The 72,089-nt window shown below is 44.2% G+C and overlaps 3 protein-coding genes across 4 annotated transcripts; 1 reads left to right on the forward strand and 2 right to left on the reverse strand.

The window, feature by feature from the left end:
- Nucleotides 1-17,028: 17,028 nt before the first annotated feature.
- LOC123410561 (exocyst complex component EXO70A1-like) lies at nucleotides 17,029-19,141 on the forward strand. The gene has a single exon (XM_045103503.1). It carries the CDS (start codon nucleotides 17,552-17,554, stop codon nucleotides 18,986-18,988), a length of 1,437 nt encoding a protein of 478 aa, XP_044959438.1. The 5' UTR covers nucleotides 17,029-17,551; the 3' UTR covers nucleotides 18,989-19,141.
- An 88-nt stretch (nucleotides 19,142-19,229) lies between these two features.
- Nucleotides 19,230-23,010, reverse strand: LOC123410562. The gene is made up of 8 exons (XM_045103504.1): nucleotides 22,590-23,010; nucleotides 21,392-21,472; nucleotides 21,192-21,226; nucleotides 20,994-21,102; nucleotides 20,571-20,659; nucleotides 19,880-19,988; nucleotides 19,643-19,780; nucleotides 19,230-19,541 (listed from the first exon to the last, which is right to left on the reverse strand). Exons 1-8 carry the CDS (start codon nucleotides 22,821-22,823, stop codon nucleotides 19,464-19,466), a joined length of 873 nt encoding a protein of 290 aa, XP_044959439.1. The 5' UTR covers nucleotides 22,824-23,010; the 3' UTR covers nucleotides 19,230-19,463.
- Nucleotides 23,011-23,943: 933 nt separating this feature from the next.
- On the reverse strand, nucleotides 23,944-44,418 carry LOC123410678 (CHD3-type chromatin-remodeling factor PICKLE). 2 transcript variants are annotated; one of them, XM_045103617.1, is made up of 32 exons: nucleotides 43,823-44,418; nucleotides 43,680-43,745; nucleotides 39,747-39,881; nucleotides 39,509-39,660; nucleotides 39,263-39,424; nucleotides 38,726-38,943; nucleotides 38,521-38,616; nucleotides 38,300-38,436; nucleotides 37,995-38,210; nucleotides 37,801-37,908; nucleotides 37,293-37,343; nucleotides 36,919-37,018; nucleotides 36,119-36,261; nucleotides 35,933-36,036; nucleotides 34,960-35,098; nucleotides 34,696-34,865; nucleotides 34,549-34,615; nucleotides 34,325-34,450; nucleotides 33,376-33,485; nucleotides 32,615-32,693; nucleotides 30,366-30,551; nucleotides 28,619-28,772; nucleotides 28,422-28,524; nucleotides 27,806-27,880; nucleotides 26,960-27,021; nucleotides 26,813-26,886; nucleotides 26,156-26,286; nucleotides 25,371-25,500; nucleotides 25,146-25,286; nucleotides 24,936-25,056; nucleotides 24,476-24,540; nucleotides 23,944-24,371 (listed from the first exon to the last, which is right to left on the reverse strand). In XM_045103617.1, the coding sequence occupies exons 1-32, from the start codon at nucleotides 44,192-44,194 to the stop codon at nucleotides 24,084-24,086; spliced, it is 4,281 nt and encodes a 1,426-aa protein (XP_044959552.1). In that variant the 5' UTR covers nucleotides 44,195-44,418; the 3' UTR covers nucleotides 23,944-24,083. The 2 variants fall into 2 exon arrangements, with proteins under 2 accessions (XP_044959552.1, XP_044959553.1); XM_045103618.1 differs by lacking the exons at nucleotides 43,680-43,745; nucleotides 43,823-44,418 and adding an exon at nucleotides 42,713-43,164.
- Nucleotides 44,419-72,089: the final 27,671 nt, after the last annotated feature.

A 72,089-nucleotide genomic window follows, 5' to 3' on the forward strand; every position in this document is an offset into this window, starting at 1 on the left:
TTCCACCTCCCGTGTTTATCCCTGGCCACAACAGTGCGCCAGCAGCGGTGGCGGCGCCTGTCTCGCTGAAGGCGGTGGGCTAAGGAGGCACTCAACGACGGTGTATCAGGACGAAGATGCATGGCGGCACGCGCGTGCGGTTGGTGGATCTCGAGGAGATGGCGCGATGGTAGCGACGCTAGGGGAGCACGGGTCGGGTGCGGCGACTGATACGTCCATTTTGCATCACTCTTTTGTGTTAATATTTGTCGCTTTATGGGCTGTTATTACACTTCACAGTACAATACGTATGCCTTTTCTCTCTTATTTTGCAAGGTTTACATGAAGAGGGAGAATGCCGGCAGCTGGAATTCTGGCCTGAAAAAGGAGCAAGTTTGAGATACCTATTCTGCGCAACTCCAAAAGCCGTGAAAATCAACAAGGAATTATTTTGGAATTTATAAAAAATACTGGATGGAAGAAGTACCACAGGGGAGCCACCAGGAGGCCACAAGCCTGCTAGGCGCGGCCTACCCCCCTGGCCGCGCCTAGGGGGCTTGTGGGCTCCCTGTTGGCCCTCTGGCTCCCATCTTTTGCTATAAGGAGGGTTTCGTTCCATAAAAAATCAAGAAGAGGCTTTCGGGAGGAATCGCCGCTGCCACGAGGCGGAACTTGAGCAGAACCAATCTAGAGCTCCGGCAGGGCCGTCGTGCCGGGGAAACTTCCCTCCCGGAGGGGGAAATCGTCACCATCGTCATCACCAACACTCCTCTCATCAGAGGGGACTCATCACCATCAACATATTCATCAGCACCATCTCATCTCCAAACCCTAGTTCATCTCTTGTAACCAATCTCCGTCTCGCGACTCCGATTGGTACTTGTAAGGTTGCTAGTAGTGTTAATTACTCTTTGTAGTTGATGCTAGTTGGATTACTCGGTGGAAGATTATATGTTCAGATCCTTGATGCTATTCAATACCTCTCTGGTCATGAATATAATTATGCTTTGTGAGTAGTCACTTTCGTTCCTGAGGACATGGGATAAGTCTTGCTATAAGTAGTCATGTGAATTTGGTATTCGTTCGATATTTTGATGCGTTGTATGTTGTTTTCCTCTAGTGTTGTTATGTGAACGTCGACTACATAACACTTCACCATTATTTGGGACAAGAGGAAGGCATAGGGAAGTAATAAGTAGATGATGGGTTGCTAGAATGACAAAAGCTTAAACCCTAGTTTATGCGTTGCTTCGTAAGGGGCTGATTTGGATCCACTAGTTTAATGCTATGGTTAGACTTTGTCTTAATTTTTCTTTCGTAGTTGCGGATGCTTGTGAGAGGGGTTAATCATAAGTGGGATGTTTGTCCAAGCAAGGGAAGCACCCAAGCACCGGTCCACCCACATATCAAATTATCAAAGTAGCGAACGCGAATCATATGAACATGATGAAAACTAGCTTGACAGAAATTCACATGTGTCCTCGGGAGTGCTTTACCTCCTATAAGAGTTTGTCCAGGCTTGTCCCTTGCTACAAAAGGGATTGGGCCACTTTGATGCACCGTTGTTACTATTGTTACTTGCTACTTGCTGCGAATCATCTTATTACACAACTATATGTTACCGATAATTTCAGTGCTTGCAGAGAATACCTTGCTGAAAACCACTTGTCAGATCCTTCTGCTCCTCGTTGGGTTCGACACTCTTACTTATCGAAAGGACTACGATAGAGCCCCTACACTTGTGAGTCATAAGCGACGTCCACGGCGGCTCCATCTGAGCCGTTGTCATGGCGAGTGGCGACGGCAACAGGCCCGATCCGGTCTGGTAGGTGGCGGAAGCTTCGTCGATTGGCCAGACTAGTTGATGTCCCCTGGTGGTGGCGGCGTGGTCCTGTTCTACGTCGGATCCATCGGGGTTGGTGGAGGCCTCGTTTGCATTCTCCTTCGCAGCGGGTTGGTGGCGTGGGGGCTGCTGGCGCAGATTGCATTAAGGTAGATGGCCTTGCTGTTTTTCAACTGCCAAATCAACGATCTGCTTCACGTCGTCCTCCATGATTTGGCTGCCGACGAGTTCCGATCTTCCTCTTGAAGATCTGTGTTGTTTGGCGCATGGGGCCACTGGATATCTAGATCGGAATTGATCCGGTCGTGCGCGCATTTATCTGTGTCTAGAGAGGTTTCGTGAATGTGAGGCGCGAAGCTTCGTTGTCTTGCTGGTGGCATGGGACATGTCTATATAGATTTCCATGACAACGACAATGGTGAAGAAAGTTATGGTGGCTGCGACCGGAGGCTTGTGATGGCGGAGAGGAGTTTTGGTTGCGTTGAAGACTTGCGGCATAGATTTTTCTGTGTGTCGAGTGTGGAGTACTTGCAAGATTGGCCTTGATAGGAGGGGGCGGCAACACAGGTGGACAGCATTCTAGTGGTGCATCTTGAGTACCGAGACGTGATTTTCAGGGTGAAAGCCCAAGGTCTGCCTTCACTGGTTGTACATAGCAATTGCCTTGCTGAAGGCATTGTTTTGGGATTCAGGTCTTTCTCCAGGGTGAAAACTCAATATTCTTGATCGGATGATGACAACGCTTGTGCATTGTTTCCTTCTTGGAGACGTCGCTTTTGGAGAACCTCTTTTGCGGTCCATGTGTTATCTTTGATGGTGGTTAGAGTGTTGTTGTTGCAAGTGTTTCATCACTACAACAAGGTCTTTTTTTTACTTTTCTCTTTTTTTATTATTTTTTTAGCTATGTGCATCCTTGTTGATGCAGAGGCTCGGTGTAATTGATATCTTCGCGATATTAATATATTTCCTTTATCAAAAAACACTTAATACTCATCCCCATCCCACACATGTGGCACGAAGCAAATCTGCTCACACATTCTGCGCAACTATATTAGTTATCCGCAGGATGACATTTTAGTTACCCCGGAATGTCAACTTTAGTTACCCGAAATGGCAAATGTAGTTGTAAAAGCATGGTAACTTATTTGTTTTAGTAAACTATAGTTGTCATGTCTAATTAACGGTAGTTTTCATGTGTAATCAAACCATAGTTGTCATGTGAGATTACTACTGGTCCAATGTGGTGAGACAATAGTTGTCATGTGTGATTAACTAGTTGCCACGTGTGGTTCAACCATAGTTGCCATGTATGATTAATCATAGTTGTCATGTATGTTTACCTAGTTGCCACTTTCGCGCAACTGCAGTTGCCACCTAGCAACGAATCATAGTTGTCATGTGTGTTTAGCTAATTGTCACGTATGCGCAACTGCAGTTGCCATCTAGCAACGTATGAGTGTCATGTGGCCGAAGAGCGGTTCACCCACATGCGCGCGGACTAGGTATTGATTGTGTGGGCGGAAACTGATTCGCACATATGATGCAGTTGGCAACCGCACGTTGTGGGTCATGTGGAAGAACTCTCCAACGCCCACACACACGATGATACCTACATGGCATACAAAAGTCATCAAACATTGTCAAGATTCATGCAAAAGAGTATTAACGCGGATCAACGCATGTGGACGAAGTGCAAATATGTTACACGTGTGAGGGTTATTATTTGGGTAGCTTTATTACTTAACGGTGTCCGGCAAACCCGCGTGGCTGCAAAATAAACAACATAGTAGAAAATGTTGAGTATATTATTGTATGTGTATTTCTTGTTCAATAATCCCTTCTTTTTTCATGTATAATTGATGATGTGGATATCCTTTGTATTATGCATATAAGTGCATATGTATCCGATAAATACATTGAGAGTTGCATCTTATTCCTCTACATGATATCAGCCTTCCTTCAGTCCTCTCAACCTTAGTCGCGTCGCCGGTGCTTCTCCCAGCTGTCGCCGCTACCCAGTCACGACATTCCTCCTCTCCTCACACTCGCGCCGATGCACCTTCCGTGTTGTCGTGCCACCCGACCGCTTTCGTCCCGCACCTACCTTCCCATATGTCGCCCCACACATCTCCTCGTCGCGCTGCTCCTTCGACCAACCTTAAACCCTAACCCTCGCCATTACTCCCTACAACAATAGCAATCCCTTTGCCTCATTGCTCGATTTCGCATCCTCTGCCCCCAACGTGGCCTACATCCATGACGTCCTGATCTTCGATCATGTTCCCATCAAACTCTCCCACACCGTGTCCAACTTTTGTCTTGGAAGACATATTTCAATCTCCTCTTCCACGAGTATCACCTCCATGATCATGTGGATGGCACCGTCGAGTTCCTCACCATGTGTTGTGACTCCGTTTGTATGGCCATCGGTGCCACCCTCATCCAGTAGTTTTTCCTCAGCATCTCGTCGGACATCTTCCACACTTTCGTTCATAACGGGGATGATGCCTACATAGTGTGGACCAAGATCAATGGTCTCTTCACCGACAAAAAGCTTCAACGGATCGTCTTCTTGCAGTAAGAGCTTTTTGGTTGTCACCAAAACGACTCCACCATTCACGCATATTACATGCGCCTCAAGACCCTCTCCACCGAGCTTAACGACATCGGATTCAAGGTTGGGGATGAGCTTCTTCTATCCACCTCATCGACGGCCTCAATGAGGATTTTGGCAACGCCGCCTCGAGCCTCGCCCTCATGGCTAACCTCACCTACGAGCGGGCGGTGGCCTATCTCTGTCTCAAGGAACGACAGATGAAAAACGTGCACACTTGTGCTGACCACGCCGCCCTTGCCACTGGACTCTCCTGCGACGCCCTTGTCCCACTGCCTCCCGCGCCCTCCGGCACTCGTGGCTCCCCATCCACCCTAACAGCAGTAGCAACAGGCGCACAACAATGGCGATGGCAATCGACATTGTGGCCACAACGGACAGTAGTGCCACAACAATGGCAACCAGCCGCCGACCGGCAATCATCACCCGATGCCTCCTTGGAGCGGCGACCATAACCCCTAGACGGGGGTGGTGCACGCATATACCATGCCGGTACCACGGGTGACTCCCCCTGGTCTCCTCGGCCCGCATATGTAGGCCCACCAGACCCTCTGTGTCGCCCCACAACCGGGCGTTGGAGTCGCCATACAACTAGGCCCTGGAGGTGCGCCCGCTTCCTCGCCATGGCACCACCTGGCTATAGTAGTGTGATGCCTGATGCGGCATATGGTCCCCCCCTGGTGGCCTGCCCGGCTACCCCGGGTATCCTCCATCGGATCCTGCGCTCCTCGCCGCCCTTCAGTAGGCGCCTCCTCCTAGTTCATACACTAGTAGTGGTGACTCGTTCATGGATACCGTAGCCTCCACTCACATGGCCGCTCACCCGGGTACCCTCTCTCTCGCCTATATTACCTCCACCTTGATACGTCTCAAACGTATCTATAATTTTTGATGGTTTCACGCTGTTATCTTGTCAACTTTGGATGTTTTGTTTACCTTTTATATCTTTTTTGGGACTAACTTATTAACTCAGTGCCAAGTACCAGTTCCTGTTTTTTCTGTGTTTTTGACTCTTTTCAGATCTGATTTTGGAACGGAGTCCAAACGGAATAAAATCCCCAAAATGATTTTTTCCAGAACGGAAAAAGATCAGGAGGCTTGAGGGCCAAGCAAGTGGGCACACAGGGAGCCCACAAGCCCTGTTGCCGCGGCCAAGGGGAGGCCGCGGCAACCAAGCTTGTGGCCCCCCTGGCGCTCCCGTGCCCTAGGTCTTTGGCCTATAAATTCCCTAAAAATCCAGAAAAAATCAGGGCGTCCACGAAAACACTTTTCCGCCGCCGCAAGCTTCCGTTTCCGCGAGATCTCATCTGGAGACCCTTCCCGGTGCCCTGCCGGAGGGGACTTTGGAGTTGGAGGGCTTCTTCATCAACATCATCGCCCCTCCAATGACTCGTGAGTAGTTCACTTCAGACCTACGGGTCCGTAGTTAGTAGCTAGATGGCTTCTTCTCTCTCTTGGATCTTCAATACAAAGTTCTCCATGATCTTTATGGAGATCTATCCGATGTAATCTTCTTTGGCGGTGTGTTTGTCGAGATCTTATGAATTGTGGATTTGTGATCAGATTATCTATGATATATATTTGAGTCTTTGTTGATTTCTTATATGCATGATTTGATATCCTTGTAAGTCTCTCCGAGTCTTGGGTTTTGTTTGGCCAACTAGATCTATGATTCTTGCAATGGGAGAAGTGCTTGGTTTTGGGTTCTTACCGTGTGGTGACCTTTCCCAGTGATAGTAGGGGCAGCAAGGCACACATCGTGTAGTTGCCATCAAGGGTAACAAGGTGGGCTTTGTCGTAGATATGAGATTGTCCATCTACATCATGTCATCTTGCTTAAGGCGTTACTCTGTTCTTTTGGACTTAATACACTAGATGCATGCTGGATAGCGGTCGACGTGTGGAGTAATAGTAGTAGATGCAGAAAGTATCGGTCTACTTGTTTTGGACGTGATGCCTATAGATATAATCATTGCCATAGATGACGTCATGACTTTGCGCGGTTCTATCAATTGCTCGACAGTAATTTGTTCACCCACCATCTACTTGCTTTCATGAGAGAAGCCACTAGTGAACACTACGGCCCCCGGGTCTATTCACACCTATCGTTTACACCTCCGCTTTTACTTTGCTTTGTTACTTTTTTGCTTTCAGTTATCACTTGGCAAACAATCTATAAGGGATTGACAACCCCTTCATAGCGTTGGGTGCAGGTTCTTTGTGTTTGCGCAGGTACTTGTGATACTCCTTCACTGGATCGATACCTTGGTTTTCAAAACTGAGGGAAATACTTACCACCGCTGCGCTACATCACCCTTTCCGCTTCGAGGGAACACCAACGCAAGGCTCCAAGGCCACGGGGAAATCCTTTGCATATTTACCTAGGAAGTCCCTAAAGGCGTAGCAGTAGCAGAAGGATTCCTGGTGCCGTTGCTGAGGAGAATCAATACAAGAGCAGTCTCCCGTCAGCACGTGTTTTTGGTGCCGTTGGAAGGTCTTTTGTTGCATCATCAGAAGTATTTCTGGCGCTGTTGCCGGGGAAGGAGAGATCAAGATCTATCCAAGTAGGTCTCACAAACTCATCTCCTGCATTTACTTTTTTGCCAGTTGCCTCTCGTTTTCCTCTCCCCCACTTCACATTTGTCGTTTTCATTTGCCTTTCTCCTTTGCCGTTTTCTTTTTCCTTTTGCCTTTTTTCCGTTCTCTTTTGCCCGTTTACTTCCTGCTCGTTTGTGTGTGGGATAGTCCATCAATGGCTAGACCCACTACTCCTAACGATACCCCTGAGAATGAAGTTCTCAATTTCAGGCAGAATGAGGAAGAAAATTTAAAGGACGCTTGATATAGGATTTGCAATACCCAAAGTAGATCTACTTGTAAGCAATCCACTACCGTCCTTCTTCGCAGTTTTTATGTTGGAATCTCTCCTTGGAATAGGTATATTCTTGATACCATCGTAGGCGGGAATTTTCTGGGGAGCCATACTGTTGACTCCTATGGAGCTATCATGAATTTGGTAGGCTCACCCCCGCTCATGGTTAATGGAACTATCTTAACCTTGGAACACGTGATGCAAAGGCTTGACGCTATTGAAAACAAAATTGCCACAATTGAACTTATTGAGGGTTTGGATAGAAAGATCCACAATCAAATTACTCAGTACGGATCCAAAGTGGGAAATTTTTTGAAAAAATTAAGGGAGAAGGAACTTATAGTTAATGATTCTTCTAGAATTGGCAAACTAGAAGATGTCATAACCAACTTGGGTTCCGCTTTTGCCGCTGTGCAAAGTACTCCAAATCTCACTCTCAAAAAGACCGGCAAATCTGTTTTTGTTCCTAAAGCTAGTGGTGAGTCATCCAACAAAGATGAAGATCTTAAGATGATAAATGATCACGCTACTTATGGTTTGAGCACCAAAGATGACTATACGTGATTCCATCATCTTTTGCCTAGCTAAGGGCGTTAAACAAAAGCGCTTGTTGGGAGGCAACCCAACGAATCTATCCTTTTTCTTTCTGTTTTGTGTTTTCCACACTTTCATAATTCTGTTATGATTGTGTTTTTTGTGTTTCTTTTTGCGTTTGTGCCAAGCAAAACCGTTATGATTAATCTTGGGGATGATCGTTTGGTCATGCTGAAAAAGACAGCAACTTTCTGCTCACGAAACGAATTTTCATTTTTTTCTGTAAGAGCTTTTGAGTTGATTATTTTTGCTGCTGATTGCTACGCGAATTATTCAGACCGTCGTAATTGTTAAGAAGTTTTGAAGTAGCAGAAGTATACGAAGTATACAGATTGCTACAAACTAGTCTGTTGTTAACAGATTCTGTTTTTGTTGTGTTGGTTGCTTATTTTGATGAAACTATGGATAGTATCGGGGGGTATTAGCCATGGAAGATTGAAAATACAGTAACCCAACATCAAAATAAGTAGAATTCAAGTTTGCTAAAGTACCTAAGGAAGTGATGATTTGCTTTCTTATACTAATGTTATCACGAGTTTCTGTTTAAGTTTCGTGTTGTGAAGTTTTCAAGTTTTGGGTGAAGTTCTTATGGACAAAAAGATAAAGAGTGGTAAGAGCTCAAGCTTGGGGATGCCCAAGTCACCCCAAGAGATTCAAGGATGCCGTAAAAGCCTAAGCTTGGGGATGCCCCGGGAAGGCATCCCCTCTTTCGTCTTCAATCCATCGGTAACGTTACTTGGGACTATATTTTTATTCACCACATGTTATGTGTTTTGCTTGGAGCGTCTTGTATCGTAGGAGTCTTTTATTTTTGTTGTGTCACAATCATCCTTGCTGCACACCTAGAGAGAGAGACATGCACTCACCGAGATTTTGTCGAGCTTCACTTATATCCTTTGGTAGACAATTCAGCTCACATATGCTTCACTTATATCTTTTGAGCTAGTTGATTTTGCTCTATGTGCTTCACTTATATCTTTTAGAGCACGGCGGTGCATGGCTTGGTAGTTGATCTATGCTATGAAAGTAGTCTCAAAAGGGGTAGTTATCCAAAGGGATACGAAAACTTCCACCTTCATGTGCATTGAATAGTTAGAGAAGTTTGATTCATCTCAACTAGTTTTGAGTTGTGGTTATGGTAATATTGAAGTTATATTAGTAAGGTGTTGTGGATCTAGAAATACTTGTGTTGAAGTTAGTGATTCCCGTAGCATGCACGTATGGTGAACCGCTATGTGATGAAGTCTGAGCATGATTAGTCTATTGATTGTCATCCTTTGTGTGGCGGTCGGGATCGCGTGATGGTTTATACCTACCAACCCTTCCCCTAGGAGTATGCGTTAAATGCTTTGTTTCGATTACTAATAAAAAAATTGCAACAAGTATATGAGTTATTCATGACTAATGTTGAGTCCATGGTTTAGATGCACTTTCACCTTCCACCATCACTATCTTCTTTACTATCGTGCAACTTTCGCCGGTGCACAAAACCCACCATTAGCCTCCCTCAAAACAGCCACCATACCTACCTACTATGGCTTTTTCAAAGTCATTCCGAGATATATTGCCATGCAACTACCACCATGACATGTGCCACCACGTCTACATTGCCATTGCATGATCATAAGATAGCTAGCATGATGTTTCCATTTATGTCTATGCCATGCTAGATCATTGTCACGGTACACTACCGAAGGCATTTCATATAGAGTCATCGTTGCTCTAAGTTTTGAGTTGTAAGTGTGATGATCATCATATATGGAGCATTGTCGCATGTCAGGAAATAAAATAGGCCAAAGATGCCCACCAAAATAAAATAAAATAATAGGCCAAAAGAGCCCATCCAAAAAAAATGAAATGAGAGAAAAAGAGAGAAGGGACAATGCTACCACCTTTCCACACTTGTGCATATTAAGCACCATGATCTTCATGATTGAGAGTCTCTCGTTTTGCCACCACCATATAGCTAGTGGGAAAATTTCATTACATAACTTGGATTTTATACTCCAATGATAGGCTTCCTCAAAATTGCCTTAGGTCTTCGTGAGCAAGCAAGTTGGATGCACACCCACTAGTTTTCTTTAAGAGATTTCACATACTCTTAGCTCTAGTGCATCATTTGTATGGCAATCCCTACTCATTCACGTTGATATCTATTAATGAGCATCTCCACAGCTCATTGATATGCCTAGTCAATGTGACCATCTTCTTCTTTTTTTGTCTTGCAACCTCCACCACACCCCACACCACTTATAGTGCTAAAACCATGGCTCACGCTCATGTATTGCGTGAGATTTGAAATAGTTTGAGAAATTAAAGGTGTGAAAACAATTACTTGGCCAATACGAGGGTTGTGCATGATTTAAATTCGTTGTGCAATGATGATAGAGCATAGCCAGACTATATGATTTTGTAGGGATAACTTTCTTTTGGCCTTGTTATTTTGAAAGTTCCTGATTACTTTGCTAGTTTGCTTGAAGTATTAATGTTTCCACGTCAATAGAAAACTATTATTTTGAATCTAATGGATCTGAACATTCACGTCACATAAGAGGATTACAAAGGACATCTATGCTAGGTAGCATGAAACATCAAAAATTCATTATTTATCACTTCCCTACTCGAGGACGAGCAGGAGTTAAGCTTGGGGATGCTTGATACGTCTCAAACGTATCTATAATTTTTTATGGTTTCACGCTGTTATCTTGTCAACTTTGGATGTTTTGTTTACCTTTTATATCTTTTTTGGGACTAACTTATTAACTCAGTGCCAAGTGTCAGTTCCTGTTTTTTCTGTGTTTTTTGACTCTTTTCAGATCTGATTTTGGAACGGAGTCCAAACGGAATAAAATCCCCAAAATGATTTTTTCCAGAACGGAAGAAGATCACGAGGCTTGAGGGCCAAGAAAGTGGGCCCATAGGGAGCTCACAAGCCATGTTGTCGCGGCCAGGGGAGGCCGCAGCAACCAAGCTTGTGCCCCCCTGGTGCTCCCCTGGCCTAGGTCTTTGGCCTATAAATTCCTTAAAAATCCAGAAAAAATCAGGGCATCCACGAAAACACTTTTCCGCCGCCGCAAGCTTCCGTTTCCGCGAGATCTCATCTGGAGACCCTTCCCGATGCCCTGCTGGAGGGGACTTTGGAGTTGGAGGGCTTCTTCATCAACATCATCGCCCCTCCAATGACTCGTGAGTAGTTCACTTCAGACCTACGGGTCCGTAGTTAGTAGTTAGATGGCTTCTTTTCTCTCTTGGATCTTCAATACAAAGTTCTCCATGATCTTCATGGAGATCTATCCGGTGTAATCTTCTTTGGCGGTGTGTTTGTCAAGATCTGATGAATTGTGGATTTGTGATCAGATTATCTATGATATATATTTGAGTCTTTGCTGATTTCTTATATGCATGATTTGATATCCTTGTAAGTCTCTCCAAGTCTTGGGTTTTGTTTGGCCAACTAGATCTATGATTCTTGCAATGGGAGAAGTGCTTGGTTTTGGGTTCTTACCGTGTGGTGACCTTTCCCAGTGACAGTAGGGGCAGCAAGGCACACATCGTGTAGTTGCCATCAAGGGTAACAAGGTGGGCTTTGTCGTAGATATGAGATTGTCCATCTACATCATGTCATCTTGCTTAAGGCGTTACTCTGTTCTTTTGGACTTAATACACTAGATGCATGTTGGATAGCGGTCGACGTGTGGAGTAATAGTAGTAGATGCAGAAAGTATCGGTCTACTTGTTTTGAACGTGATGTCTATAGATATAATCATTGCCATAGATAACGTCACGACTTTGCGCGGTTCTATCAATTGCTCGACAGTAATTTGTTCACCCACCGTCTACTTGCTTTCATGAGAGAAGCCACTAGTGAACACTACGGCCCCGGGGTCTATTCACACCTATCGTTTACACCTCCGCTTTTACTTTGCTTTGTTACTTTGTTGCTTTCAGTTATCACTTGGCAAACAATCTATAAGGGATTGACAACCCTTCATAGCATTGGGTGCAGGTTCTTTGTGTTTGTGCAGGTACTTGTGATACTCCTTCACTGGATCGATACCTTGGTTCTCAAAACTGAGGGAAATACTTACCATCGTTGCGCTACATCACCCTTTCCGCTTCGAGGGAACACCAATGCAAGACTCCAAGGCCACGGGGAAATCCTTTACATATTTGCCTAGGAAGTCCCTAAAGGCATAGCCGTAGCAGAAGGACTCCTGGTGTCGTTGCTGAGGAGAATCAAGACAAGAGAAGTCTCCCGTCAGCACGTGTTTCTGGCGCCGTTGGAAGGTCTTTTGTTGCATCAGCACACCTCCTCTCACAGCATTATCGGTAAGGGTGTCGGTCTTCCTATTTCTCATATTGGTTCTGCTAACTTCCCATCATCATCTAGACAATTTTCTCTTAATAATGTCATTGTTTCTCCACATCCCATTCAAAATTTAGTTTGTATTCGTCAAATTTCTCGTGATAATTATGTAAATGTGGAATTTGACGAATTTGGTTTCTCTATGAAGGACACTCGTATCCGGATAGTACTTCACCGATGTGACAATCCCGACGACCTATGTCATGTGCATCCGTTGTCATCCTCTCCTGCTGCACCACCGGCTCTTTCGTAGGCGTCAATCTTTGGCATGCTCGCCTTGGGCGTCCTAGCTCCACTTCGCTTTGTCAAATAATGTGAGTTTTTCCTTTTTCATGTAATAAAACGGATGCTCATACCTATGTCGTTTAGGCAAACATGTCTATCTTCCTTTTAATTTTTCATCCACAGTTGCGTATTTTCCTTTTGAGTTGACACATAGTGACGTATGGACCTCCCCTACACCAAGTAGTTCAGGTTACCTTTATTATCTTCTCATACTGGATGATTACTCACGTTTTGTGTGGATGTTTCCCCTTTGTAGTAAATACAATGTTCCCGCTATATTCATCACCTTTTATTCCTATGTGTCTACACAATTTGGTCGCCCCATACATGCTCGTCAAACAAATACATGAAAGAATTCGACAACCTCACCATCCGCAACCTTCTCTCCACCCATGGCACCATTTTCGCCTCGCTTGTCCATACATATCACCGCAAAACGGCTTTGAACGCATTATTTGCACTCTCAATGATTGTGTTCGTACCCTTCTATTCCATGCTCATATGCCGCCTGAGTCCTGGCCTGATGCTCTTGCTACCATCACCCTCCTTGTTAACCTATGCATCACTCGATGGAACTATGCCCCCCCACACCATCTTCTCTTTAGCACCCCTCCATCCTACAAAGGTGTTCGGATTTTCGTTTATCCTAGCATAACTTCCACCACCCCTCACAAACTTGTTCCACACTCATTACCTTGTGTATTCCTCGGTTACCCGACTAACACAAAAGGCTACCGCTGCTATGACTTGGTGTCCCACCGTGTCATCACATCATGACACATGTATTTGGATGAGCATTGCTTCCCGTTTGCGCAGGAACAGGTGGTGGTGTCCTCTTTGCCCACGGTCGGCCTACCGCGGCATCAGGCTCTTTCGATTTTTGATGGACCTACCCCCGTGCCGCCGGCTCCTGTGATCTCCCCAGGTTTGGTTGCCCACTCGGTTGTTGCGGCCCCCAGCCTTGCGGCTTCCACGGGCTCCCTCCCCGACTTGGGCGACACGACGCTCTCCTCAGCCACTCACACTGTGGGATCTTTTGTTGCCACGGTCGGGCCAGCCTAGCCCGCTACTGCTTCAGGTGATGCACCCTTGGGTTCGTTGTCTCGCATCACTGTATCGCCACCACCCATGGGTCCTACTACCCGTGCACGCGCATGCATCTTCCGTCAAATCATGTGGTATACCTCGGATGAGTATGTTTGTATGACATCCACTCCCGCACCGTCGCCCTTGTCGACTTCTTGCCCGGGCGGCCCTACGCGACCCACTCTGGCTCACTGCGATGCAAGAGGCGTTTGATGCCCTCCAATGCAAATGTACATGACAGCTTACCCGACGACCCTCGCACACCAACATCACCATCGTGAAGTGGGTCTTCAAGCACAAGTTACATCCTGATGTACCCTTGACTGCTATAAGGCGGGTTGGATAGTTCGTGGTTTTTGACAGCGTCTGACATTGACTTTATGAATACATTTTCTCTGGTTGTCAAACCAGGGACGGTTTGCACCATCCTTCAGCTCACGGCGTCTCGCGCCTGCTAGTGGACCACATGGATGTCTCCAATGTCTTTATTCATGGTCATCTCGAGGAGCATGTGTTCTGTCGGCAACCCACGGGGTTCGTGTGTTGGAAATATGCCCTCGAGGCAATAATAAATTAGTTATTATTATATTTCCTTGTTCATGATAATCGATTATTATCCATGCTATAATTGTATTGATTGGAAACTCAAATACATGTGTGGATACATAGACAACACACTATGCCTAGTGAGCCTCTAAAGACTAGCTCGTTGATCAAAGATGGTCAAGGTTTCCTGACCATAGACATGAGTTGTCATTTGATAACAGGATCACATCATTAGGAGAATGATGTGATGGACAAGACCCAAACTATGAATGTAGCATGTGATCGTGCCATTTTATTGCTACTATTTTCTACATGTCAAGTATCTGTTTCTATGACCATGAGATCATGTAACTCCCGGGCACCAGAGGAATGCCTTATGTGTATTAAACGTCACAACGTAAATGGGTGCTATAAAGGTGCTCTACAGGTATCTCTGAAGATGTCTATTGGGTTGGCGTGAATCAAGACTGGGATTTGTCACTCCACATGACGGGGAGGTATCTCTAGGCCCACTTGGTAATACAATATCACAATGAGCTTGCAAGCAATGTGACTAAGGAGTTAGTCACGGGATCTTGTATTACAGAACAAGTAAAGAGACTTGTCGGTAACAAGATTGAACTAGGTATGGAGATACCGACGATCGAATCTCGGGCAAGTAACATACCGATGGACAAAGGGAACAGTATACGGGATTGATTGAATCCTTGACATTGTGGTTCGACCGAGAAAGATATTTGTAGAATATGTAGGAGCCAATATGGTCATCCAGGTCCCGCTATTGGTTATTGACCGAAGAGTGTCTCACGTCATATCTGCATTATCCTCGAACCCGCAAGGATTGCACACTTAAGGTTCAGTGACAATTCGGTATTATTGAGTTAAGTATGTTGGTGATTGAAGGTTGTTCAGAGTCCCGGATGTGATCCCAGACATCACAAGGAGTTCTGGAATGGTCCGGAAACGAAGATTGATATATAGGAAGGAGGTATACGGGTTCTGAAAAGGTTTCGGGCATTACTGATAAAGTACTGAGAGTGACGAATGGATTTCGAAGTTTCACCAGGAGGGGCCACCCACCCCGGGGGGGCACATAGGCCTAAGAGGTGGCGCACCAGCCCCTGGTGGGCTGGGCGACCAGCCCCTATGGGCCTATGCACCCAAAGTGAGGAGGTGGAGAGGAGTCCGAATAAGAAGAGGACTCCTCCTAGCACCTCCACTACCCCAATTGGAGGAGGAGGACTCCTCTTGGGGCCGTGAGACAACCCTAGTGATTTTCCGTAGGGCGCCACCCCTTCCCCTCCCTCTTATATATATTGGAAAGGAGAGAGGGCAGCTGCACCCGAAAAGGCCATGGCGGCAAACCACACCCAAAAAGGTCATGGCACAACTCTCTCTCTCTCTCTACCTCCTCTAATTCGTTCCACCTCTAGATCAATTCGGTAGCGCACGGCACAGCCTTGCCGGATCAGCTCCACCAACACCGCTGCCATGCTGTCGTGTTGACGGAGAACTCATCTATCTCTCCGCCCCCTCCTGCTAGATCAAGAAGGCGGAGAATGTCATCGAGCTGTACGTGTGTTGAACACGGAGGTGACGTTCGTTCGGCACTAGATCGGGGCGGATCGTGATGGATCGCGGGACGAATCGTGATTGGATCGTGGAGACGTTCGACTACATCAACCGCGTTATATACGCTTCCGCTTAGCGATCTACAAAGGTATGTAGATGCACTCCCCCCTCTCGTAGATGTTGATCTCCATAGATTGATCTTGGTGAGCGTAGGAATTTTTTGGGTTTCCCGTGCGACGTTCCTCAACATCGTCGATGATACACACCCGGACCATGTGTGTGTGCTTTCGCGCTTGTTGTATAGGCTCAAGCAGGCCCCATGCGTCTGGTACCAGCGCATCACAGCGTTTCTTCGCTAGCTCGGCTTCCGCTCCACTCGCTTCGATGCTTCGTTGTTCATCTATCACCAGGGTGATGCCCCTGCCTATCTGCTCCTCTACCTCGACAACATCATCTTGACGACATGCAACCCTTCTCTTCTTCGACGGCTCATCGATCGTCTTCGCATCGAGTTCTCCATGAAGGACTTGGGGCCTCTGCACTACTTCGTCGGCATCGAGGTGGTGCGTCGTGCGGATGGCTTCTTCCTTCACCAGCGGAAGTATGCTCATGAGCTTCTTGATCATGCTGGGATGCTTCATTCCAAAGCCACCCCCACGCATGTCGACACGAAGGCCAAGCTTTCTGCCATTGATGGGTCACCCACTCCAGATGCTTCGTCCTAGCGGTCTATCATTAGTGCTCTTTAGTACCTTACTCTCACATGACCAGAGTTGCAGTATGCCGTCTAGCAGGTCTGACTTCATATGCATGCTCCACGAGATGCTCACTGGACTTCAGTGAAGCGGATTCTTCGCTACATCCACGACACCATGGATCTCGGCATCTTGCTCCGTGCCACCACCACCACCGACATCACCGACTACACCAATGCTGACTGGGTCGGCTGCCCCGACACGCAGTGTTCCACCTCGGGATATTGTGTCTACCTTGGTCCATCACTTATCTTGTGGTTGTCCAAGTGGCAGCCCACAGTCTCTCGTTCCAGTGCCGAGGCAGAGTACATGCGGTGGCTAGCGTGGTTGTCAAGTGCTCCTGGCTTCGTCAGCTTCTCCTTGAGCTTCTATTTCATGTCGACAAGGCCACTGTGGTGTACTGCGATAATCTCTCCGCCAACCTGGTGCATCATCGTCGTACCAAGCACATCGAGTTTAACATTCACTTTGTTCAAGAGCAGCTGACCCTTGATCATGTACGTGTTCTTCACATACCCACCTCTCAACAATTTGTCGGCATCATGACCGAAGGCTTACCTCGGATGACCTTCGAGGAGTTTCGATCCGGTCTTTACGCCAGCCATGGTGCCCCTTCGATTGCGGGAAGTGTTGAGTATATAATTGCAAAAAAAAAAATGTACAACAAGCCTTCCTCTTTTCATGTATAGTTAAGAAACGATGACTATCCCTTGTGTTTAAACTAAGCACCGTCCTCTTCACTTGTCTTTTTCAAACAACGCAGCTAACGTTCTGAGCTCCCGCCATCACCTCGCCTGATCCCGGGGGTTCAGAGGTGTCCAAATCAGCAGATCCTACTTGCCCTCCGTGCCGATTGACCAGACCGGGAGAACCCACGGTTTCGCACTCGCGCCTCTCCGGCCCAGACCGTTCCGGCACGCGTGCATTCTTGTTGACGCTAGCCACAATTCTTCCCCAGCGCTACTCCACTACTTCGGCCACGCTTGGAGTTGGACTCCATTGACTGACCTGACCACAGGTCCACAGCACACCAGCCGCCATGCATGGGCACCACGAGATCAGCTCCAGCAGCGGAGGCAGCAGCCCGACCTCCCTCTCCGACCCCTCCGTCGACAGCGACGACGGCTCCGCCACCACGGACGAGTACTGCCCCGACGATCCGCGCGAGTTCCGGCGCCACGTCTCCTTTTTCTCCCCGTCCGTGCTCGCCGAGGTCGATCCCACCAGCTTCCGCCCGATCACCCCGTCCTTCTCCTGCGTCCTGGCCGACGTCGACAAACACCTGCAGCGCATGGTCCTCCTCCTCCCCGCCTTCTCCGCCGCCGCCGCCGCTCCGCGTGCGGACGCGCTGCGTCAATGGCTTGCCGGCTTTGACGTCGGCTGGGTGCTGGACATGGACGAGCGACGAAGCCTCCCGCGGCGGGAGGTCGGGAGGAGGGTCAGGGCGTGGGCGCAGGCGCTGGGCACCATGGAGCGCGTCTTCCGCCACCGGCACCGGGAGGTCCGCAGCCCGGTCAACGACGCCGCGGCGGCGGAGCTGGCGGCGCTGGGGCAGCTCGCGGCCGAGAGCGCCGGCGCGATGCTGAGGCTGGCCGGCTCCGTGGCCGCGCTTGGGAGCTCCCCGTCGAAGCTGCTGGCGGCGCTCGACGTGCACGCCCCGGTCTCGGAGGCCTACCCCGGCCTCGCCAGGATGTTCTCGTGGCCCCCCTCCCACCCCGTCTCGGCCGCGTCCGACGCCGCACTGGCCGGCCTGGTGGACGCGTCCCGGCGCTGCGTGCGCGACCTCAGGGCGTTCATACGCGCGCCCCAGTACCCGTGGCGGATGCCGCAGGGCGGCGAGGTGCACCCGTGCGTCGGCTTCTGGATGGGCTACCTCCGCTGCATGCTGCGCAACCGCGTGTCCCTCTACTTCGTCCTCGCCGGCGGCAACGCCGATTCCGACTCGCCGCTCGCGCCCGACGAGGGCGGCCTGGTGACGGAGCTGATCTCGTGCCTGGAGGCGGTGCTGGAGGAGAAGTCGGCCGCGCTCGCGTTCCCGGGGCTGAGGCACATCTTCATGCTGAACAACACGAGCGCCATCCTGCGCCGCGCCGTGCGCTCCGACCTCAGCATGCTCCTGCCGCCCGGCTGGGTGCTCGCCCGCGAGGAGCGCATGGAAGGGTACATCAAAGATTACCTGCAGATGTCCTGGGGACCCGTCGTGTCGCGCCTTGACGGGAAGCCGGGAGCCTTGAACGTCCTCCGGCGACGGAACCCGCTGAGCGCATTTTACTTGGCTTTGGAGAACACGTGCATCATGCAGGGAGGCTGGAAGGTGCCCAGCCCGGCGCTGCGGGCCGCCCTCCGGAGAACTGTGTCGGGGAATGTCGTGCCGGCGTACCGCCGGTACCTCGGCGACCACCCGGAGGTTGAGGTGCCGGCAGGGCGCACCGTGGAGGAGCTGGAGAATCAGTTGTCGGAGCTGTTCGAAGGCTAGTAGAATGAAAGCTTTGCACTGCATCCAGTACCTGAAATTCTGAACCAGAGACCAGCTTGTGCTGGCGCCTATCCACTTGTAGCTCGATTCAGAAATTCTCAGTGTAAAATATTCACTTTTGCAGCAAAGATAGATGGTTAAACAGTACGAATATATAAACTCCTGAATCCCCAAAACCGCTGGAACACCCAGCGTATGCTGACATTTACGGGAGTACAGTATTAACAAATGGCAAATACTATTTACAAATCATATACTTATGGTATAATTACGATAGTGATGGGCGCTTTTATGAACGAGAAAAAGAGAACTGTCTTGTAGAGGATGGGGACTTCAAATTCAGTACAAGAAATGGCAGAAATCTTTCTATTGACAAACACAAAATATGTAAATGAACAACTGAATACAGAGCCATCAATCCTGAAAATAGAATCGGCATGTTTGCATTGTTGACTAGAGAGTGAAAAGAAGGCATTTACATGGCTTCCCTTCCACGCTGGTGAACTACAGATCTTTGAACAACCTCGCCGTCTAAGTTTATCAACAGTGTTTCCTGACAAGTTCACACACAAAAAAAACAGTTACATGCAAATTCTAGTGTTTCAATCTAATATTCAGAAGAAAAAAAAGGAGCAACTGTCAGCCTAAACTCACCATTTCCAGAGAGCTGACTCTATGCAAGAAGAAACCATCTAAATTCGTTTGATCTCCAGGGATGGGGTTTTGAATATATGACATTGAATTGTCATGATGGAAGTGTCCACAAGAACCTCCTGTGCTTACATATGCATTCTGTATATGAAGCAGCCAAGGATAAGCAATCATTGATATGAAGTTTTCATCAACGAAGAGAATAGAAATTAGAGCTTGTCCCAGAAAAGAAGAAATTACCACTGCATATGTTTCAAAAATCTGCCGAAGCGGCTCACAGAACTTTGTTATTTTTGTTGTGCGCATCTTGTTGCAATCAACTAATGGATTATATCCAACAACTATTTTCCTGGCTTAAAATAAAAATAATGTTAGACCTTACAACCTTAATACCAACATGTGTGCATACATGTTCATATGTCACCTTTTGCAATAAGCATAGTAATTCCCTCAGTACTTTTTTCCTTGAAAGAGATTATTTAGTATTTTGTTATACTATGTTCAAGCTGATGCTGAGTTGTTGACCCTCTAATTCTTCTATGAATTGAACGTGCACTATTACACAATCCACTGATGAAGAATATATATGCATTGCTTTTCCAGAACATGAAGACAGAATAGTAATGCAGCTCATACGAGCAGGAGGAACTAGTGTATAGACTAGAATCATTTCTTCCTTCAACAATTGTTACTGGTGCATAAACTAGAATCATTTGTTCCTTCAATAGTACAAAAACAATTGTTAAACAGGCATATTCGAGTAAACATATATTCCCTCCGTTTCTAAATATAAGTCTTTTAAGAAATTTCACTAGGGGTCTACATACGGAGCAAAATGAGTGAATCTATAGTCTAAAATATGTCTATATACATCCGTATGTAGTCCACTAGTGAAACCTCTAAAAAGACTATTTAGGAACGGAGGGAGTACCAGTTATTGCTGGTCAGCGCTAGTATTTGCTCCAGCCATGTAATTTGTTCCCTGCTAGAATTGCTCATTTTGCCATCATGCAGAAGATCCTTTAACCAAATGAGAAAATCAATCAGAAAGAATCCATAAAGGCCAGCCAATTCCACGATATCGCACAAACTCTCCATATAAAGCAATCCTGGCAGAAATTTAAATTGCAACCATATTGTGCCAAAAAAGATTGCAGAGTCTGAACTAATCAGTGCAAGGGGGATAATAAGGAGGTAAAAAAAAATACTCAAGTAAAGGTAGAATAATTGATGATCATTATTGATTGCAAGATGCTAATATAATCACATACTCAGTGCACAGACAACGTGTTGTTTGTCAGGTACGCTGCCTGCTACAAGAAGTTCAAAACTGTTCACCAATAAAATATAATACCTCAAGAGGCCCTGTGTCAACACCAACAATTTCCAGAATTTGGTCGTATGGCATCTTCACTTTCTTCAAGAAATTACTAACAATCTGCCCATGTGATGCAGTGGAATACCTGAGGATGAAGCGGATTTTCATGGCATACAATGCACACACATTAGAGAGCACACCATATGAGCTTTCAGATAGGAATAACTAGTATACCAGGGGATATTCAGAGCTTGGAAGTGCAGAGAACCCTGGAAGACAGAGAAATAGAGGACAAGTTAGAATTTGGTTTAGTTAGTTGGGCCAACTGAAATCTCTCCTATACCTACTACATCAGTAATGGAGAACGGTATGCTTCACACATTTACACAGTATTTCGGTATTATTACTTTATTAGCAAGAATTAGAGTACTTACATTTTGCCAGAGTGGGTCATCCCCAAATCGGGCAACATCCAGCACTAACTTGACTTCATAAATCTTTGCTGTGCTTTCCATCTTCATAAAAATGCATATATATTCAGTATTAAGAATAAAACCCACAAAACATTGCTAGAATATGAATCTGATGGTGTCTTCTTAAAGACAGGGAAAGAGCAAAATTGTTAACCAATGTCACATGACATAAAACATTCCTAGGCCACAGGAAACATATAAAAACAGAACTGAGTCACTTCCTTTGAGATCCAGAGCACAATATGCCAAGAAAGGATGGTTGGAAAATAAAATGTGCCAGGAAAGGGTCGGTAGAGATCAGACTAATATGTCGCTTAGTTATGTGAACACACTACACTGGATCATTAACTAATAGATGGTCATGACTCAGGTTATCGGTCATGATGGGCACATGTACCTCACTAGGGCGAACATGTTGCATGTTCCATCATCCCAGGTAAGTCCAATGCCCACCCTATAGATTATCACTGGATATCAGTCTTAGATCTGCAAATGTGTAGGCCATCAACTGATTGGGCAGAATCAGTGACATTATGCAACCACTCACCCCCAACAAGGATGGGCCCTTTCGGTGACACATACAGTAAGCAAAATCCATTCAGAATGCCCTTTGTTCTCAATGAAGCCATTTTAGTTAGCAACTAACAAAGACTAGTAGTAATAGACTTCTCCGAATGCTGTGAGCTTCACAGAGATGCTTGGCCATATTGACTGATGAAAAATGTATTCGGCATTTCGGCTACATTACCAATACCAAATACTAGCAATTTTCTATAACAGCATTGCGAGGCAGCAATTAGCAGATACCACCGCTTTTCATAACAGCATCGCGGAGGCGAAGCAATCAACCATCGTGGACGGTTACAATTTCTTCGGTGGCACGCACACTCGGCGCGGTAACTGCAGTTCCTGGCCAGTATCCACGCAGCAGCAGCAGCAGCACACCCTAAACGTACGGAAATGTTACGAGCAGGATGGGGTTAGCCAAAGCGCGCGCGCCCAAACGAATCCGTGGCACCAGGAAGCGATCCCCCCAGCAGAGGCGAACCAGAGCACCCGAAACGATCGCAAATCGAAGGGCGACGCGGAGAGGATGCGGGTGCGGAAGACGAGAAATCGAACGCTGAGATTGCATACAGAGGCGCGCGCACGCACGCACCTGCCTCAGGAGCCGATCCTGGTCAGCGGGCGACCGCGCGCCGCCCGCGACGCTGAGGAAGGAGACGGCTCCGCGGCCGCGCCGCCCGCGGCCGACGCCCCGCGGCCGGAGCTGCGGCTCGCCGAGGCTGAAGGCCGCGTAGAGCGCGAGGCAGAGCGCGGCCTGGACGGCCACCGTGCGGCGCCACGACGGCGGCCTCCGGCCCTGCAGCTCGGCGGCTGATTCCACTTCCATGGCGGGCGCCGGCGCCGTCGCGCGTCGCGGCCTCGTCAATGCCGCTTTGTCTCGCTCGTCCAAGCTGCGGGCGCCCGGGCGGAGACTGCCGTTAAGATCGAGCACCCACCCACGTCCTTTTTTTCCGAATGAGAAAATGATTAAATAATCAGTTCATGTTCCTTTTTTTTCCTCTAGATGAGATCGTTGGTTCTCTCTCTGCATCTCGGATGGTGATCCATGATGGAATATCTTTTGTCGGGGCTCACGTCGTGGTCCCACCAGACTAGGCGTGAGGAGGGTGCGCAAGTGAACAGCTGTCGACTTGTCGAGACATGCCTGCTGGCTTAATCGAGGTTGATGAGCTCCGTTTCCTGTCTCCTCGCCACCTCTTCACCGTCTCGGCTTTGGCCAAAGGGAAATCCATTCCGTTTGAACACGGTGTGGTTTTCCTTGCAGCAAAATTGACATTATTATTTTACTTTTTTCGACATAAAATTGGCATTATTATTTTATTTTATTGCGAGATAAAATTGGCATTATTATGATGCTCTTTTTTAGAACTGGAATAGATTTTCTGTAGAGCAGAAAGCAATGAGCAGAGACTTAAGGCGTACTCTCTGTAAATGTAAAGAGTACTACCTAAACTGTTTTGAGACGGAAGTAATAGTATTTTTTTTACTACTGTACAATTTACTTCCTCCATTCTTAAATATAAGACCTTTTAAAAAAAATACGATAGACTACATGCAGTGTAAAATAAATAAATCAACACTTTAAATTATATCTATATACATCCATATGTAGTCCCTAATGAAATATCTAGGAAGGAGGGAGTATTATTTACACGAATTTAAGATACTATTTGAAATTAAAGAATCTGAAAACACATGGTTTTAAAAGGACAGATTTTACAGAAACCACAAACGCTAATTCGCTCAAACTAGGCACTCGATGCTAAACAGCGTATCTGCGGGTTCTCAAGAAGATTTTTTTTTCCTTGCCACAGTCCTGCAATCTCAAGAGCGTGAGTAGAGTTGTGCTCTTTGCATTGCGTGAGTGGAGGAATGCGAGCTACAACCTGACAAGCAACAGAATACACCACAAACAGTGATAACCTCGCAAGAAAACAACGGAAGTGTACGGGGCAGGAAAATTTGGTATAGGGTAATCATCAGTACTGACTACTGAGTGCCTAACTTTGAGTTACAACAAGGTAAACTAGAACCAGTTTAGTAACTAAACTGAAGGGGGTTTCGATTCAGTTTTCATCCCTACACATTAACCATCGATTTCCATTTTGTCCTCCGGCTTTACAGTCGAAGGGCCGACACCATTTGCCGCCACGGCGCCTGCGTCTTGTGGAGGCTTGGCTTCTTCGACGATGGCATCTACCACTTCCTCTTTGGGGGTAGCAGCGCCGTTCTCTTGGACTCTCAAGACCCGATCAACGTCCTCACATACTTTCTCAAACTGATGGAGGCTGTTGGCTAGACTCGCGGAAGCTGCCTTGTCACCGCAGAACGAATTGAGTGCACGTGCACCGCTGTCTTCAAGCACACCACACATCTGCAAGCATAAAGACAATGGTCAGTCAAGGAAACTATAGGCTTCGGAAGGGGAATAGGCATGTCAGAGGTCGTTAGCTCATGAACACTTGGTTCATTAGGAACCTTGTTGTAAAGATGGGAAAGGTGTGCCTGGTCAGTTGAGCCATCAGAAGCCACTTCTTTGGCAGCTGGAAAGAGGGACACACTTAATGAATAAGCAATGGACATTAACTCACGGAATATACAGTAAAATGAAATGGCATCTATTCAAGTACCACCACACAATATAGCTGTAACGCAACAATAGACAGGGGAACGTCCTGAACCAAAAGAGGTAAACAGAGTTGAGTTGCCACAAATCCAGTGGCAAGGCTAAAAATTACAAACACTAGCACGAGCACCGAACAGTCAAATACAATTTATAAGTCCACCAAGAGAACTATCTATACTGCTAAGATCCCAGGCTAGTCCAAGAACACAAACGTTATAATACATGTGATAACTAAAGACAGGCGTATCTGCATAGATAAGAAAATTAAGAGAGCTGCATATCTAAGAAAATTAAGAGAGAGAAATCACTTACAGATTGGTACAAGAGGGGGAAGTTCTCTCAACACTTCACTGATATCTGGAACAGCTGGGCTATGTCCCATAGGAACATTTTGTTCAGTAAGATCATCAGGAACAGGAGTTTTCGTTTTTATCTGCAAAACCAAAAGATATGAGTTCAATAATTGCTGCACAACAAAGATTAGTCCCAGTGTATGTTTGCGACAGAGATCATGCACCATACCACAGCATATTCAATGTCCAAGCATTTTTCTAGAATATGGTATCTCTTTCTGATAAACTCAACAATCTTTCTCTGGATGTCCCTGTATTGGGATAGGCTTGTTGGGTTCACCTGCACTTCCTGTGTGCTTTCCAGATTTCCCTGATAAAAGCATGCAATTAAATAAATCAAATGGCTCACAGCCTTCTGAATTTAGTTAGGAAATTGATGTGTGCGCGCACTAACATTTGCCTCATTGTTTGACTGAGAGCCAATCAATTCATTAGCAGAAGGAAGATTAAGCTCTCGTCGAGCAGTTTCAAATAGCCCGTTATCTCTGTCATCTGATATGTATTGCCACCTGGCATACCCGTGCCTAATGAAAGAAAAACCAATATCAGTACCATAGATGCTATATTTGTACACCAGCATGTTTGTGCAAAAAAGAAACAAAAAGAAGATAAAGAATGCATTTTCCATTAATTAAAACAGAAGCAAAGCAATATTGATATATTAAAACAAGCCATTCACTTTGAGGGTCGCAAATTCCTATTTTAATTCTTAATCCAGGAGAAAAATATATACTCGTATAAGAATTGAGAAAGGAGAAAAAATGCTCCAGTTATCCGGCTAGGGACCAAACCCTCTCTCTCTGGGTAGCATGAAGTTAAGCACGCAAGCCAACTGCACCAACGACTGATTATGTTCTTCACATGAAAATAATTATACAAGCAAATTGGCCAATTAGTACAAAAATATACCAATAAATACTCCTCTGTCAAGCAACAAGTGTCTAAAACGTCTTATATTAGTTTACTTGAAACATTTAAAATAAGCATGCAGTCCGACTGGTGACTTGAGACCTCAGATGGGTTGAGCTAGGTCTCATAACATCGAGGCAAAATCCATAGTTCTTAAAGAATCAATCTAGTCGCAAAACTTGCTCAGGTCAATTGGCTAGTTACATGAGGCATATGGAAAACTGAACAAGACTTATGGTAACAAACAAGACATATAAAATGGATGCATACTTTATTAATGCTTTCAGTAACAGTAGATCATGCTCCCCTTTCCATATTCTTCCACCTGATAAGCCAGTAAATTCATACAACAAGTAGTTGGGGAAGAGTTTCAAAATTTTTCCTTGCTCCATGGCAGCCACCTGGGACCATAAAAATAGCACAATGTTCAATTGCTATCTATGTTATTGACGAGAGAATCATGTATTGAAGTAACATTATAATATAAAATCCACAACGACAAGGCATCACAGAAATCACTCAATTACCTGGCTTGCAAACTAACAATCAAGAACAGTGCTATTTCATAAATACTCCCTCCGTCCCAAAATCATAGTGTCAAAAATGATCTTACATTTTGGGACAGATATATAACGAGGTAAACTACTGAAATTTCAGTCCAAATATGCAACATGGTTTATCTGCAAGGCCTGGCATGTTTATCCTAAAAACATGATTTTGATCTTGCATGTTAAAAATCTGACAAACAAACTATATGCAATTGTAAGAATTTGAAGTGCAGTAGATGACTTTAAAAGGGGTTTATGGCAGGTGAACCAAAACCCAGGTAAAAAAAACAGACAACAGCATGACTGGAATATGGTGAGAACCAATTCACCAGGGTAAAGTAAAGCTGAGCACATAGTGCGTGATATTATGAACGTATACCTTCTCTTCCACAAGTGATATTTTGGCTAGTCTGATCAATGTCTCATCAGCACGCATTTCCTTCGGCACACCATCTACATTCATGCATATAGGGTTAAAAATAAGCATAAATGAAAATGAATGAAATTGGTACTAAGCGGCATATACCTGCATAGGTTGGTGAGTCATTTGTGTCCTCTACAAGATGGACCATGACAAGCTCAGCATATCTACAAGAACCAATATGGATAGGGTTCACATTACAGAAATAATTAAATGTGGAAACTAGAAAGAGCAAATAAGAAGAGGGAACAAAACTGGCCCAGAAGGCCAGAATACTGCTTCTTGAACAAGAACAGCCTAGGTATCCAGAAAATAATTTTTTAACACGGAATACTACAGTTAATGATCCTTGTGCCATTTTGCTCACTTTGTGCAATGGCATATGAGGTGTCGCTGATTGCAAGTAATCTTATCCAAGGATTTTGTAACATAGCTTGCAGAAGGCAAAACATCACAATATTCCATAGGAACATTAGGGCAAACATGTCTATGATCAAATTATTAAAAAAATACTTATGCTTTCTAGTACCAACATGATTACAAAAAAAAACATCAATGGCCACAGAACTACAGCACAGCTTTCTGTGATGCATGAATCCTAATACTAAAATTAAGGAACTATGCATCGTCCACCAAAACGGATACTTGAGCTTCAGACACTCATCGAAATTGACATTTCAGGCTTAAAGTTGGTATAACCATGGTTGCCAGCCGAAGAGAAATCCAGAATCACGAGACAATATATACCAAGTGGACAGAAGCCAATTCTTACATTTATCATAATTGTTTAAGATATCTCAGGCAATCCCAATGAACAAATAAGAAAGAACATTGCTGGTTTAAATAACAGGTAATTAGTCCAACTTGTGCTAGCAAGAATCCCAATTATATTCTGGCACCTGAACAAATATACTTTGTAATCAATAATACAGAGACAACAGTGGGGCATACCTCTGAATTTCCTCGACACTTTTCCCCTTCAAACGAGGAAGATACTCTTTCCAATCATAGTTCTGAAAACCATACCTGCAAAGTTTAATGGGAAAAATCAATGACCATGAAAAAAACATGCCACACATTAATGTTCTTCCACTAGTATTTATTACTGAGATTGGAAGATAAAACAGTGTTCTCAAGGCACAAATGAGGATACTTAATCTGGACCAAAAATATAGTCCCTCCGTCCCATAATGTAAGACGGTTTTTGATATTAGTGTAGTGTCAAAGAACGTCTTACATTATGGGATGGAGGGAGTACTTCTTTGGGGAACAAAGATAACTGTTAGAACGTAGAAGCAGACAACAAACAGAAAGCCATGTCATTCAAACACGTGCACAAAGGACTTAGAACTAATCCAAGCTTTGACGACATAGCATATTTTTAACATCATTAATATTCCTCAGTAAGTGGGAGGGGGGAAGGAGGAAGGAGGCTAAAACTTCAAGTTCCATCAGCATGTCACCTAAAGCAATAACAATGCTTACGTGTATGCAGTTATATAGGGTAAAGCAGTGAGTACCTTAACCTAAAGATCAGAGAAAAATTTAGTACATATTTTGAACTAACCTCATGAGTGTCTGTAGGAATTGTGTTCGTTGAACCTGATTGAATCCGTAAACTTTTAAAGCACGCCCTTCACCCTCCATCAAAGGGAGTGAATCTACATTACCTGGTGAATATGTATCGGAGGTAAAGAACAATATTTATAAGTAGAAACAAATAATAAATGATAACACAGAATATACTGTACATAATTTTATTACGTGAGTTTTTCTTAGAATACTGAGCCTTCCTCCCAGAAACATTTGCTGGTAAGCTCGTGTCATTATCTGACACATCATCATCGTAGGAGTAATCCTCGTCTTCAGAACTTAACTCATGCAGGCCAGTAATGTCATCCTCATCAGCAGCAGCCATCTATGTATGATACAAGAGAAGAAGGGCTCATTAGTCTATTTCATTAATTAATATGCATATGCACGATAATACCAATTTATTCAATACGGCATCCATATATTTGCACATTTCTCAATAGGAATTACTAGTTTGTGAAGAGCAAGAAATAAGAAAAAATCGTGGTTCGAGGTCTGAAGCAAAAGACCACCTATCAAACTAGGGAGGAAAAATACAAAAGATATGAGGTTTCAACGAAAATGAACAGGTTGGGGAGAGAGAAAGACAGAGATTGGACTCGGAGACGCTTACAGACAACCAACATCCTCAAAAGTGCAACTTCCAGCAAATGCATCTCCAGCAGGCACGCCATCGCTGCTCGTGATCTAAATCCCCTTCCTCATATGCCAAATCTAGCATGTGTTCCTGGGTTAACCAATGACCAACCACCCCCTTCCTCTCCCGACATTTCCTCTTCCTCTCTACCAAAATGAGGTTCAGCCATGCCGACAAGTAATGGGGAGGGAGCAGCTGGAAGGAGAGGGGGGCTGTAGTCAGGCCCGTCTGGTGGCTCTTCCTCCGCTAACGTCCTCCTTTCCACAGGCCATTGTCGAGGTTTTTACCCCCGCCGTAACCCACCCCTCCAGCAGCCGTGTCAAGTGGCCCCAGTCACCATCATCTTCCCTTGCCATTAGAGCCGCCGCCTTCAATGTGCGCATCAGGGCGGCGCTGTGCTGCCGGTACCGCATGTCTTGGCTGTCCAGTAGTGACGGCTGCGGGACGAGGCAAGGACAGGAGGTCAGAGGGGCAGAAAGTGGAGGACGAGAAGGCACGATGGCCACGCAGGACCGAGACGGCAGCAGCGGTAGATGAGGATGGGTGGCGGACGCTGCTGCTTGTCAGAGGGAGGAACCTCGAGAGGGTGATGAGCTGGTGGGGGTGGGCTGAAAGGGGGAGGGGGAGGGAGGAACCTCGAGAGGGTGATGAGCTGGTGGGGGTGGGCTGAAAGGGGGAGGGGGAGCAAGGTGCGCTGAGTGAGGTGGGAGGTGGAAGCTGGTCAGGGTGAAAGGAGAAGAGCGAGATGAGGACGAGCTGGTCAGGTGGGCATGACCACAAGAAGATGAACAGCGGGACGAGGTGCGAGCCAGTAGGGGGGGGGGGGGGGGTCATGACTCGTGACAAATAAAGGGAGGCCACAGAAAACGGGGTATTGGGGTATTTTAGAACAAGGAAAATGGGAGACAGAACAGAGAACAAGAAGATTACTTGATCATTTGTCAAGTGTAAAAGCTTTTTGGTATCTATTCAGAAATAAGCAGATAGAAATATAGCCGTTGCAAAAACATTGTTCTTCATAGGGTATTGTTAAAATACAGGAGTGGAATATAGTCTGTTGGAGCGTGAAGATATGGAGGGAGAATATTTCCGGACGGAGACTCCATATGGAAATATGGAGATGCTCTAGCTGCAATAACAACTGTCTACTATGTGTTCTACTTACATAGAAGTAACACCATAACCTATAAAGTTAACAACAATAAGATCTTACATAAATGCAATTTTCAGTAAGAATGCGGATCTAAAGAAAAAAAATGAGGACAAGTATAGAAAGGTTACCTGCTTGCGGCTTCTTTTTCCTTTTCCCATAGCAATCTCTTCTACTTCTTGCTCAACACATCTGTCTTTCAATAATTCTTCCCAATAGTTTGCTTTATTGGATGCGGCTTCAGCTTCAGCTTTTTTACGTGCCTCCTCTTTTGCTGCTAAAGCTTTAGCCTCGTCTATGTACTCGAAGTTCGCTACCTGGCACATAGTAACACAAGAGTTAGTGCTTATTAGCAGCATATGCCCCAAAAATCAGAATGCTAGTGAAGAAAATGTGAATGAAGCAACGGAAAGAGACATTGTGCACATTGTTTACAGGATGCTTTGGAAAGCACTGACCCGTGTAGATTTTAAAGGCAATGGCAAAACTAACATGCTGATATAATGTTCATGTATCGTGAATGCATGCCCACTTTTTAAATAAACTTAATGCATGCCCACTTTATCTCATGATGGTTTGACAACCACCAAATTTATTGACTAAAAAATAAACACTAATGGTTAATAAAATTTATATTGACCATTCTTGACTTTTCGAGACAGTTTCACCTTACATGGTAAGAATAACAATAGTCCATCCATCTCTTATCTCACCCACCAAGAAGCTCATAGTGGTTAGATGAATATTAATAAACTAAGGTGGAGAATTCATGACAGGCAGATGGCAGCTACAGTTCCTTAGGTTGGAAATAAACATATTAGTGCAAAACAGATAGAATATGGTGTGCGGCGTGTGCCATTGTCTGCTACAGTTCCTTAGGATGGGAATAAACATATTAGTGCAAAACAGATAAAATATGGTGTGCGGCATGTGCCATTGTCCAATAAGATGACCACATAAGCAAGTAACAAATAAAGAGAAGTATATATTGGTCCCTTGAGTTCTTCAAAACATCCAGGTTAAGCCTAAACCTTCAAACCATCTATTGTGCAGCACTGGACAACATCAGCAACGTAAAGCATGACAGACAGCATTTGAAGCTGTGCTCACTGTGAAGCAACAGGAGTCGGAGCAAAGCAGGGAATGCACACATTCCATGTGGAAAGGACAAAAGGTATGACAGTGGGGCGAGTAGCACATCCAACATGGAGGATAAGACAATGGTGGAGCAGCTCACCAGCGTGGAGGGCTGCAGCTAGTACCACCACTACGACGGTGATTTTCTACCTATTTGTTTGCTGTTGCTGATTTACTAGCCCGGTCTTCTCTAATTTTGTTTGCTGTGTCATGTCTTTATAAATTTCCATAGGGGAGAGGGTATTTGCATCAGCTTTATAGTTGAGTGCTAAGAGTTGAGCCATGTCATATTTCAAGGTTGAAATCAGAGAATTTGACGAGTTCAAGGGTAATGTGTACTTTTCCAGCGGACAATAAGAGCAGAGATTACAGCAAATAATTTGAAGAGAATAATCCCAAGTATTCAACAGTGCAAATTCATTTTGCACCCCTCAATTTTCTCCATGTTTGGAAAAGACCTCTGACCCAAAACTGCTAGGTATTCATTCTTATTACTGGAACTGTTTGCTTTTCCCTAGGCTGTCTTACTGGCCGTTTCACCATGCTGACTGGCACAACCCTGGCTTCAGCATGCATGACCATGTGATGAGGCATCTTAAGGAACAAGAAGCATAAACGGGACGTTGAATATGGTTACCTATGGATGCAAATATGAATACCATGTCAGTGAAACATGTACGTGTAGATGCCACATTAACCAAACCATGGTGGTCTTGGTTTTGAGGGTGTTTTGACTGGTTTTAGGATTTTAGTGTCCAAAGCGAATGGTGTTGAAGTTGAGGCCTTGAGGGTGTTTTCTGGAACTTGAAGAACTGAGTTGGGGAAAATGGACATGTTCCTAATAAAAATGAAGGGGACCCCTATGAGGCCTTGTTTGGTGCGCAGGGTTTGAGGAGGTTTGTAGGGGATTATCCCCGAGGGAATCAGAAACCCCGCGATTCCCTGCATGTCCATTTGGTGGACAGGGTTTGTGATGAGCAAACCCCTTCAATCCTCTCTAATCCCCCTCGATTTCTTCCTACCCACGCGGTTCAGAAACCTTGTCTCATGGCTCAGGGATTTGGCAATTGAGGGGATTTGAGAGGATTGGGTGGAAGGAAGGGATTCACCCAATCCTCTGAACCCCCCCCCCCCCCCCTCTCCACAATCCTCCCCAACCCCTTCGTGCCAAACAAGGCCTGAAGGGGGCCACTTATTTTGGGACCAAGGGGGTACTTATAATAATGAGATAAGACCTTGGTACCTTGAAACCTTTCAGAAATTCATCATCTTCTTCATCTTCCAAATATTCTTCCTCGTCGACTTGGTCACGGTCCAATAACCTGTGAGGCCAGTAACAAAAAATGTGTCATCCAATGCAATGCACTCTTACCACATAAGATATAGTGCAAAATACCACTAAAACATTTTACAGAAACGGAAACAATTTTCATATAGGGTTCTCGCCTGTTTGTATGTTCTCTAAAAAATGTCATGCGGGGTCTGCTTGGTCCCAATTCTGTTGTTTTGTCGTTTGGTACAGATGTTGTTTTGTCGTTTGGTACAGATGATTACGAGATCATGTGCTAGGGACTTCTGGCCCCAACCCACGTCTCTCATCTGGCAAAGCAAGATTATTTCACCTGGGACGTGCATTGATCCGGTTGTAACACCTCTGTACTAGCCTCTTAGGAGGTTATCCCTCCCTCTTTTCAATACAATGAAGCGCAAAGTCTTTTGCGTTTTCTCGAAAAAGAAAAAAAAGCAAGATTATTTTTTTTGTTCTAACAAAGGCAAAGTCTTGCCAATGGTTCACGTATACTAGCTTTGGATCCAAATGCATCCATGCTTGCGTAGAGGACAGCTCGAACGAACAATTTGCTGAATTTCTACTTGTGAAGAGGATGACTCAAAGCATTAATTGACGATTTACTACAGCGCTTGAGTATGAAATTTGGCCAGATTTCCAAACATATTCAACACTATCTACAGCATATTTATTTTCGAAATAAATAAAGTGCTTACCTATCTATTGCAGCATCGTCATAATGTATTTGGCGGGACTTTCCAGCTTCATCCTCGTCATCATCAAAAAGTTCTTTTGACCCATACCGGATAATATCATCTAACTCCTCCTGGAAAAGGACACAGATTGACGATTTTACTTCGCATTTAAAAATAGATATAACAAGTAGGGCCAGATTTCCGAAAATATTGAACACTATCTACAGCATTGATCAACACTTCACAAAGAAACTTGGGTCCATCACGGCATTGACTGATCACCCACCCCAGCTAACATATAATCTAAGCTACATGCAAAATGATTTTGAAACAAAAAAAATAAAAATTTACATGTGTCAACTAGTAACTAATAAGAAATCACACATATCACTACAGCTTCAAATCAGGTAAATCACAAGTGTATGCACCTGGTGGCCAAATCTGATACCAGTAGAAGCTAATTGATAGGTGTCGCAGAAAAACAGTTACTTGGTAAGCATAAAAAGAATTCACAGGACTACATCTAAATGGACTTGATAATCATCAATTGTAGCAACAGGTGTCAAAGCTTGTAGGCCATGTGAAATGTAACACAAGGCAATGAACGCGAGAGGAACCAGGTGCTACATGCACCATAGAGACTTTGATTCTTATCAGTCCATGCCACATCAGTAAGAGAAGATAGCACGGAATTAGTCAATGTGTGATGCCATAGACATGAAGTTGTATCTAAGTAAAACCACAAATGCTAAAAAAATGATACTCCCTCCTTTCCATAATATATGTCTTTTTAGAGATTTCACTAAAGAACTACATACGGATGTATATAGACATATTTTAAAGTGTAGATTCACTCATTTTGTTCCGTATGTAGTCCCCTAGTGAAATCGCTTAAAAGACTTATATTTAGGAACGGAGGGAGTATTTTTTAACGCATGTGAATCATTAGAATCGCAATCCACGCAGTTACCTGATTGACATTATTAGCCTTTGTGAGTCTCCCAACAACTAAGTGCTCCAGTATCATCTTTTTCTTTGTAAGCTGCATCATCCGCTCCTCGATTGTACCTCGACTAACAAGTCTATATATCATAACCTACAGGGAAGACGAGATATAGAAAAAGGCTAAGAACCGGCGCGCACACACACACACAAAAACAATTCAATAGAACATAAACAGCTTGGGTCAGATACCTTGCTAGTCTGACCTAAACGATGGGCTCTTGCCATAGCTTGTAGATCCGCATGTGGATTCCAGTCACTATATGTAAATGTAAGATATAAGTTTACAGAAGATTTCAGAATATAAACTTTGTTGTTTAAACAAGGAGATCGATTCACCTGTCGTAGATAATTACAGTATCAGCCGTTGCCAAATTTATACCAAGGCCACCAGCTCTGGTAGAAAGAAGAAAGCAAAACCTAGTAGAAGTCTTGGCATTGAAGCGATCTATTCGTATCTGCCTTTCAGCGCCACCTATCTTGCCATCAATACGTTCGTAGCTCCATTTCTAAAGCATTTGTGATGTTTAAAATATGGTACATGAGATGAATTAGCCAGCATAATAATTAACAATTGATACAACGGGAAGATAGTTAAAATACCCTGTAGCTTAAATAATCCTCCAGTAAGTCCAACATATGTTGGAACTGTGAATAGATAAGGACTCTATGACCCTGCTCTTTCAGCTTCACCATCATCTTGTCTAATAGTTGCATCTTTCCAGAAGAATCTAAAAGCCTCCTGCAAAATCAAAGAAACAGAAGTTAATTCTATAAAGAACATAAATTTCAATCAGTGGATTTACTCAGCGATGGAAGATATCTAGACTTGACCAATTAGTTTAATTAACATAGGAACAAATTGAAAGGAACATTAGGCATATAAATAACATTATATGAGCATTCTAGCAGATTATACGGAGGTTTAACTCTATCTATCTGGAACAAAAGATGACTATAAACAAGTCTATATACCTAAGCAATTGGTAAAAAAATTGCTTATATTTTTGCTGGCATATATTTTTTTTATTTGACATACTGTTACAAGATGAGTGATGCTTCACATACGAGAAATCTCGTACGGTTTTTATGATGCAGAATTGGCAGCGTTGATTGCATACGCAGGAAGCATCCTCACCATCCACTATTGGGTCGGACGAAACCGTACTGGATTCCGTCGTACGTGAAGCAATTTCGTTACAACATAGAGTACAAGTCTATGATAGATTGGATAACTCCAGCGGCGTATGTGTTCTCGTGTGCAATGAAAATATCAGATTAATAGACACCATGTCTAACAGGCATCTGTAAGCACAAATAAGTGAAATAAAAGGTCATAGTTCAGAATGTTTGTGACACTTTTTTTAAGGAAAACCTCTTGACACACTTTATTGATGATTAAACAAGATTACATCGTTCATTAGATACAAGAACAGCAATGCCGAAGCGAACTCAGAAAACTGCAAAACAAATGGAAAGAACTTTGCCCGGACAGCAGTAAATCTGAAGGAGCAACAATAGAAACTCTGGAGCACAAAGGAAAAAATCAGACTTCAACAAACAAACAAGAAAGTACCTTAAACCTTCCTCTGGGCTCGCAGGCTCAGTATCAGGTTCATCCGTCATGAATCCATGGCAACAAAGTTTGCGCAGCTCCATTACGACATTTATAAGGGAAACCTGTAATAAGACAACAATGAATTGTCAATCCAGAACATACCGATACAAACCATAAAATGGAAATTTAAACTACAACTATTACATGTCCACCACCGCGACGAGATAACACGGCGTAGTTCTTGGTGAGAATTGCCTTGTAGTATTCTTTCTGTTTGCTTGTCAGCTCGACTCGTAAAATCAGTTCCTTTTTCGGAGGAAGTTCCTTCATAACATCTTTCTTGAATCCTGTTTTGTACCACACGGGCAACAGGGTTGAAATTACATCCGTTACAAAAACTCGAACAGAATTTGATTTATATCTTACTTCCAGCAGCTTTACTTTTGAGTTTACCAAACTAATTCAACTCAGGATATACTGCACCTCATGTAACATTTGCAAAACATATGCCACAGTAACAGAAAGAGAGTGGAAGAACAACCATGCCACATCATTTCAGTATGTAATAGACAGAAATCTGATGATACACCTACTTCTACATTTCTTTTATATGTATTTATTACTCCCTACGTTCCATATTAGTTGTCGCTGATTTAGTACAACTTTGTAATAAATCAGCGACAACTAATATGGAATGGAGGGAGTGCCATTTTTGTCAGACCCTGCATATTACATGAATATGCAAAGATTGTGGATTTTCATGGTATGCATATTACATCAGAATGTGTGCAAAGATCAGCTGAAATTTCGGCACCACCATTTAGACCATTATAAACTAAAACAAAGAAACATTCTGACTCCAGATATCAATGGCAGCACAACGGTCAAGGACAATGAAAAAGGATTAAATAACTAGTGCTAAGTCTAACTGATTTGCAGATCATTTAATTGATATGAGCAAAACCATATGCCCAGCAGAAAGAAACGATCAAATGTATTCATACTCCGAAGAAGGTGTGGCTTCAGCATTCCATGGAGCTTCTCGACTTGCTTGTCTTGGTTGATATCCTTAAACTCCTCTTGGAGATCAGATATACTCCCAAACTACAAACGTAAGTGCCATAACATTACAGGATAGAAGTTTAGAACGTAACATTAAATGCAATAGGAGATTAAAAGATTGGTCAGCATATGCAAAAAAGTTAGGAAAGTGTCTATCAAGGACCACAATAAAATCAAGACAGTTTAAAATAGGACAGGCAGAATGCCTAATGGGCTAGTGTCAAAACAAAATAACAAATTTAGCATGAAAATCTTTAAGTAGACCAAACAACTTTGAAGCATAAAATGGAAGTGTCTGAGAATCTATTAATCTTACAGTTTCACCCTCGAGGAAGTGCATCAGCATGAAAAGCTCATCCAGGTTATTCTGCAGAAGAAGAAGAAAAAGACGGACAACAAATTTAGATGCAAGGATAAAGTCACAAGAAAACAATAGCATGCATCAAAAAAATCAAGTGAAAAAATAGCATGTGCAAACAAACGGGATGAAAAATGAATGTAAATGATGCGTTATTATATAGCCTGGATGATGCTATAAAATCATGTGTATATGTGAGAACAGTGTCAAGGTTCCTTGGATATTATTTAATACGCAATGTTCTGGTGCCTAACTCATGTTCACAAAACGGATATGTTCAGGCAAGTGTGCATACTCTCAAATAAACAAGGATATAGACCACAGACAATCAACGAACTGAGCTTAAACACCGAGAAACCTCTAGATAAATTGCAATTCAACAAGACTGCTAGTAGCCTTGTGCACGAACATGAAATAGTTTTAAGTGGGGGAATACAGTACGATGGTTTGAATGTAGAGCACTAACCTGAACTGGGGTCCCCGTTAAGAGAACACGATGTTCAGTATTATAATCTTTAAGTAGACCAAACAACTTTGAATCTTTGTTCTTCAAGCGGTGCCCCTCATCCACAATCTAAGATGCAACATTAACAATCGGGGACAAGTCAGTAAAAACATCAGAGTACAGATAGCCTCCACGGAATGAAGAAACAGAATTACCATGCACTCCCATTCTATAGTTTTCAGAACTGCAGAATCCATGTTAATCATCTCATAAGATGTCAAAAGGACATCAAATTTTATTCTTGACTGCTTCTTTTCATCATTAGATGAAGATGATTTATTTTTCTTCAGCTTCTTAGGATTATCTTTGGAGTAGTAAAATTCATACTTCTTGATAATGTCACGAGAAGATCCAGATCCAAAATACATAATCTGACAACAATGAGGAGAAAAGTCAGAGAAAAAATAGATCTGTCTGGAATATACAAATAATGTATTTCAAATTAGTTCAACCCACGTACAACATTCATTTGAGGTGCCCAAGTTGCGAATTCACGCTCCCAATTTCGCAAGGTTGAGAGAGGGGCAACAACTAGATGGGGACCAAACTTGTCTTCAGACACAGAGGCCAGAAAAGCAATACTTTGTATTGTTTTCCCTGCATTTTTTTGTCATCAATTTCAGAACATATAAATACAAAAATTGGTAATACTAGCATCTTTGTTATATAAAAATATCTTACCAAGACCCATCTCGTCGCCAAGGATGACACGTTTATTGATAGACCATGAATAACGTAGAAAGTTTAACCCTTCAAGCTGATAAGGGTGTAGTGTGCCTGCAATAACCAGGAAATGATTCAGAGAACGAGCACGAAGACATGTCCCATTACATCAATAGTCAACTAAATAAAAAATGAGAATAATTCATGTTTAATAGCAGCATACCACCAGTAAGAAAATTGGGGGTCCCTTCAGCATGACGCATCTCACGATAGCCACTCTTGCTCTTCTCAGTAGATTTCTTGCGCCTGGAAAGAATCTCATTGTAGCGCTCAATCTGAGGTTGAAACACTGAGATGTCAGACTCACTTTCCCATGTGCATTCATCGTATGAGAGTTCCTTCCATTTCACATAGTACTCCCTTTCACCACTAGAGTTTTTTCTGTTCACAAAAAAAAAAACAATGTTAGAAATATCAAGATATCAGTTGAGCTTTGCGGAATGGAAATGCATGGATACATGGGAGGAAGACAAAACGTGATGCGCTCAGATTACTGAGACCATCGTAAGATACCACTATGATTGTTGTCATTTGACTATGGGCAATAACATGATACATTGTGGAATAAATGTGATACTGTCCAATGACAGCTTCACAATTGGGTAACTGCCTGATCTCAGGATAAAGGCCATAAACAATAACTATGATGACTGAACCTCATTAATGCAAATTTATTAGTTTGTCAGATTAACCCACATACCTGCTAGAAAGGACCCTGTCAACAGTTGTCCATTCAGGTCTAATTGGAACAAAGTCATCGTCAGATTTATCCACCGACTCAAACTGTCTATTGAAGTTATTCAATCTAGTTTTCAACCGAGGGTGTATCTTCGCAGCATCAAAATATTCATCTTCTGACACCCTGATATATAAAGAAAGTCAAATGTTAAGAGAGGATAAACAGTAGGGAACAATTCTGCAATGAGCAGGGCAGGAAGGTAACTACCAAGTGCAGTGAATGTGTGATAATCCTTTCCATTTTATCAGATATTGCTTGACAGGTTTCTTATTTGATCCAGACTCTGAAGAACTAGTCTCTTCAGAAGCAACTTTCGTTTCGCAATCTAATATCTTCTCCATCTCTGTCAGTGGGCTTACCTGAAAATCACAGACAGCTTGCTTTGGTATACCAGCAATATCAATGGAAGGTGAAAGAAAAATGGATCAACAGAGCAAACACATACACATTCAGGGCAGCTCCACTTATCAGATGTGATATTTAGGCAAGGAACCAGACATTTCCGGTGAAATGCATATGTACATGTTGTACAAGATACAAGATTATCATTTAGCCCACATTTTCGGCAAGCATCTTCTTTCTGCACACAAAAATGAGCCAGCACTGAGTTCAAAATAAATACAGGACACCAAAAACTGGAGAAAAGGATATTTACAAACATGGAATCAAATGAATAATAGGAATCTGGAAAACGGAACATGCACCAACGGGCATTTGAAACTCCACTATGTAGAGTTGCAGACAAACTACCAAGGCAATAGTAAAATGCCAGCCAATCTCATAGTAGAGAAATTTGTCTGCAACCATGGGTGATCTCCTTGGTAGTTGCACAAATTTTACTACTATGTAGAGATCACCCAGGAGATTAACTTTGCACAAATTTCAATCCCATAGTAGTAAAATGCCAGCCAATCTCAATCTAAACTTAAAGCAACAAACCTAGATATAGCATATCTGAAAATGCAGAATAAAGTAAGCAGTAGGAACAAAAATGGAGTGGAAACTTTCCGTTTTTCCAGAGGAAAAATGGAAACGGAGAGGAAATACGAAAGCAGAAATGGAAATGGAATTTTTTATGCTAAAACGGAAACAAAAGCGGAACGGTATTTTCCGGCGGAATAGACGTGGAAACAGAACTTCCTGTTTCCGTGAATATGGAATTTCCATTTTTACTATATAGGCCTATGGCCGCTTGTAGCCCAACCACCAAACAACACACAATGAGCATAATGGATCATTTGAGGCCCAACTTCTACTACACACATGTACTCAACCAGACCCTATACGCAATTGTCCAATACTACTACAATACTATGCTAAGTTGCTAACATAATCATATTATTTTGTAGCCATGTTAACAATTCATTAAATTTGTTTGTTTTGGTGCGTATTTCTCTATGATTCAAGGGGTTCCTAAGTTCCGGTCAGAACCCACTTCTGTTTCCGTGTCCGCTCTGTATTCGCACCCATGTCCGTTTCCGGTAGTATCTGTTTCCATATTTATTTCCGGGGCTTCTGTATTCGTTTCCACTTCTGCAAAGAAGAATGAAAACAAATGTTGTAGCACCCATTTCCGTCCGTTTCCACTCCGTTTTCATCCCTAGTAACCAGCGCCATTCAACTTAATTATCATCAGAATTCTAGTACTTCAGACAGATGGACACTTGCAGTTAAATACACAAATATTTAAACTGGATGCTGAAGTATTGTTAGTTCAATTTCATTCCAACTACATAGTTTATGTTGCTTCATTCTTTTTTGTCTACCCATTGTGTCGAGGTAGTACACACATCCTGCCTGGTCATATAATGTTGAAGACATGCTTGGCATTTCAATCTTGATATCTTCTAAATAAGGATCCAACCTTCTAACTCTAACAATGTAATGGTGGCAGCAGGCCATCCACTCTGTCCCCGCCTCCACAAGGAAGGGCCCTCTTCAATGATCATGCTCATGGCTTGGTGGATTTTGAAGCGGCATCACGCAGTCACCTTCCACGGCACACAGCCCAACATCACTAGCCTACATGACACAGTCCGAGCCAAGGCCAGAACGTGGGCGAAACCATGAGCATTGGGTCTCATAGCACTACTTCTGGCGGTGCCTACTTGTAGGGAGGCTGCACTGCAAATTTGGCCATTGCCTTCTTGGGCTTGTACATAAACTTATTTTTGTAGCAGTGCATCAAGGCGCGAAGTTTTTTGCGTTCTCTAAAAAAAACTTGTGATGGACATATAAAGTAATGGCATGGTGAACAAGCAATATCGAAATATGAATTAAAAACGCGGTAACTTTGTATTCTGAACCTAAGAAAGTCGAATTAAACAGAACACACACAAAAAATTGATCCACATAGAAGACCCCAAATTAATAGTCTTCGAGTTAGCACATTAACAAGCTTCATGGTTAGCACATTAACAAGCTTCACAAAATCTTCAGAATATAGAACACCAGACCTGCCTGTTCTATACCGAAAATATATCCCGCTATTAACTAATGCTCCCTCCTACCATGACTACAGGGTCACACTCCCAAATTGGTTTGTCCACAAATACCATGCCATTTCCCGTTCCCAGCGTTTTTACCTCGAACTCTAATTGTTTTTATTGCCAATAGCCATGCATTAACTACAACAGGGGGAATGAAATCTGGGAAAAACATTAGCGCTGCATGTGTGTTTTTATTAGCTTAGCGAACGAGGGGGTTTTGACGGAAACGAGAAACTTAGTTGCCGCAGTTGTCATGTGATAAAACGTACATTACTGAGTTATTTTCCTTTCCTTGGTATCTGAGAATTTGTGCCATTGTGTACATAGAAGAAGGGAGAATATATTAATGTTGTGAAAGAATGCAGTAAACTTGCACCAAGATGTTAATTGTTAAGAAACGTCTGTGTCGTCCTTTCACTTCCAAGAGTGGCGATCTCTTGTATAGCACCGTGAGAGCCTAAAGCACCAATCCCAAACTACATATCCATCCTATTGCACAATGTCTGCCATGGCATGTACCGATTTCAGTGGTGATCTCTTGGCAACCAAAGTTTTTCATACAAAACCTAACTAGTAGTATCTAGCTGGTTAACAGGGCAAAAAAAAAGCGTAAATCCACAATTCAGTATACAAACGGTATCAAGCAAACGAATTATTCTAGCAAAATCATCCCTAAACTCTATGTAGCACCAGTCCCTCCCGCCTACCTCAGTAACCCTATTCTACACCAGATCCCCAAACCAATTCCTCCCGCCTACCAAGAGTTAAGCCATTCACAGCCTAAAACCTAATTCTCCAACTACTGGTAATCCTAACAGAAGAGCATCAATTCCCTGCTACCCACCGGCAGCTTCCAAAAACAAAAATCAGCACAAAAATTCGAATTAGGCATGATGCGAAAACGGGCCGTGATCGGCCATACCGCGTCCTCGCGCTCGATCTGCTTGACGGGGGGGTCGCCGTCCCGATCCTTCCCCTTCCCGTTCCCGCCGCGCGGCGGGAATTCGTCGTCGGACTCATCTAGTATGTAGCGGGGCCGCTTGTCCGACCGCACGCGCAGCCGCTCCACGAGGCTGCTCATCCCGCCGCCGCGAGAGAAGACACTTAGCTGCGAGGCGGGGGCGAGCTCCTGCGAAGAGCGCAGCAAGCGCCCTCACCAGTCACCACGGCGCCGACTCTAGCTCCGCCGCCTCGGAGTGGGCTAGGGTTTGGGGATTGGGATTCGGGGAGGGGCGAGCCCAAATTCGAGCGGGATTTATACCGCCGCGGGGCCTGAGCTGGAGTGCGGCGGGGGGCGCGTGAAAATGGAAGGCGGTGACGTGGGGACGCTCGGCGCGTCGCTGCGGGCGGGAGGGGCGGCGCGAGTGCGGCGAGGGGAGGGCGCGCTCTCTCTGACGCACGCGCGCGGAGGGGAGCGGGGGCGGAAGCAGTGGTAACGGCCACTGCCCAGGGAAGAAAGTCCTCGTACTGAACTAAACAGGCTTTGCAGTGTAGCCCTTCACCTGTGCCTAAAATTACCTCACGTTGCTCTAGGGGTTGGGATCCGGGCTCGATCTAACCAAGGCAGACATGGACGGTGGACTTGATTGCAAAACAAATCTGACATGTGGACTTGTTTGGAAATAAAGATCTGACCTATGGACTTGCTTGTGAAAAAATAAAGGTCTGACTTTTAGAAAAAATATATACAATTCCAATTGCATACATTGATTACAATACTAGATATCTTGTTGCCTGGTGCTAAAAGCGTGAGAGATTTGTTTGCATTAGTTGGAATGCATTGACTTGTTGCAATTTTTTGGTACACTCTATGCCTCGAAGCGTAAAAAATTACCAAAATGTTTAGAAATGTTAAAACAGGAAAGTGGTGAAAGAAAATGTTTTCTGACCTTGTGATTTGCTTTCAGATTTGATACCCGAACCCTCGGCCTTTCTGACATGGATCGATTCATCGTCTTGAAGCATACAAAAGTTACAAAATATTTATAAGAATGTTAGAACAGAAAAATGATAAAGGGAGATGTTTTCTAACCTTGTGATCTGCTTTCAGATCTGATACCCGAACGCTCGGCTTTTCTGACATAGATCTAGTCATCACCTTGCGCGTTGGTGATGACGGATTCCTCTTCGTTGGCAGTGGTGTTTGTGGGCATGGTGCATCCTTGTGCACAAAACGCTTAACGGGTGCTTCGAGATCCATGCCCCCGTTCGTTGACTTCTTCAACTGTGACCGAGTCATGACCTTTGTTGATGCCGATAGTTGTGGACATGCCCCGCCCTTGCCCTTAGTCCCACTAGCCATGGTGGTGACCTTATGTTGGTCCATCCCATGTCTTTCACCCTCCGGCGTGAGATCTTTGTTGGACTCTCCAAGCGCGTCGCGCGACTTTCGATTCGACTCCATGAGATCGCTCGTCCCCGACTTGGGGAGATTTGAGAAAACTCGAGGATAAAACGCTCCTTGGATGATTCCTCTAGATCTCCCTCATAGTGGAGATGAGGAGGCTCCCATTGCGTAGTTATGAGAGGGGTAGACAAGGCGGCGGTGTGGGGAGCTCTCACGTTGGGGATGAGGAGGCCCAGTTTACGCAGTCATGGGTGGAAGAGACGCGAGGAACCCAAAGATCTCTCTCACAAAAGGGCGCACGCGTTTGGTAGATCTAGGAGGGGTGAGCCTGCAACTGGTGGTATTTGTAACCTTGTGAGTGATGAGCTGGCGCCCGGTGGGACGCGGTTACTGAGGAGGAGAGTACTGGCGGATGGTTGTGGATAGTTGGATGTGAGGATGGTGTGAGGCTCTCTCTCTCTCTCTCTCTCTCTCTCTCTCACGCACACACTCACATTTGGCAACTCTACGAGGGGTGAGCCCTTAGTTGGGGGTATTTATACCACCCCGAGCGTGATGTGGCACTCGGGAGGAGGCGTCAAGAAAAGAAGGTAATGATGAGTGCTTTTTGGCATGTGGTTATGGATGTTTGGGCATGAGGACGTTGTCGTATGAGCACCCCCCCCCCCCAACACAAACACACAACCTTGTTTCTCGTACACTTTCGAACGCGAAAAGTGGTATAGGTAACGGGCGTTATGTGGTACTTCCATTTTCCGTCACTATTCCATACTATAAATTGCTCATAATATCACAACATTCTTATGTGTTTTTCCTCTTAATTTGCATGGTGCAATAAAAGAGGTGACTTGTTGTAAAACTGCAGAAAAGGATCCAAAAGAAGAGCATAAAAAAATTGCAGCTCAAAAAGACCACGAGGTTAGAATTTCACGAGAAGATAGCCAATGGGGGAGGGTTGATACACGGAGGCATATGTGGGGGGCATGCAACCCCACCTTGTGGCATGACCTTGGGTCATGAGCCAGGGGTGTGGGGGGGCCTATAGGACACGCATCCATCCCTCTCCGGAACCACTGGTCCTATTTTTATGCTAGAACATCACCTTGATTTTATGGGATTTTTTTTGCCACCATCTTCGGAGGGAAAACAGAGCGGGGCACCTTTTCTCTCCCGGTGGGCCGATCTGTTAGAACCTTCCCCTCCAAATTGGCGAAACTAAAGCCATCGATACCACCGACACTTTATTCTCTATGTCAATCATCATCGCCAACTCCGTCTTCACTAACAATATCTCCATCATCATCGCCAACTCCGTCTTCACTAACAATATCTCCATCATCACCTCCATCTCCATCCCCATTTCGATCTATGAACTATCACCTCAGATTTGTTGCTGAGATCACTTTCTAGTGTTAAGTACTTGCGTGAAGTTGACGCGCAATGATTATTTAGTAAAAGGTTTGTGTGTTCAGATTGTTATCCATGTGATCATTATGATGTCTCTCTGAATGGTATGTTACATTCTTGATGACCTGTGAGAAGCCCAGTTGTTAGTAACCATGTGAAATTTCATAAACTTTAATGTATTGATATTTTATTGTGATGTAATTCCCTAATGATGGTGTGTGAATGTTGATTGCATGTCATTTCACCTATAAGGATCTAGAGTAGAGCATTGTGTGATTGCTTTGTCCAGGATGGGTGGTCGGAGTCACAAATATTATCGAACCCTAAGTTTATGAATTGTTGCGTGAGAAATTAAAGGAACCCTATACTTTAGTATTATGGTTAGATGTTATTTCAATGTCGTGTTGTAGTTGTTGATGCTTGCATATAGGGTATAAATGTAAGTATATATTTTGTCCAAGCAAGGGAAATACATAAGCATAGGCTCCACCACACACAAAATCAAGACAATGAAAGTTAAAGTCAATTGTGCTTGGTGAAACAAACTTGGTGAAATATCTAATGTCCTCGAGAACGATTCAATTTATATAAAAAACACCACATGTTTGTCCTTAATTAGAATAATTAAGGATTAGATCACTTGTTGCACCCTTCTACTTTTAGTACTCTTTGCATTCTTACACTTGCTTTCTTGATTGAATAAATGATTTAACAAACTTTGCAGATTTTAAAGTGATTCCTTGCTAATTTCCATCAAATAATTTATTTAACTTCTCGTTGGGTTCGACACTCTTACTGATCGAAAAGATCTATGTCGTCCCACTACTAAAACCACAATTGCTCCCTGAGGTGGTTTTGGTAATTATTCAGAACATATGTATCAATGAACTAATGATCTTATCCAATTATATCTTAGAAAAGTTCAAAGATGCACTTGCATAAAGGATTGTGAGGAGAAACCCCTTGATGCAAGGAAAGGAATAGAATTGGCTCAGGCTTCAAGCAAGAAGACTCTACATTTTACATTTGTGAGAAATCACCTTTGAGTCCATAGAAAAGCCAATATTATTAAAATGGGTGAGGTATTATGATGAATTGGCTGCTCAAGTGCTTAGAGATAGCTACCAAAAATATTCACTCATTCTCCCACAAAAAATCTGTGTCCAAAGACAAACCAGCAAAATCGGTGCCACCAAAATTTCCCACTTGGCCCTACCAATTTTCCACCAGTCAAATCCTATGCCAAACCCTAATCTATCGGTACCACCAACTTTCATATCAGTGCCACCGAGAACAGTGACCAACTTTCTGGTGTCTTAATTCCAAGAATCAGAATTCCCGAGATTGGAATCGGTCTCACCGAGATTTGGAAACTTCTCTAGGTCATCATATCAGTACCACCGAGATTCATATATCACTCTCACCGAGAATACAAAAGTTGCCACATTTAGTGCAACTCGGTACCATCGAGATTCATTTTGGTGTCACTGAGTTGGGCAATAATATTGTAACGGTTGGATTTTGGGGGATGCCTATATATACCCCTCCACCTCCTCTCATTCGTAGAGGAAGCACTCAGAACATACTTACACTTGCCAAATCCATTTTTCTAAGAGAGAGCCACCTACTCATGTGTTGAGATCAAGAGATTCCAATTCAACCATTTGAAACTTGATCTCTAGCCTCCCCAAGTTGCTTTCCACAAAATCAATCTCTCCTACCCATGCCAGATATGCGAGATAGTGATTGAGTATTGAGGAGACTATATTTTGAAGCACGAGAGCAAAGAGTTCATCATCCTACCACATTGATACGCCTCCAACATATTTATAATTTTTGCTCGTTCCATGTTGTTATATTATCATTCTTGGATGTTTTACAATCTTTTTACTAAAACTTTATATTATTTTTTGGGACTAACCTATTGATGATTGCAAAATTGCACAAGTTTTTGTTTCACACTTTGATTTGTAGGAATTAATTAGAAATTGTCGAAAAAAGCAAAAAAGAGCCTTGTTGGAGGAGGACTCTCACTCTCGTGAAATCTGTTCACAAACAATTTTTAGATATCGTCAGTTTGACCCCCGAAGACAGCGTCAAATGGAAAAATCTAAAACTAGGAAAGTGTGGGGAATTTTTTGGCAATGATCGTGGACTATAAATTCATCCAAAAAGGAGTTCGTATGCTATTTGGAGACCCGTTTTACTGAAGGAAAATATCTGATTACGAGATCACGAGAATTGTTGATGTGATTGAGTCAAACTCTTAACATATCTGATATATTCGTTCAAACCAGGACTTTGGAGACCCATGAGGTCTGTGAGGATCCCCTAAGAAGGTTCTAGAGGTGCCCGAGAGCCATTGGATCAAGGGTTCATCCATCTAAGGGCCATAGAACACCACAGAGGCACATATAAGGAGAGAAAAAACCTAATTTTGGTGGAACCACCAAGAGCCACGAATTTGCCTCTCCCTTGGCAGCCGCCAAGAAGGGGAGAGGCTCCTCCATTATAGCACCATGACCAAGGAAGAAGGAGGGGCCACCGCCCGTCGCCACCGCCATCGCCCATCGCCGATGTTGTGACCGCCATCGCCTCCATCTCTTCGGGGCTGCACCTCTCCATCAACAAATCTCTCTTTCTCACCATGATAATGTGTGAGTAATCCTCCTCGGGGCTGAGGGTATGTACTAGTAGTTATGTGTTTAATCTCTCTCTCTCTCTCTCTCGTGTTCTTGAGTTGGCACGATCTTGATGTATCACAAGCTTTATTAATATAGATGAATCATATGGAGTTTTCCCCTCTCTATTTTCTTGTAATGAATTGAGTTTTCCCTTTGAAGTTTTCTTATCGGATTGAGACTTTAAGGATTTGACAACACTTGATGGGATATCTGTGGTGAAAATGGGATGTTCTATTGATTCACTTGATGTATGTTTTGGTGATCAACTTGCGGATTCCATGACCTTGGGAATCTATGCATAGGGGTTGGCACATGTTTTCATTTTGACTTTCCGGTACAAACTTTGGGGCACTATTTGAAGTTCCTTGTGTTGGATTGAGCATGATGAATCTGAATGTATGTGATGCATATCGTATAATCATGCCCATGGGTACTTGTGATGACATTGGAGTATCTAGGTGACATTAGGGTTTTGGTTGACGTGTATCTTAAGGTGTTATTTTAGTACGAACTCTAGGGCTGTTCATGACAGTTATAGGGATAGCTCGTAAGATTGATCAGAAAAGATAACTTTGAGGTGGTTTAGTACCCTACAATAATTTCTTCGTTTGTTCTCCTCTATTTGTGACTTTGGAGTGAACTCTTTTTCGCACGTGAGGGATTTATATATGATTCAACTATGTTAGTATTGTTGAGAGAACTTGCACTAGTGAAAGTATGGACCCTAGGCCTTGTTTCCAAGCATTTATACAACACTTTGCTCGTTGTTTACTATTTGTTACCTTGCTGTTTTTATATTTTCATATTATAAAAACCTATATCTACCATCCATATTACACATGTATCACCATCTCTTCGCCGAACTAGTGCACCTATACAATTTACCATTGTATTGGATGTGTTGAGGACACAAGAGACTCTTTGTTATTTGATTGCAGGGTTGCTTGAGAGACCATCTCCATCCTACGCCTCCCACGTATTGATAAACCTTAGGTCATCCACTTGAGGGAAACTTGCTATTGTCCTACAAAACTCTGTGCTTGGAGGCCCAACACGAGTCTACAAGAAGAAGGTTGTGTAGTAGACATCACACATCTATTGCCTTTTCAAGGGTGGTGCCTCCTAGATTGGTTAGGTGTCGTTTGGGAGCCTCCTAGTTCGTGTTGTGGAGTTGAACCAAGAAGTTTGTACGAGCAAGGAGATCGCCTACTTCTGAGTGAGGCTATTCGTGTGTGAACATAAGCCATGGTGGAATAGACAAGGCCGCTTCTTCGTGGACCCCTTGTGGGTGGAGCCCTCCGTGGACTCTCACATTTGTTACCCTCCGTTGGTTAAAGTATCCACTAACGTGGGCGTACGATAGCACCACCTATCGGAACCATGCCAAAAATCACCATGTCAACCTTTGTGTTTGATCTTCTTTCCTTACCCTCTACATTACATTTGCATGTCTTCACTTTTCATTGCTATACTCTTAAATATGCATGTGTAGGGTGAACTTGACTAGTCATAATTGCTAAAACTGGCCCACGGCTAAAATTGGTAAAAGGCTAAGTTTTTATTTGGTCAAGTAGTCTAATCACCCCCTCTATACATACTTCGGATCCTACAAGTGGTACGAGAGCTTTGGTCTCCATTGCATTGGTTTCACAACCTATGAGAGTATGGTGTCTAGTGAGGGAAATTATCACCGTAGAGGTCCATATTTTGATGGTACAAACTTTGCTAGATGGAAGTATAAAATGAAAATGCATATTCTTGGTCATAACCCCATAGTTTGGGTTGTTGTTCGTGTTGGTGTGCAGGATGATTTCTTCGAAGAAGGAAGAGAACCAGATCGTGATGCGACAGCGGAAGAATTGAAGATGTTGCAATTCAATGCTCAAGCCTGTGACATCCTGTTCAACTGCTTGTGCCCCGAAGAATTCAACAAAATCAGCTGCCTTGAGAATGCAAAGGTAATTTGGGATACTTTGATTGATATGCATGAAGGTACTGATTCTGGCAGGGAATCTAAGTTAGATGTGCTTCAAAGTTATCTTGATAAGTTCAAGATGAAGGATGGTGAAGGAGTCGCTGAGATGTACTCTAGGTTAGCTCTCATCACAAATGATATTGCCGGCTTAGAAAGCGAAGAGATGACCGACAAGTTCATCATCAAGAAGATACTTAGAGCCTTGGATGGAATATATGACATTGTGTGCACATTAATCCAAATGATGCCAAACTACAAGGATCTCAAGCCAACTGAAGTCATTGGAAGGATTGTTGCTCATGAAATGTCACTCAAGGACAAATATGAGTTGCACAACAAGTCAAGCGGTGCTTACAAAGATTCAAGTGGTTCTCCTGCTACTTCAAATGACAACCTTGTTACCAATGAAGAGATCAGCCTCATGGTCAGAAAATTTAACAAGTTCTACAAGATTAGAGGCAAAGAGAAAATCTCAAGCTCAAGATATGATGAGAAGCATTCGTCTAGTCATGACAGAAACTGCTATAATTATGGAAAGCCCGGACACTAATCCAATGAGTGCTCGGTTCTCTACAAACAAAGATAAGAGTCACCTAGAAGACGAAGCTCAAGAGATGAGTCACCTCGCAGAGAGAGAAGGAGTAAAGAAGATCATTATGAACGAAGACACTCCCGGAGAGGAAAGGAATCAGAGAAGAAGGACAAGTACACCAAGAGCAGCTCAAGAAGAAGACATCAAGCTCATGTTGGTGAATGGGTTTCTGGATCCGAGTCCGACAACCAATCCGAGAGAAACTACCACTCCAACTCCGACTATGGTCAAGATGAAGGTGTTGCCGCTCTTGCACTCGTTTCCTCCAACTCCTACGACTTATTTGATTCACCAAATGAAGGGATTGGAAACTGCTTAATGGCAAAAGTCCCCCAAGGCATCACACCCCCGAGTATTTTTATTTTGATAGTGATGAGGATGACTTGTTAGGAGAGGATGACTTGCTCTTTGATAATACTAGTGATAACATTGAAAATGAACTTGAAAATAATCATGGTAGTCAAGTGAAGACGTATGATGATGATAAGAAAGAGATTGAACGACTAACTGAAGAATTAAACACTCTTAAGTTAGCTCATGAAACTACTCTAGAAGATCATAGAGAGCTTGCAAGAACTCATGAGAACCTATGCTCCGAGAAGCTAAATTTAGAGAAAGAGCATGAGTTTCTAAAAGCAATTAATGATGATCTTCGAAACAAGAGTTGCTCTTATCTAGCCAAACGATTACTCTTGTCTACTTTTGTTCCACAAGTCAAACCTAAGAACACTAGTAACAAAGGCAAGAAAGTTTCTTCATCTAGTAACAACAATGCTAAAGGTAAATCAAATGATGTTGTTGCTAGTAGCTCTCTTGATTCCACTAACGACTCTCTTAGCCAAGTTACACTTGAGCAAGAAAACAATTTATTGAAAGGAATTATAGAGAGAGGTGTCTTCAAGAGTCTTGCTATAAGTAAGCAATTCGAGGAAATTGTGCGCAAGCAAGGAGGAAATCGGAAGAAGCAAGGTGTTGGCTACTTCAATGCCAACAAGTCGAATGGGAAGAAGGTCAATATCCCATCCCGTAGTTTGTTCCTCAAAAGGAGAAGTATGATCCTACTCTCCCCAAGGGAACAAGCTCTCAAGATGACCTTCCACCACAAGACCACAAGGGCAAGGGCAAGCTTCAAGAGGATATTGACTCATTTGAGGAAGAACCCCAAGCCAAGGTCGAGTGAATTTCCAAGGACACTACTAGCTCTACTTCATCTAGTGCTACCACAACTCCAAGGATCCCATAAAGTTGATGTGGATCCCCAAGAGGAAGAACTAGAGAAGTTATTGAGGGGTGGCTCCGCCAATGAAATTCACTCTTATTCATTTTGTCAATAAATATATGCAATCAACTCCAACCATATGCATTAGTTCAAGGAGTCACACATTCCCTCAAAGGTAAGCAAGGGACAAGGTAATTGATGTATCTTTGGACATCATCTCACATGGATTTCATCCCATGTCCATAAATATCCTTGCATATGTTCCTTGTGCTTGGGGACTAACCCATGTAGGTGAGAAGATTAAGAAACAACAAGGATTACTCCCAACTCAAGATGATCTTCATAAACCATGAGCATACACCACTACTACACCTACTTGAAGTCTTCTACACCAAAACCCAAGTTTAGTTTATCCCTCTTGGGGGGGGGTATCACATCAAGGGGGAGCTTTACTCTAAGACTTAAGTATAAGCATATCTTAAAGATGTGAACACATTGAAAGCTTTATGTAATAGTGATAACCCCACTTGTGCTTAGACGATGAGTATGACCTATGATCAAGTATTCTTGCTTGGATCCTAAGTCAATATACTCATATATAGATGACTTCAACATCGCCAAAGTGCTTGATAGATACTAGAGTGTTTGTGAATGATCACCATGTTTCATTTGACATCTTATTGCGTGAGCATGTTGGTATGCATATTTTGCTCATTCGAGGATTTCCAATTGTTGTTATTTGGCTTTCTATTTTACTTGGCCAATTGGGTATACAAGAATGCCTAAGTACCTCTCTCTAGCTATCTATGATTTCTCGTTTCAAATTCTATTCATGCTACATCACAAAATTTGAGCAAGCACTTTAGGGACACTTTGTGTGAGGAGCACTCGAAGATCCATCTCGACAAGGGTTGAATTCCAAAACCTCCAAAAGTGCATCTTGGTGACCAACCTCAAAATCTCGGTCCCACCAAAGCCTAGGGTTGATCAGGTTTTCTGATCTCGGTACCAACATAGGAATACCTATGCATAGGAATAGGTTTATACTTAAATGTGCTTGTAATATGATTCATGATGCTCCCATTGTGTTCCAATTCAATATTTTTACGTGAGCATCATTGAAATTATCATGCCTAGGTAAAAAGGCTTTAAAGAAAAGCGCTTGTTCGGAGACAACTGATGACCCACAAGTATAGGGGATCAATCGTAGTCCTTTCGATAAGTAAGAGTGTCGAACCCAACGAGGAGCAGAAGGATCTGACAAGTGGTTTTCAGCAAGGTAAAATCTGCAGGCACTGAAATTGTCGGTAACAAGTGATTGTGTGGTGAGATGATTCGTAACAAGCAACAAGTAACAAAACGCTCCCGACATTGTGTAGCAAGGGACAAGCCTGGACAAAGTCTTCTAGGAGGAAAAACGCTCCCGAGGACACACGGGAATTTCTGTCATGCTAGTTTTCATCATGTTCATATGATTCGCGTTTGTTACTTTGATAGTTTGATATGTGGGTGGACCGGCGCTTGGGTACTGCCCTTACTTGGACAAGCATCCCACTTATGATTAACCCCTCTCGCAAGCATCTGCAACTACGAAAGAAGAATTAAGACAAGTCTAACCATAACATTAAACTAGTGGATCCAAATCAACCCCTTACGAAGCAACGCATAAACTAGGGTTTAAGCTTCTGTCACTCTAGCAACCCATCATCTACTTACTACTTCTCAATGCCTTCCTCTAGGCACAAATAATGGTGAAGTGTTATGTAGTCGACGTTCACATAACACCACTAGAGGAAAAACAACATACAACATATCAAATTACCGAACGAATACCAAATTCACATGACTACTATTATCATGACTTATTCCATGTCCTCAGGAATAGAAGTAACTACTCACAAAGCATAATCATATTCATGACCAGAGAGGTAATGAGTAGCATCAAGGATCTGAACATAAACTCTTCCACCAAGTAATCCAACTAGCATCAACTACAAAGAGTAATTAACACTACTTGCAACCTTACAAGTACCAATCGGAGTCGCGAGACGGAGATTGGTTACAAGTGATGAACTAGGGTTTGGAGATGATATGGTGCTGATGAAGATGTTGATGGTGACGAGTCCCCTCCGATGAGAGGAGTGTTGGTGATGACGATGGCGACGATTTCCCCCTCTAGGAGGGAAGTTTCCCCGACATGATCGTCCTACCGGACCTCTAGATTGGTTCTGCTCAAGTTCCGCATCGTGGTGGCGGCGAATCCATGAGAAAGCTCCTCCTTGACTTTTTCCTGGACAAAACCCTTCATATAGCAAAAGAGGGGGGCAAGTGGGCCAGCAGGTTGCCCACAAGCCCTCATGGCGCGGCCTGGGGGGTGGCCGCGTCGTGCACGCTTGTGGCCAACCCCTGGCGCCCCTCTGGCGCTTCTTCGGCCCAGTATTTTTTATAAATCCGAAAAAAAATCCTCGTTGATTTTTACGGCGTTTGGAGTTGCGCAGAATAGGTATCTCAAACTTGCTCCACTTTCAGGCCAGAATTCCAGCTGTCGGCATTCTCCCTCTTCATGTAAACCTTGCAAAATAAGAGAGAAAAAGCATAAGAATCGTACCGTGAAGTGAAATAACATCCCAAGAAGCAATAAATATCAACATGAAAACATGATGCAAAAGGGACGTATCAACTCCCCCAAGCTTAGACCTCGCTTGTCCTCAAGCAAAAGCCTAGCTCAATAAATATGTCCACATGTTTAGGGAGAGAGGTGTCAACAAAACAAGATACAAACATGCATGCATCATGATCATGATCAGAACAACAATACCAACATATAATCTCTCATGCTAAAGTGATAATTCCTTCACAAAGTAAAGCATGGATCAATAACCTTACCGAGAAGTAACAACTGATAACCTTTAGTCATTGAAGCAATTGTAATTTGTCACAACATCAGAAAGAGTCAAATAAGAGCTTGTAAAGCAAATCCACATACTCAATCATTCTTTCGTTCTCTACAATTGCTACAACTCACGTGGTACTCATGAGATCAAAGTTTCAGCTCGACATAGAGAAAGATAGGGGCTTACAGTTTTGCCTCCCAAGTGCTTACCTCAAGGGTAATGTCAACAATAATAATTCATGAATACTTACTTCCAAGTTGACATATGAATATAGATATTTCCCAAGCATATGACGTTAGCCAAGATAAAGACGATATAGGGAATTGGTGAAGATCACCATGACTCTTTCAAGGGCAAAAAGTAAAGGTACAAGATAGGCCCTTCGCAGAGGGAAGCAGAGGTTGTCATGCGCTTTTGAGGTTTGGATGCGTGTCCTCTTAGTGCGGAGGAACGTCACTTTATATTGCCTCTTGTGATAAAGAACTTTATTATGCAGTCTGTCGCTTTTATGTCTTCCTCATCACATGTTCGTACAAAGCTTATTTTCCACACACTAATAGATCATACATATTAGAGAGCAATCTTTATTGCTTGCATCGATGACAACTTACTTGAGGGGTCTTATTCAATCCATAGGTAGGTATGGTGGACACTCATGGCAAAACTGGGTTGAAGGTTTATGGATGCACAAGTAGTATCTCTACTTGGTGCAGGAGATTTGGCTAATATGAGGTGGAAGAAATCGTCACATGCTAAGGGATCTCTAATCATATAACATTGTTCTGAACCCAACAAACAAAATTCATTATGTTGTCTTCCTTGTCTAAGATCTACTTCTAGGCATGCAATAGTTTAGTGAGTGTTCACAATCATAGATGGTGTCAGAGATGATATATTTATATGTGAGCCTCTCCTTCTTTATCACTTCCTATTAATTGCAACAATGACCAAGGTCTACGTTTGCCTACCCTCAACAAGTTTCAATCCTCATTCTTTTTATATGTGAAGCCATCACTTCCCATAAGATCATTACATGATCTTTCATGCTTTTGTTCTATTCTCACTCTTTTGATCATGGCAAGAGGCAAAGCCCTTCAACTAAGACACTCTTTATTATATGGCTCACGAGCTCGAATGCATCGGGGGTGGCACAAAGCAAAACTCAAGACTAAAACATTAAGACTTTTAATCTACTAGAGAAAGAGAAAACTTAAAAGGAAAACTAAAACAAAGGTAAAGGCAAAAGATGTGATGGTGATACGATAACGGGGAAACTCCCCCAAGCTTGGCACAAGCCAAGGGGAATGCCCATACCAATGCTCAGTTGTCTTCCTTTGGTGGTGATGGTGGAGGAGTTGTTGCAACATTGGTTTGATCCTCCGTCTTTTTCAGATCAACACTTCTCCATAAACTCGAGGGAGATTGTTCTCCCCCACAGATTCCTGAGATGACATCTTGCTCTAAATCTGTAGGAGAAAACAGGCTCGAAACGAAAAACAGAAGAAATCTGCATGATGCAGGGGTCAGACCAAAAGGGAGTATATATAATGATTTTTTTCCAGACCAGAAGGAGTACCCCGCACGAAAACGGACTCCGGGAGGCGCACGAGGTGGCCACAAGCCCTCACGGCGCGACCAGGGGGTGGGCCCGTGCCGTGCAGACTTGTCGCCTCCTCGCACACTTTCCGGACTACTTCCAATTTTTTTATTTTTCAAATATTCCAAAACGGAGAAAATTTCCTACTGGAAAAGTTTTGGACTCTGTTTTCTTACCGGATCACATACTCTTCGTTTTCGGAGTCTGAAACAGGCTGATAAATATCCCTTAGGTATTCTTCCGGAGTTATGGTATTGATAATATTGCTTTCAACATTTATGGGAGTACCTGAGATATAATGCTTAATTCTCTGCCCATTTACAACTCTCGGACAATTACCTTCCGTGTTGTTGATCTTGATAGCACCGGAACGATATACTTCCTCAACAACATAGGGACCTTCCCATTTAGAGAGAAGCTTGCGTGCAAAGAATCTTAAATGAGAGTTATATAGCAAGACATAATCACCTACATTGAACTCACGCTTTTGTATCCTCTTATCATGCCACCTCTTAACCTTCTCTTTGAACAGCTTGGCATTCTCATATGCCTGAGTTCTCCATTCATCAAGCGAGGTAATGTCAAATAACCTCTTCTCACCGGCAAGTTTGAAATCAAAGTTGAGCTCTTTGATTGCCCAATAAGCTTTATGATCTATCTCAAGAGGTAAATGACATGCTTTACCGTACACCATTTTGTACGGAGACATGCCCATGGGATTCTTGTAGGCAGTTCTATAAGCCCACAGTGCATCACCGAGCGTCTTAGACCAATTCTTTCTAGACCTGTTGACAGTCTTTTGTAGAATTAGTTTAATCTCTCTGTTGCTTAGCTCTACCTGACCACTCGACTGAGGGTGATAGGGAGACGCAATTCTATGGTTGACATCATACTTGGCAAGTGTTTTACGGAAAGCACCGTGAATGAAGTGTGAGCCATCGTCGATCATTAGATATCTAGGGACTCCAAATATAGGGAAGATAACTTCTTTCAGCATCCTGATAGAGGTGTTGTGATCAGCACTACTAGTGGGTATAGCTTCTACCCACTTAGTGACGTAATCAATAACAACTAAGATGTGAGTATACCCGTTGGATTTTGGAAAAGGTCCCATATAATCAAAGCCCCAGACATCAAATGGTTCAATGACAAGTGAGTAGTTCATAGGCATTTCCTGACGTTTGCTAATATTACCTATTCTTTGACATTCGTCACAAGACAAGACAAACTTACGGGCATCCTTGAAGAGAGTGGGCCAATAGAAACCTGATTGCAATACCTTGTGTGCAGTTCTATCTCCCGCATGGTGTCCTCCGTAGGCCTCGGAGTGACACTTCTGTAGGATCTGTCCCTGTTCATGTTCAGGTACACAACATCTAATAACACCATCTACTCCTTCCTTATAAAGGTGAGGATCATCCCAAAAGTAGTGTCTCAAGTCAAAGAAGAATTTCTTCTTTTGCTGGTACGTGAAACTAGGTGGTATGTATTTGGCAACGATATAGTTTGCATAATCAGCATACCACGGGGCACTAAGTGAAGCATTAATGACATTCAATTGCTCACCGGGAAAGCTATCATCAATAGGTTGCAGGTCATCAAGAATGTTCTCCAACCTAGACAAGTTATCTGCTACTGGGTTATGATGACCCACAAGTATAGGGGATCAATCATAGTCCTTTCGATAAGTAAGAGTGTCGAACCCAACGAGGAGCAGAAGGCTCTGATAAACGGATTTCAGCAAGGTAATAACTGCAAGCACTGAAAGTAGCAGTAACAAGTAATTGTGTAGCGAGGTGAAACGTAGCGAGCAAAAAGTAACAAGTAACAAGTAGTAGCAATGGTGCAGCAAGTGGCCCAATCCCTTTTGTAGCAAGGGACAAGCCTGAACAAAGTCTTATAGGAGGAAAAACGCTCCCGAGGACACACGGGAATTTCTGTCATGCTAGTCTCATCATGTTCATATGATTCACGTTCGTTAGTTTAATAGTTTGATATGTGGGTGGACCGGCACTTGGGTACTGCCCTTACTTGGACATGGTCATGGGATTCTTATAAGCAGTCCTATAAGCCCATAGTGCATCGTCAAGTTTGCTAGACCAGTTCTTTCGGGATCTATTGACGGTCTTTTGTAGGATCAACTTGATCTCCCTATTACTCAACTCCAATTGACCACTAGACTAAGGATAATAAGGAGGTGCAACTCTATGGTTGACATCTATGACAGCCGGATGCCGACGTTCCAGAAGATTCCCCTTCTATTCCGTTTTCGTCGTGTGTATATTTTATGTTGTCGCATCATTCGCATCATCTGCATTGCATCGGCATTCCGTTGCCGCCAGTTTTCAAAACTTGCATCCGTTGTTAGTTGCCGGTTCTCGTCGTTGCCCGTTCTGAGCCCGACCACACTCGCACGCGCCCGCAACATCGTCAAACCTTGTTTTCAAAAGTGTGCGTAAAACTTTCTCTGATCGGGGTGAAACTTGGCATGCAGTCGTAATTAGATATAGCCAGGCCGCCTGTTGAATTTCATCGCGATCGAAGTCCGTCTGGTACCCGAACAGTCGACCGTAGCGGCGCCGTATTCGGTCTACCGTCGGATGGTTATCGGTGCTTTAAAAATCGTTGCCTCGCCGCCCATTTCCCCTCTCGTCTCCGGATATCCACCCTTCACGGCCTTGTAACCGTTCCCCCGTTCGGAATTAGTCGAATTCGACCCCGCGGTTGGATCCGGAACGAAATTCCGAGTAACCTAGCCCCCCTTTTTCTCTATAAATACCCCCCGGTGCATTTTAGACAGCCAACCCCCGTGCCTCGTTTTCCGCGCCCCACCTACCCCTAACCCTAGCCAGATCCGCAGCCTCCCACCCACCAGTCGCCGCGGGCCCGCCAAGCCTAGTTCGGGCCCGGCCGAGCCCATCCGGCGTGCCGCCGCCCGTTCTGCCTCCCCGTGCTCCCGGGCTTCCCCGTTCCCGCGCCGCCCGAGACTCCCGCTTGGGCCACCGCCTTGTGCCGCGCCGCCGGCCAGATGAGGTGCCGCACCGTGTCGGAGCGCGTCACCGGTGACCTGCCGGAGCCGCCGGAGGTGCCTCGTCCCGGCTTCGCCCCCTAGTCGCTTGCCTGCAGTGCCCTGAAGGCGTCGGCTTCCCTGCGCCCCGCCGCCTTCTCCTCGAGGCGCCGGCGGCACCGAGCCCCTGTGCCCCGCCGACTCCCGCGCGCCGCCCGGAGCTCCTCGGCCGTCGTCGCTTGGGTCGGCCGACAGCCGCCGCCCCTGACTCATCCCGAGAAGAGCCCGACGAGAGGTGGACGACGCTCCAGGCAGGCCACCAACCGCCTCGCCCGAGTGGGCCTCATGCCCAACGAGCCGCCGGCCCACCTCACCGACGCCTCGGCCTCCTTCGGCCTCTTTCCCGGCCTAGTCCGCCTCCTCTTCCACCGGGCGAGGCCCGAGGTGATTTTTTCCCCTGAGCCCTCTAATCGGCGCCCGTGCGTGTTTTAGTTAAACCGCGCTTGCCCCTGTAGCCCATTTAGCTTATGATTTTTCTGAGAATAATTGTTTTCAGGAAATATAGTAATATTAGATTGCCCGTAACTTTTATTTCGTGTGTTGGAACGAGACGTGTAGTACATGGTTTTGGCGTAGATTTTCGCGTAGAATCCTTTTTGCAACATGCATAATTGTTTGACGTCGTCTAGCGTGCCTAACGCCTAGTTTAGCGTGTTGTCTCGATAGGTTTATTGTCGTAGTTATTTTTCGCGCATGTCCGGATTGCCCGAATGCCGTAGGTTAAATGTCCATGATTTAGGAACCCTCTTGCCATGTATTTTAGAGCGGTCATTGGTATTTTTGCGCGTAGGGATTTGCCGCTAGATTATTTTCCGTGTCTAGGCCATTATCTCGCATTTACGTGTGGCATTATTTTTGTTGTGCAACCCCACATATTTTATATGTTTTTGGGGTAGAAAAATCCATGGGATTTTTTTGTGCAATTAGTTTTGGCATTATAGCAATTTAGTTCGCGAGATTTTTGGCCATGTTGCCCTCTTGTTTTTTTCGTAGGATTTATTCCGTGCTTCGTTTGAAGGAGTTGTCAACTAGAGTGTTGTTCTTTGATGTTTACTCTAACCCCTGGTATTTTTGGTTGCAATAGAAATGCATGTTTAGGTATGGTTTGCTTGCTCTCAAGTTGTTAGAAATAGTGCTGATTTGGAGGTGCTGAAATATTTCAAGTATGAGATCTGTTATATTTTATTGCTGTCTTGTCTTGCTTGTATCTTTTGATCTGTAGCTCTTTTGAGGTTGGTGCAATGGAGTTAGTTGTAGCCTTTGTGTTTCTCTAGCATGCTGTGAATTTCATGCCATTTGGAGTCCTGTAGCTATAGGTTTGCTGCTGTCAATATAGCTTCAGATCGAAAACTGCACTTTCATGAGGTGTAATTTTCACTAAGTCTGAAATAGTGTGTGAGATGCCATTTTGTGTCTTCTTTCCCTAGTGATCGATGATGCCATGCTAGTTGTTGTTAGTTGTTTGTTATAGTGCTTCTTACCCTCTTTCGTGTCATGCCTTGGTTGATTATATCTGAGTTCAGTAGCTCGTAGTTGTAGGGTGTAGAATATGCTATGTGGCTGATTTTGGCAGATTGTAGTGATTTCTTGTTTTGCTCGTAGTTGTTGATCGGTAGCTCTGTTTTGATCGTGTCCTACATGAAACTTGCTTAGAATCTCATGTAGTTTCATTTTCTCTTGATGGTTGTATGTTTTGAAGTGCTCGTGACCGTCGTTGCACACATATTGCATCCATGCCATCATATCTTGCTGTGCTTGTATCTTTTGAATCGTAGCTCCGTTGGAGATGTTCTTTATGTGTAAATTGCTTGTCTCGACGAGTAGAATCACGTGAACATATTTGTTTTGCTGTTTAACAGCTAATTAAATGTGTTAGTTCAGATCTGGACAGAATTGTAAATTAACATGGGAGGTCGTTTCGGAGATGCTATATGTCATTTCCAATCTTATTTAAAATGCCTAGATAGGTAGTTTAATTGCGCTTAACCTCTTGCCATGTTTAACCACATTTAATATTACCGTGTATCTAATCGGGATAGAACTAAATAAAAACGTGGAGTTTCGTCAATATGCAACTCGTTGCATATTGAACTTCACTTAATGTGTAGTGTTTGAGTGTTGTGAATTGCCATGCCGTGCCTTGCATTAGATTGTTCACGCATCATATGTGTCTTGCATCGTGTGGTGAATATCGTGTGTTGATTTGTGTTTCCGGTTAGCTTTGTCTCGATAGAGTTCCGCAAGCGTGTCGGGTTGTGAGGACCCGTTCGACTATGTTGGTTCGTCTGCTTCACGAAGTCATTCTTCTTCCAAGCGGGATCTCAGGCAAGATGACCATTTCCCCAGATACCATTACTATCATTGCCATGCTAGTATTACCGTTTCTATCGATTATGTCTGGTTGCCTACCACATGTTAAATATCAGCCTCTCAACATTGCCATGAATACCTTCAACCTGTTCAACCTAGCAAACCACTGATTGGCTATGTTACTGCTTGCTTAACCCTGTGTTAGCATTGCTAGTTGCAGGTGCAGTTGCTTCCATGTGATAACATGGGTTCCTTGTTATATCACCATGTTAAATGCTATTTAATTTAATGCACCTATATACTTGGTAAAAGGTGGAAGGCTCGACCTTTCTAGCCTCGTGTTTTGTTCCACCTTTGCCCCCTTAGTTTTCGGCTACCGGTGTTATGTTCCATAAATGAGCGCTCCTAACACGATCGGGGTTGTCATGGGGACCCCCTTGATAATTCGTTTTGGTTTAAAGTTGGTCTGGCAAGGCCCAACATTGGTTCTACATTTGCCCAACATAATAATTTTGTTAACACTGAAATGCATAGGGAGTTAGCGCTACTCGAGGAGTAATTTTACATAAATAGGAGGGGCCAGTGCTGATGGTGTTGGTCCCAAAAGGACAGACTGCGGGGCCACCACGGGGCAACTCGAGGTTTGGTACCTGTACGCTTTTCCATCCGTCGTGTCCTGAGAATGAGATACTCGGCTCCTATCGGGTTCGTCGACACGTCGGGCGGCCTTGCTAGATTAGTTTTACCTTTGACGAGATATCTTGTGCATCGGGATTCCGGTGATGCTTTGGGTAATCTCAGAGTTGAGGCTTTCCACTAGGGAATCCGACGAGATCGCGAGCTTCGTGATTGAGGATTTCTATGCGGCTTGTGGTAATTTGTGATGGACTAGTTGGAGCACCCCTGCAGGGTTAAATCTTTCGGAAAGCCGTGCCCGCGGTTATGTGGCAATGTGGAAACTTTGTTTAACACTGGTTCTAGATAACTTGAAGTTAACTTAATTAAAATATGCAACTGTGTGCGTAACCGTGACTGACTCTTTCGTGAGTTCTTTCTCCGATCGAGGACACGGTGGGGTTATGTCTCACGTAGGTAGGTGTTCAGGATCATTCATTTGATCATCCGTAGTTCACGTCCGCTATGCGTAGATCTTCCCCCTCTTATTTCTTGTACTCGTAAGTTTAGCCACCAAATATATGCTTAGCCGCTGCTGCAACCTCACCACTTAACCATGCCTCGCCCATTAAGCTTTGCTAGTCTTGATACCTTTGGAAATGAGATTGCTGAGTCCTGTGTGGCTCACAGGCTACTACAACACCAGTTGCAGGTACAGGTAAAGGTTATTTGACGCAAGCGCGTTGATTGTTCATTTGGAGTTGCTTCTTCTTCTTCTTCATCGATCTAGGATGGGTTCCAGGCCGGCAACCTGGGATAGCAAGGATGGACGCCGTTCTTCTTTTGTCGTTTGTTTTCGTCCGTAGTCAGACCCTGCTATTACTCTTCATGAATATGCACTGTACTGCTGTGACTCTGATGTAGCTTGCGGCGAGTGTAAGCCAATTCTGTATATATATATATATATATCTTCTTTTCAGTACATGTACTTGGAACGATATCCATTCTTGCGACATGACGAGATGCGTTTCTATCCCTGACGAGGCCTTCGTGCCAAATTGAGGATAGGGTTGCATCTTGGGCGTGACAAGTTGGTATCAGAGCAGTACCGACCTAGGAGCCCCCTTGATTGATCGAACTTGGCCGAGTCGAGTCTAGTGAAAAATTGCTTTGAGTCTAGTTATATATCGGAGAGTAGGATTCTTTTTTCTCCTCTTCTTTTCAGTACATGTACTTGTAACGATATCCATTCTTGCGACACGACGAGATGCGTTTCTATCCCTGACGAGGCCTTCGTGCCAAATTGAGGATAGGGTCGCATCTTGGGCGTGACAACATCATACTTAGCTAGCATCTTACGGAAAACACCATGAATGAAGTGTGAACCGCCATCAGTCATCAAGTATCTAGGGACACCAAATCTTGGGAATATGACTTCTTTAAGCATCTTAATAGAGGTGTGGTGATCAGCATTTTTAGTGGGGATAGCCTCTACCAACTTGTTGGAAATATGCCCTAGAGGCAATAATAAAATGGTTATTATCATATTTCCTTGTTCATGATAATCGTCTATTGTTCATGCTATAATTGTATTAACAGGAAACAGTAATACATGTGTGAATAAATAGATCACAATGTGTCCCTAGCAAGCCTCTAGTTGGCTAGCTCGTTAGTGAATAGATGATCATGGTTTCCTGATCATGGGCATTAGATGTCATTGATAACGGGATCACATCATTGGGAGAATGATGTGATGGACAAGACCCAATCCTAAGCCTAGCACTAGATCGTATTGTTCGTATGCTAATGCTTTTCTAATGTCAAGTATCTTTTCCTTCGACCGTGAGATTGTGCAACTGCCGGATACCGTAGGAGTGCTTTGGGTGTATCAAACGTCACAACGTAACTGGGTGACTATAAAGGTGCACTACGGGTACCTCCGAAAGTGTCTGTTGGGTTGGTACGAATCGAGATCGGGATTTGTCACTCAGTGTGACGGAGAGGTATCTCCGTGCCCACTCGGTAGAACATCATCATGAGCTCAATGTGACTAAGGAGTTAGTCACACGATGACGTGCTACGGAACGAGTAAAGAGACTTACCGGTAACGAGATTGAACAAGGTATAGGTATACCGACGATCGAATCTCGGGCAAGTTCTATACCGACAGACAAAGGGGATCGTATGCGGGATTGATTGAGTCCTTGACATCGTGGTTCATCCGATGAGATCATCGTGGAGCAAGTGGGAGTCACCATGGGTATCCAGACCCCGCTGACGGGTATTGGCCAGAGAGGTGTCTCGGTCATGTCTGCTTGTCTCCCGAACCCGTAGGGTCTACACACTTAAGGTTCGATGACGCTAGGGTTATAGGGAATTGTTATACGAGGTTATCGAAAGTTGTTCGGAGTCCCGGATGAGATCCCGGACGTCACGAGGAGCTCCGGAATGGTCCGGAGGTAAAGATTGATATATAGGACGGATGGTTTCGGATACCGGAAGTGTTTCGGGCATCACCGGTAACGTACCGGGACCACCGGAGGTGGCCCCGGGGGACCACCGAAGGGGGGCAACGACCCCGGGAGATAAGGTGGGCCAAGTGGGGGTGGGAACCAGCCCCTAGGTGTGCTGGTGCGCCTCCCCACTCAGCCCATAGCGCAAGGGAGAGAAAAGGGGGGGCAAACCCTAGGCGAGGTGGGCCTAAGGCCCACCAGATGGTGCGCCACCCCCTCCCCCCCCTCTGGCTGCCGCACCTCCCATCTGGGGGGGGGCTGCCGCAACCCCTAGGGTGGGAACCCTAGGGGTGGCACCCCCTCTCCCCTCCCCCTATATATATCGGGCACTTTTGGCCATTGAGACACACGGTTTTTCCCTCTCTCTCGGCGCAGCCCTGCTCTTCTTCCTCCTCCTCTCCGCCGGTGCTTGGCGAAGCCTTGCCGGGAGACCTCGTCTCTCCATCGACACCACGCCGTCGTGTTGCTGGAGTTCTTCCCCAACCTCTCCCTCCTCCTTGCTGGATCAAGGTGCGGGAGACGTCACCGGGCTGCACGTGTGTTGAACGCGGAGGTGCCGTTGTTCGGCACTAGATCGGAATCGCTACGAGTACGACTCCATCAACCGCATTCTAGCAACGCTTCCGCTTAGCGATCTTCAAAGGTATGAAGATGCTCTTACCCCTCTCTCGTTGCTGGTCTCTCCATAGGAAGATCTGAATATGCGTAGGAAAATTTTGAATTTATGCTACGTTAACCAACACAACTTAGTAACGTAATCCACAACAACTAAGATGTGAGTGTACCCATTGGAACTCGGGAAGGGTCCCAAATAATCAAAGCCCCAGACATCAAATGGTTCAATGACAAGTGAATAGTTCATAGGCATATCTTGACGCTTAGTGATGTTCCCTATCCTTTGGCATTCGTCACAAGACAAGACAAACTTACGGGCATCCTTGAAGAGAGTGGGCCAATAGAAACCTGATTGCAATACCTTATCGGCAGTTCTATCTCCAGCATGATGTCCTCCGTAGGCTTCGGAATGACACTTCTGCAGGATCTGTCCCTGTTCATGTTGAGGCACACAACGTCTAATAACACCATCTACTCCTTCATTATAAAGGTGAGGATCATCCCAAAAGTAGTGTCTCAAATCAAAGAAGAATTTCTTCTTTTGTTGATAGGTGAAACTGGGTGGTATGTATTTGGCTACCATATAGTTTGCATAATCGGCATACCACGATGCACTAAGCGAAGTGCGGATGACTTTTAATTGCTCATTAGCAAAGCTGTCATCAATTAGTAGTGGGTCATCAAGGACATTCTCTAGCCTAGACAAGTTATCTGCTACAGGGTTATCAGCACCTTTTCGGTCAATGACGTGCAAATCAAATTCCTGTAGCAGGAGAACCCATCTGATCAGCCTAGGTTTAGCATCCTTCTTCTGCATAAGGTGCTTAATAGCAGCATGATCAGAGTGAATAGTGACTTTGTAGTCAACTATGTAAGATATGAACTTTTCACATGCAAACATGACCGCTAAAAATTCCTTCTCCATAGTGGCATAGTTTCTTTGGGCACTCTCTAGAGTTTTACTAGCATAGTGAATGACATTCAACTTCTTGTCAACTCTTTGTCCTAGAACATCACCAACAGCATAATCACTAGCGTCACACATGATTTCAAAGGGCAAGTTCCAGTCAGGTGGTTGAACAATAGGTGCGGTTATCAAAGCCTTCTTAAGTATTTCGAAGGCTTCCTCACAATTCTCATCAAAAACAAAAGGAACATCCTGATGCAAGAGGTTGGTAAGAGGCCTAGAAATCTTAGAGAAGTCTTTAATGAACCTTCTATAGAAACCAGCATGACCTAAGAAACTTCGTATACCTCTGATATCTGTGGGGCAAGGCATTTTCTCAATTGCATCAACTTTAGCCTTATCAACTTCAATGCCTCTTTCAGAGATTTTGTGTCCTAAGACGATACCTTCATTAACCATAAAGTGGCACTTCTCCCAATTCAAGACGAGGTTGGTTTCTTCGCATCTGTGTAAGACTCGATCAAGGTTGCTGAGGCAATCATCAAAGGAAGACCCGTAAACAGAGAAGTCATCGATGAAAACCTCGACAATCTTTTCACAAAAGTCAAAGAATATAGCCATCATACATCTTTGTAAGGTGGCACGTGCATTACATAAGCCAAAAGGCATACGTCTATAGGCAAAGGTACCGAAAGGGCAGGTGAAAGTGGTTTTCTCTTGATCAGATTGTGCAACAGGTATCTGCGAGAAACCTGAATAACCGTCTAGAAAGCAGAAGTGTGTGTGTTTTGATAGCCTTTCTAGCATTTGGTCGATGAACGACAAAGGATAATGATCTTTCCTGGTTGCCTTGTTCAGTTTCCGGAAGTCTATCACCATTCTATAGCCGGTAGTAATCCTTTGTGGGATTAGTTCATCCTTATCATTAGGAACGACGGTGATACCTCCCTTCTTAGGTACGCAATGTACTGGACTTACCCAATCACTATGAGCGACAAGATAGATGATTCCTGCTTCCAGAAGCTTTAATATTTCTTTTCTAATAACATCTTTCATCTTAGGATTTAATCTCCTTTGATGATCAGCAACTGGTTTAAAGTCAGAATCGGTTTTAATCTTGTGCTGACATAGAGTAGGACTAATACCCTTAAGATCATCAAGAGTATATCCAATAGCAGCGCGGTGCTTCCTCAGAGTTTTTAGTAACTTCTTCTCTTCGCGCTGTGAGAGGAGAGCACTAATAATGACAGGATATATCTCCTTCTCATCAAGATAGGCATACTTAAGAGTATCAGGCAACTGTTTAAGCTCGAACACATGATCACCCTTTGGTGGGGGAGGATCCCCAAGCAGTTCAACATGCAGATTATTCTTGAGAATAGGATGTTGTTCTAAGGCAATTCTATATATCTCATCTCTCTCCTCCATATGCATATCATTTTCATGCTCAAGCAGATATTGCTCTAAAGGAACCGTAGGAGGTACGAAAATAGAGGCAAGAGCAATGATTTCATCTCTACCAGACGACTCTCTTTCATGGGGTTGTCTTCCAAACTTGGAGAAGTTAAATTCATGAGACACACCCTCGAAACTTACTGTGACGGTCTGCTTAATGCAATCAATGTGAGCATTGACAGTGTTGAGAAAGGGTCTGCCGAATATGATGGGACAAAAGCTATCTTGTGCAGTACCAAGGACGAGGAAATCAGTAGGATACTTCGTCTTACCACACAGGACTTCTACGTCTCTCACAATTCCCACAGGGCAGATAGTGTCTCTATTAGCTAGCGTAATAGTGCCATCAATGGGTTCTGACTCAGCAGGTGCAATCTCATCTTTGATTTCATCATAGAGAGAACGGGGTATTGCACTAACACTAGCTCCCATATCACATAAACCATGGTAACAGTGATCTCCTATCTTAACAGAAACAACGGGCAGGCCAACTACAGGTCTGTGCTTGTCTTTCACGTGAGGTTTAGCAATTCTAGCGGAGTCCTCACAGAATTTGATAACATGCCCATCTATGTCTTAGGCTAAGAGATCTTTTATAATAGCAACACTAGGTTCAACTCTAATCTCCTCAGGGGGTGCAAGTGGTCTAATGTAACCCCTACGTATCACAGTTGGAGCTTTAGAATAATCCTTTATCCTAACAGGGTATGGTGGTTTCTCAGTGTAAGCACAAGGAACAACAGGAACACTAAAAGCTATGATTTTCTCCTCAACTAGATTGGTTTTGGCTATGTTGCTTTCTACAAGAGGATGATATTTAAACCACTTCTCTTTGGGAAGATCAACATGAGCAGCAAAAGATTCACATAGAGAAGCTACTATCTCCGAGTCAAGTCCATACTTAGCGCTAAAATCTCTTGAAGTGTTTGTCTCAACAAAAGATTTAACGCAATCAAACTGGAAAGTCATACCTGACTCCTTACCTTCCTCCAGCTCCCAATCTTCAGAGTTGCGTTTGATTCTCTCCAATAAATTCCACTTGTGATCAATATCCTTCTTCATAAAAGAACCGGCACAAGAAGTGTCAAGCATGGTACGATCTTCATGAGAAAGCCGAGCATAAAAGTTTCAAGTGATGATTTCTCTCGAGAGCTCATGATTGGGGCATGAATATAACATTGATTTAAGCCTCCCCCAAGCTTGAGCTATGCTTTCCCTGTCACGAGGCCAAAAGTTATAAATAAAGTTCCGATCACGATGTACTAAATGCATAGGATAGAACTTTTGATGAAATTCCAATTTCAATCGATTGTAGCCCCATGATCTAGCATCATCACATAGCATATACCATGTCAACGCCTTATCCTTCAAAGATAAAGGAAATACTTTTTTCTTTACCTCATCCTCGGGCAAACCTGCAAGCTTAAGTAAACCACAAACTTCATCTACTTAGATTAGATGAAAGTCTCGATGTGAAGATCCATCTCCTGTAAAAGGATTAGCCAACAATTTCTCAAGCATACCCAAAGGAATTTCATAAAAGATATTTTCAGTAGGTACCTCAGGTTGAGGAGCAACTCCTCGTGCTTCCGTTCGTGGTGAAGATACCCCGAACAAACTCCTCAAAGGAAGAGTTTCCATAGTGACAAGTGACAATAAATTTCAGCACAATATAAAAATGTTTCCTTACCAATTTCCACTTACCAAAGACGCTTCACTCCCCGGCAATGGCGCCAGAAAAGAGTCTTGATGACCCACAAGTATAGGGGATCAATCGTAGTCCTTTCGATAAGTAAGAGTGTCGAACCCAACGAGGAGCAGAAGGCTCTGATAAACGGATTTCAGCAAGGTAATAACTGCAAGCACTGAAAGTAGTGGTAACAAGTGATTGTGTAGCGAGGTGAAACGTAGCAAGCAAAGAGTAACAAGTAACAAGTAGTAGCAACGGTGCAGCAAGTGGCCCAATCCCTTTTGTAGCAAGGGACAAGCCTGAACAAAGTCTTATAGGAGGAAAAACGCTCCCGAGGACACACGGGAATTTCTGTCATGCTAGTTTCATCATGTTCATATGATTCGCGTTCGTTACTTTGATAGCTTGATATGTGGGTGGACCGGCGCTTGGGTACTGCCCTTACTTGGACAAGCATCCCACTTATGATTAACCTCTCTCGCAAGCATCCGCAACTACAAAAGAAGAATTAAGACAAAGTCTAACCATAGCATTAAACTAGTGGATCCAAATCAGCCCCTCACGAAGCAACGCATAGACTGGGGTTTAAGCTTCTGTCACTCCAGCAACCCATCATCTACTTACTACTTCCCAATGCCTTCCTCTAGGCCCAAATATGGTGAAGTGTTATGTAGTTGACATTCACATAACACCACTAGAGGAAAAACAACATACAACATATCAAAATACCGAACGAATATCAAATTCACATGACTATTATTAACATGACTTATCCCATGTCCTCGGGAACAAAAGTAACTACTCACAAGAGATAATCATAATCATGACCAGAGGTGTAATGAATAGCATCAAGGATCTGAACATAAACTCTTCCACCAAGTAATCCAACTAGCATCAACTACAAAGACTAATCAACACTACTAGCAACCTTACAAGTACCAATCGGAGTTGCGAGACGAAGATTGGTTACAAGAGATGAACTAGGGATTGGAGAGGAGATGGTGCTGATGAAGATGTTGATGAAGATGCCTCCCCTCCGACGAGAGGACTGTTGGTGATGACGATGGCGACGATTTCCCCCTCCGGGAGGGAAATTTCCCCGGCAGGATCGTCTTGCCGGAGGTCTAGATTGGATCTGCTTAAGTTCCGCCTCGTGGCGGCGGCGAAACCACGAAAAAGCTCCCGATTGATTTTTTCCAGACCAGGACGCTTCATATAGCAAAAGAGGGGGGCTAGTGGGCCTTCAGGCAGCCCACAAGCCTGCCCTGCGCCACCAGGGGGGTGGTGGCGGTGGGCAAGCTTGTGGGGCCCTGGTGGCCCCCCTCCGGTAGTACTTTCACCCAGTATTTTTAATATATTGCAGAAAAAATCCATGTAAATTTTCAGGGCATTTGGAGATGTGCAGAATAGTGGACTAGGATTTGCTCCTTTTCCAGTCCAGAATTCCAGCTGCCTGAATTCTCCCTCTTCAAATAAACCTTGCAAAATAAGAGAGAAAAGGCATAAATATGGTACCACAAGTAATATAACAACCCAAAAAGCAATAAATATCAACATGAAAGCATGATGCAAAATGGACGTATCAACTCCCCCAAGCTTAGACCTCCCTTGTCCTCAAGCGAAAACCAAGTTCCATAAACATGTCCACATGTTGAGGGACGAAGGTGTCGATAAAACATAATACAGACATGAGGGCATCATGATCACACATAGGACAACTATATATCATAAAGATTCTTATGGGAAAGTAACAATTCCTTCACAAAGTAAAGCATGAAGCAAAAAACCTTACCGAGAAGTAACCAACAATAGTCCATAGTCATTGAAGCAATTGCAATTTATCACAACATCAGAAAGAGTCAACTAAGAGCTTGTAAGGCAAACCCACATACTCAATCATCTCTTTCGTTTTCCATAATTGTTACAACTCACGTGGTACTCATGGTGTCAAAGTTTCAGCTGGACAAAGAGGAAGACGGGGGCTTATAGTTTTGCCTCCCAACGGTTTACCTCAAGGGTAAAGTCAACAACAATAAAGCATAAGTACTCCTGGGAGCACGGCGAACGACAAAGGGGACGACGGCTGCCCCCACCCGACGCCTACCCCACCCCGCCCCTTTGCCGTCTGCCTGGGAGTCCTTTGTCGTTTGCGCGGGGGCACGGCGGATGGCAAAGGGGCGGCCCACCAACCACCATCAGGCCCGCCCCCTCCAACCCCTGCTTCCCACATAGCCCTGCTCGAACCCCCCACGCCCCGCCCGACGTCCCTCCCGCGCCGACGTCCATCCGTGCCGCCCCGACGTCCGTCCGCCCTCGGTGCAGCCCCCTGCGCCGCCCGTCCCCGGTGCAGCCCCCTGCGCCGCTCCCTCTCCTCACTCGCCGCCGGCCCCTGCGCCGCCCCCTCTCCTCACT

Source organism: Hordeum vulgare, chromosome 7H (assembly GCF_904849725.1).
Source record: "Hordeum vulgare subsp. vulgare chromosome 7H, MorexV3_pseudomolecules_assembly, whole genome shotgun sequence".
Lineage (NCBI taxonomy): Eukaryota > Viridiplantae > Streptophyta > Magnoliopsida > Poales > Poaceae > Hordeum > Hordeum vulgare.

Bases quoted from the DNA above. Each gene is read 5' to 3' on its own strand.
- LOC123410561 (XM_045103503.1), top strand. From the start codon at position 17,552: ATGCATGGGCACCACGAGATCAGCTCCAGCAGCGGAGGCAGCAGCCCG.
- LOC123410562 (XM_045103504.1), bottom strand. From the start codon at position 22,823: ATGGAAGTGGAATCAGCCGCCGAGCTGCAGGGCCGGAGGCCGCCGTCG. The intron at 21,473-22,589 runs GTGCGTGCGTGC...ATTTTTATGAAG, and splicing joins AGGATCGGCTCCTGAGGCAG to ATGGAAAGCACAGCAAAGAT. The intron at 19,781-19,879 runs GTAATTTCTTCT...CTTCATATACAG, and splicing joins TTTTTGAAACATATGCAGTG to AATGCATATGTAAGCACAGG.
- LOC123410678 (XM_045103617.1), bottom strand. From the start codon at position 44,194: ATGGAGTCGAATCGAAAGTCGCGCGACGCGCTTGGAGAGTCCAACAAA. The intron at 43,746-43,822 runs GTTAGAAAACAT...GTATGCTTCAAG, and splicing joins ATCTGAAAGCAGATCACAAG to ACGATGAATCGATCCATGTC. The intron at 24,372-24,475 runs GTTCCTAATGAA...TTATGCTTGCAG, and splicing joins TTTCCCATCTTTACAACAAG to ATGTGTGGTGTGCTTGAAGA.